The 60,948-nt window shown below is 43.6% G+C and overlaps 1 protein-coding gene across 1 annotated transcript; it reads left to right on the forward strand.

The window, feature by feature from the left end:
- Positions 1-19,343: 19,343 nt before the first annotated feature.
- LMNB1 (lamin B1) lies at positions 19,344-60,519 on the forward strand. Its single transcript, XM_084629271.1, has 11 exons — positions 19,344-20,135; positions 35,262-35,418; positions 36,651-36,776; positions 37,696-37,866; positions 45,379-45,504; positions 54,055-54,275; positions 54,878-55,103; positions 57,716-57,820; positions 58,203-58,322; positions 58,934-59,050; positions 59,771-60,519. The coding sequence occupies exons 1-11, from the start codon at positions 19,783-19,785 to the stop codon at positions 59,810-59,812; spliced, it is 1,764 nt and encodes a 587-aa protein (XP_084485397.1). The 5' UTR covers positions 19,344-19,782; the 3' UTR covers positions 59,813-60,519.
- Positions 60,520-60,948: the final 429 nt, after the last annotated feature.

Raw genomic sequence — 60,948 nt, forward strand, 5'->3', positions numbered from 1 at the left:
TCCATCTTTACAGTGGCATATACTAAGAGTAGCATCTGACCCACAGATTCTAACCAGTCTAAACAGGTTTTTCTTGGTATAATAACAAGCATGATGCTCCTCCCTCAAGAGGAGGTGGAAGAAACCTCTAACAAGGTGGTCTGCCTCTTTAAGGGTCAGAGAAGCTGGGTAGTAGCCAGCTCTTCTGGAGAAGAGCCTGGCTGGCAGGTAATGGGAATCATTGGGCCATCTGAGTAACATCAGGTGATTAGGTCTGATGGTTACCAGCTATGGTATATAGATGGAGGATCCAGGGACCAGGAGAGGACTGGGAGAACATGCTTGTAATTGTAGCAGAGGACTGTGAGAGGCCCTAAAAGATTCCACTAAGATGGATGGAAACCCTGACCACAATCTGTGTTGGGAACAGGATTATTACCTTATGTTCTTCTTCGAGAGGTGTCCCTGTGGGTGCTCCACTCCAGGTGTTGGTGCATCCCTGCACCTTCGCTTGCAGATTTTTACAGCAGTACTCATACCGGTCGTGCACGCGCAGAGCCTGCCCTACTCCGCTCTGAGTGTACCTTAATAATACGCATGTGTGACCGGTCTCCTCAGTTCCTTCTCTACCATCCCTAGCCTGAGAAGGAGCTCAGCAGACTCGTTAGAGACTTTTCTCTTCCTTCATTCATATACCTTCCCTGTTAGTTAGTTTGTTACCAGTAGTAATTAGATAGCAATTTTCCTGTCTTTTTTCCTAATTTTTTTTCTTTGTTCCTGTCAGAGGCAGGCGCCTCTGACACGCCTGGGTCCCCAAGCTTTAAGCGCTGCGCAGTGATGCCATCCCTCTTTCGGATGACCATTCAAAATGTATAAAATGTTTGGGGGAGTCCAACATCCCCCCAAAATGTGCCCACTGCAGCAAACTTAAATCCAGGGCACGTAAGGACAGGGAGCTGAGATTAAAACTGCTCCTCCTTCAGAAATCTCTAGGCTCAGCTTCAGACCTGGGCGCTGACTCAGCTACACGCTGTAGCGTGCCCCCCCCCATCTCAAAAAAAGACAAGAAGACTGCAAAAAGACAGCACCCTCTCTCACCCACGAAGGGTTCTTCGCGGGACAAGACTTCTCCAGGCAGGACTACAGCCTCCCTCCCGGCGCTTCCCCAGCTGAGCACTTTTGACGCGCCGGGCTCCTCCCGCCTGTGGCTGCAGTGGTAGCGCAAAGCTCCAGTGCCGAGGCTTCAGGCTTCCAGTTGCCTGCCTGTCTCGTGGCATGGTTCAGGACCGCTTCCGTCATGGTGCCGATGCATGTTGACATGCCTGACCCCCCCGCAGGCTATTCTTGCTCTCCCAGCACCGACTCCTGCTGAGCTGGCTGGCAATGAAACAATGCTCAGGACACTGGTGCAGAGGAATCTTTCTTCTCAACAGATTCCTCTCGCACAGCCCTCACCTCACAGAGGAGCTCCAGCACCCCAATTTACACAGTCAAGGGACCTACTGGTGTCACCGATCCCGCAGTCACCCCTGCTTAATGCCTGCCTCTCTCCAAATGCTCAGTCAGGGTCTGGACAGCCTTCCTCCAGTGATGAGGAAGCTGGTCTACAGGGGGAGTTTTCTCCATATCAAATCTCCCATCCTCAAACCCCAATCAATAGAAGTCATAGAAAAATCACCTCGTCCTACTCTCAGGATCCTGCCCTGTGGTGTGTGAACCCCTGGATGGCACCATCCATGCCCTTCCCATCACAGTGGCAATACTGGACTCCATGGGCATCTTATCCTCGAGACCACACTCGCTACACCATCACCGCCAGGCGCGAGACCTGCCCACCACCGCCAGCTGACGAACCTGCCACTGACGTAAGGGTCCAGGCAGCACCATCACAACTGCAGGATCAGTCCCAACCTGCCTCCAACCCAGTAGACCTACTTGTTATGCCTGATGAAACCCTGTTGCCTCCTCCCCCATCATCTTCAGATGACTTCTCAAAATTTCAAGATCTTTTGAAAAGAGTTGCAAGTGAGTTAAGAATTAGCTTGGAGGAGGTTCCTGAACAGCAACATGAGTTAATGGTCATCTTGCAACCCTCTTCTTCCTCTAAGATTGCTTTACCGATCAACGCAGCCCTTTTGGAACCTACTAAGGCCATCTGGCAGACTCTGGCTGCAAACCTACCAACTTATAAGCAGGCGGATCGCAAGTACTTCATCCCTTCCAAGGGCTCTGAATTCCTTTTCACTCATCCAGTGCCCAACTTGCTGGTAGTAGACGCAGTCAACCAAAAGACCAAGCACCAGTTTCCCTGCTCCACCCCATCTGACAAGGACAGTAAGGGATTAGATCTGCTCGGATGCAAAGTATATGCATCTTCTACGTTACAATTTCATATTGCTAATTATACTGCCGTTCTGGCAAAATATGACCACAAAAATTATAAATTCATGGACTTTACTGATAACATTCCAGAAAAAAGAAACAACATTTTATGGCTCCAGTTTCTGAGGGACAAATTATCTCAAGTACCACTCTTCAAGTGCCCTCAATGCAGCCAATACTGCAGCAAGATCTACTGCTACAGCAGTTGTCATTGCCGAGGTTCATGGCTCTCCTCCTTCTCCTTTCCTCAAGAGGTCCAGAGTACCACTGAAGATCTTCCCTTTGACGGTGACAAACTCTTTGTCTCCACGACGAATGATGTACTTCACTCAATGGAGGACTTAAGGGCAACTCTCCGGTCCCTGGGAATTCAAACCCCTATGACCAGAAGGCAACAATATAGATATCAATATAGCACCCACACTACTCCGCATATGCCCAGCAATTCCATAGGTCACATGAGCAGCAATAGCAACGCCAAAGACCCAGATACCAGCATCGCTACCCCAATTCTTCAGCAGCGTCTCAACCCCCTCCGACTAATAAGCAGATTTGAAGCCTTGGTGAAGAAAACAGTGTTCCCACTTCAGCGTTTACACCCCATGTCCCTATTCTGGGACACCACCTACGGCCATTTTCCCACCAATGGCAAAACATTACCACCAACAAGTGGGTTATAGAGGTTGTCACAATTGGCTATTCTATCCCTGTCATATCCTTGCCTCCTACCCACTCACTCTCCCCGTCCCTCTTCAGGAACCCCTCTCACGAGCAACTGCTCCTCCAAGAAGTACAACACCTCCTTCTATTAGGAGCAGTGGAACTTGTGCCCGAACAACACAGAGGAAAAGGGTTTTATTCCCATTATTCCCTGAAAAGAAAACCAGGGGATGGCGACCGATCCTCAACCTCAGGAGGCTCCACAAATTGATCAAAAAACAAAAGTTCAAAATGGTGACCCTCACCACCCTAATCCCAGCGCTGGAGCAGGGCGATTGGTTTTCAGCCCTCGACCTACAGGATGCCTATTTTCATGTGACTATACATCCAGCCCACAGATGTTTCCTTTGTTTTACCTTCAGCTCGACACATTTTCAATACAGGGTGCTACCCTTTGGCCTATCCACCGCCCCCCGAGTTTTTTCCAAGCTGATAGCCGTAGTCACTGCCTTCCTCAGCAGACAAGATGTCATAATATTTCCTTATCTCAACGATTGTCTCCTCAAAGCCGCAATGCTTGACGAAGCACTTTGATTCACACATCTCACTCTTGCTTGCTTCCTCTCCCTCGGCCTACAAATAAACAAAAACAAATCCACGTTATTTCCTACCCAGGACCTGGAGTACATTGGAGCATACCTCGATTCCCAGACGGGATTAGCATCTCTCCCTCCCGACCACTTCAACACCATAAAACTACTGGCCACAAAACTTTGCAACAGTCTTCAGGTCACTGCTTGAGACTGTCTACAACTATTAGGTCACATGGTCTAGAGCACTTTTGTGGTAAAAAATGCACGACTATACATGAGGTGCTTCCAAGAGTGGTTGGCCATGGTTTACAGACTGAATGTACAAGCTCTAAACAAGTCTTTATCCATACCCTTCAGAGTCAAAGACTCTCTCCTATGGTGACCAGTTCCCTCCAACCTCTGCTCTGGAGTCCCCTTTCTACAGGACGCTCCATCCCTCATAATGACGACCGATGCATCCCTCACAGGGTGGGGTGCACACATGTCCCACCACACAGCTCCGGGGCTATGGTCACACAGAAATGTCCCTACACATAAATGTCCTGGAACTTCAAGCCATATGCAACGCCTGTCATCACTTCCTCCCATTGATCCGGAATCATCATGTATGGATAATGACAGACAACATCACCTGCATGTTCTATGTGAACAGGCAGGGAGGAGCTCGCTCTCACTTGCTTTGCACAGAGGCTATAAAGCTCTGGAATTGGTGCCTTGCGAACAACATCCAGATATCAGCTGCCTATCTTCCCAGAGCTATGAATACCACAGTGGACAAATTAAGCAGACGTTTTCCCTGGGATCACAAATGGGAAATAAACAACACAATCATCCGCAACATATTCCACATTTGGGGATACCCAACCATAGACCTTTTCGCAACTGCGAAAAACATGAAATGTCCCGAATTTTGCTCCAGAGTGGGACAGGGCAAACATTCCCTGGGAGACGCATTCATGATCTCCTGAGACCAGGACTTACTATGTGCATTTCCCCTGATACCTGTCCTCCACAGAGTTCTGACAAAGATAAGAACAGATCGTGCCACAGTAATTCTGATTGCCCTGTCGTGGCCCAGACAACCGTGGTTTTCCTTCCTCACCAGAATGTCACCAATTTGTTGCCCCTCACTCTGAACCTCCTATCACAGCAACACGGCCGATTTCTTCATCACAACCTATCCATGCCTCATCTCAAAGCTTGGTTCCTACTAACGAACTAGCATGCTCTGATTAGGTTCAAAGAGTGCTTCTACATAGCAGAACACAATCTACTCAAATCACTTATCTTCGAAAATGGAAGCAATTCACACAATGGTGCTCAACTAAACAACATCCTCCTACTTATGCACCTCTTCCACTCATACTTGACTATCTATTAGACCTCAAGCAATCGGGCCTTTCTTTCAGCTCCATCAAAGTCCACTTAGCTGCTATTACAACTTTTCATGACAAGATCGACGATACCTCTGTTTTTGCTCATCCAATCACCAAGCGTTTTCTTAAAGGGCTACAATCCCTGTGCCCGGACATTAAACCTCCTACCCCTCCATGGGGCCTTCACTTAGTACAATCATGCTTAACTCAACAACTGTTCAAGACCCTAGCCCAGAGGTGGGCAAACTATGGCCTGTGGGCCACATCTGGCCCGCGGGACCATCCTGCCCGGCCCCTGAGCTCCTGGCCTGGGAAGCTAGACCCTGGCCCCTCCCCTGCTGTCCCCCCTGCCCCGCACCCTCAGCTTACTGCTCTGTCGGCGCAATGCTCTGGGTGGCGGGGCTGTGAGCTCCTGGGGCAGCACAGCTGCAGAGCCCGGCCTGACCCGGTGCTCTGTGCTGCATGGTGCAGCTGCCTGTCCTGGTGCAGCCGCGCTGCCAGCCACTGGTGCTCCATGCAGCACAGTAAGGAGGCAGGGAGCAGGGGGGTTGGATAGAGGGCAGGGGAGTTCGGGGGTGGTGGTCGTCAAGGGGTGGGAGTATGGATAGGGATTGGGGCAGTCAGAGGGCCGGGAACAGGGTGGTTGAATGGGGGCAGGGGTCCCGGGGCGGCAGTCAGGAAGGAGGGGAGGTTGGATGGGGCGGCAGGGGGCAGTCAGGGGCAGAGGTTCCAGGGGCAGTCGGGACAGAGAGAAGGGGTGGTTGGATGTGACATGGGTCCCGGGGGGGCTGTCAAGAAGGAGAGGGAGGGTTGGATTCATAGATTCATAGATATTAAGGTCAAAAGGGACCATTATGATCATCTAGTCTGACCTCCTGCACAACGCAGGCCACAGAATCTCACCCACCCACTCCTGCGAAAAACCTCTCACCTATGTCTGAGCTATTGAAGTCCTCAAATCATGGTTTAAAGACTTCAAGGAGGCAGATGTCTGGGGGTGGTCAAGGAGAAGGGGTACTTGGATGGGGCAGGGGTCCCGGGAGGGTATTCAGGAAGGAGAGGGGAGTTGGATGGGGCGGCAGGGGGCAGTTAGGGGTGAGGGGTCCGGAAGTGGTCAGGGGACAGAAAGTGGGGGTTGGATGGGGCAGGAGTCCCAGGGGGGCCGGGCTATGCCTGAGTATTTGGGGAGGCACAACCTCCCCTAACCGGCCCTCCATACAATTTCAGAAACCCGATGCGGCCTTCTGGCCAAAAATTTTGCCCACCCCTGCCCTAGCCACTTGCTCCCTCTTACCCCTCTCTATGAAAACAGCATTTTTAGTGGCAATCACCTCTGCCAGATGGGCAGGAGAAATAGCAGCTCTCATGGCAGACCCACCATACACACTATTTTTCAAGGACAAGGTTACCCTCCGACTACATCCCAAGTTTCTTCCAAAGGTGCATTTGTCATTCCACATCAACGAGCCGATACACCTACCAATCTTCTTTCCTAAACCACATGCAAACTCTTTTGAATCCACAATGCATACCTTAGATGAACGCAGGGCTTTGTCCTTCTATCTGGATAGAACCAAGCCCTTTAGGAACTCTTCCAGACTCTTTGTCTCCATTGCGGAGCGCTCCAGAGAGACACCTATTTCTACCCAGAGATTTTCAAACTGGATTTCTGAGTGCATCCATCTGTGCTACCAGATAAAGAAAGTTACGCCTGCTGCCAGTGTCGGAATTCACTCCACTAGATCTGTGGCTACCTCCGTGGCTTTTCTATGCAAAGTTCCTCTGGCTGACATCTGCAAAGCGGCCACTTGGTCTTCTGAACACACATTCATTAAGCATTATGCCCTTACTCAGGGCCCTCTCTCTGGTACATGATTAGGCAGAGCTATATTATCTATCCCATTCCTACCAAATCCGAATTCCCTATGTTATACCAATAAAATAAAAACCAGCAGGATCTTATTAAAGGGAAAAAGGTAAAATACCACATTTATTGTGCATACAGAAAGAATCATAGTAAGCAGTTAGTTATAGCTATAACATTCCATTCAATCTCATATTTATTCACACATTCATTCCTACACACACACACACAGGTTCTGCGAGGTTGTTATCATAGTTACCAGCCTTAGAGTTGCTCATGCCAAGCCACTGGCCAGGTGGCCTGGACATAAGGAGGGAGCAGGGCCTTGTCAGATGCTCATCTGATGCTCCTGGAAGTTGGTTTGCAGAATCAGACCCCCAAAGTTCTCACTTTCTAGAGTCCATTTTTATAGGAATTTCTTCCTATACCAGTCTATGGGAATTGCTTCATCATGCTGTTGCTGAATCAATCAGCAGATAGCACATTCCTGACGGCTCCGTGCTGCTAGATGTTATCTTGTTCTTTGGTTCTCCCATTCTTGAGGCTGTTGGGTGGATTCCAGTCTGCCCTCCGGGGGTCCTCTGGTTATTTCCACTTGACGCCTTCTTCAGCCGATGGACACTGGATTCTTAGGCTGGCACCTCCCTGATCATTCAGTTATTATCCACACCAAGCATCCATCCACATACATCCTCTATCTCTATTTTAATCGCAATTGTTAATACAACAAAAAGGCAGGGAGTCTCTGGGTGCTGTTTCTGTTGTTACAGAGTATTGCTTTGAGTCTCTCTGCGTGAATTGCTTTGAGAACAGACTCTGTCTTAGAATGTACTAATGCAATTAGCAGCTTGCAAGTTTCACACATAGAGGGAGAGAAACAGTACCAAAAACCAAGAGACCTCTTAATTAATAATACCCTGGAATTTAAACTCTGGGGAATCAAACTCATTTGTGATTTTAATACAGAACTTCTTTAATATGATCCAACACCTACCACCTTGAGGTATACTGCTTTCAAGTCACCTGGAGTGGAGCACCCACAGGGACATCTCTCGAAGAAGAAGAAGAGGAGGAGGTTACTCACCCTGTGCAGTAACTGACGTTCTTCGAGATGAGTGTCCCTGTGCGCGCTCCACTACCAATCCTCCTTCACTCTACTTCAGAGTTGGGGTAGCCTCCGTTGTAGAGAAGGAACTGAGGAGACCGGTCACGCATGCGTACTATTAAGGTACACTCAGAGCCTGGGGGCAGGCTCTGCACATGCGTGATCGGTACGAGTACTGCTGTAAAAATCTCTGAGCGAAGGCACAGGGACGCACCAACACCTGGAGTGGAGCACCCACAGGGACACTCATCTCGAAGAACATCAGTTACTGCACAGGGTGAGTAACCTCCTCTTGTCCCTTAATGTTTCCATTTGTGTTTGTACCGGTACCCGTGTTGTGCCAATGTACTTCCGAACATATACATTGTGCATTACACTACTCAAATCAGGGTTGTGTGTGCAAGTTTTTGCAAATTATATGAGCAACTCAGGCCCAAACAAAAATGTAAGCATACTTAAAAATTAGGATGAAAGCGACTGGCTCGTTTCTCTCACTCCCTGATCTCTAACTATTGGAGATCCTGGCATTCTAAGCTTCTTTCTTCTTCTCATATTTGACTCAGGAAGAATGCTGTCTTAGCAAATAAATTGTTTTTCATGCTATTTTTAAAAATATAAATGTAATCTGTGTGTGCTGCTGTTCTGAATGTGTTCCTAAATTTATTTTGATTAAGTTGTGCCAATATGCAACATTTTTCTACCAAGCTATTACTTACTGAAGATGAAATTCTTGCATTTGCAAATGACCACAATTAGGCCACTGTCCCATTTGAGTCCCACTTAACCTCTATTTTGAGGGGCGGGGGTGTGGATAGGGGTTAACCTCTATTTTGAGGTTGCAATTGGGACTTAAGCAGTGTTGCTAACATTCATGATTTTATCATGACTTGTGATGTTTTGTGTTTTTTCTTAAAGCTCTAGGTCCTGCAGTCAAGTGATTATGCGAGAAATTCAGATTTTTTTTTTTTAAAGTAAGTGTCTAGCCCTCATTATTGCAGAGGAAGTTTTGAAGATGAGACTCCACAAGGCTCAAAAAACAGAAGACAAATTTAAAAACACTCACAATGGATTCTTTTTTTAAATCTCATGTGTTTGGGGGACCTGACCCATGATTTTTGAATGCTTGAGCTGGCGATGCTGCTTAAGTGGGGCATAGACCTTGTACTGATCCTCTACACAAGGATGAATTTCCCTCTGACAGGAAGAAAGGAGAATTAATATCACACAATGTATCTCTACCTCTCTATGTTGCTAGCAATTAGTAATTACAGATGGATTGGCGGTGCTTTGGCACAGCAAGAGCAGTCAGAAACCTTACCATGTTTGAACAGGAAAGCTAAGCTAAATGAAGAGAAAGGAAGAATGGATGAGAGTGAGCAACAGATCTTGTTCTGGATTTTTTGGGATGTAGATGTATGGAATAGACATCTTTCAGGTCAACTACTGCACTATTATATTGTGTATTTTCAAAATGTTGATTCATTACTGTAAAATGTTAAGAAAACTTTGGCCCAGAGGCAAAAGGATTTATTACACATGTTTTTGAATTCATCTCGTGAATCAGTTGTGCAACTATTTGACAGACTTAAAGGAAGCTGGAATTAGATCCTTCAAAAGCATCTAAATGTATTTTTATACTGTAACAAGAGATTCCTCTTGCAACATCCTACCATCACCTTAACAGTTATCTCATTTACTACACAGCTTCTTTATACCATCCTCTGCAGCAGAAGAGAGTTATTTAAATAAATAATTTGAGAGTGGAAACTGTTTCCATTTTTCCATATGTGAACTATAAAAAAGCATATCTCATTTTGCTCATAAGATGAAGTTTCTGCTTACTAAATATAAAATGTTTTTGCAAGCAGAGAAATTGTTAACCCAAGTTATTATGCTTTACTTTCTTCATTTTTTGTGGTTCTTGACATTACATACTATTACAATATTCTCCAGAGGAGTACACAGTGTTTGCTTTTGCAAATGCATGTATATGTACCAAGAGCCTTTTATAAGAAACATTAAAGCCAAATTCTGCCCTCTGCTGAACAAGTGAAGATCCTATTGAAGTCAGTAAGGACCAAGCTTCAAGCCTCCCAGGATGGAATTTGACCCTTTGTTAGATACCATTTGAAATTAATACCCAGATCCGTTAAACTATGAGGAGCTAATCTTCAGGATTCCAAAAATTCTTCTTGTGCCAGCCGGTAAATTGGTGAGTGTAAAATTTAATAAGTAGACAGGTAATGCTATTTTCCAGGAGAAAACAGGCATAACTTGGATGCAATTTCAGTAATGCCAAGAAAATGCAATCAGAAACACAGAGCACTTAACCTTTTTTCATTGTAGGGAAATTGCTAAGCATATGGGCAAACATCAGGCTCTGCAGAATGTAGACACTGTGAAAAGAATCCAACTAGTCACACAGAGATCACATTTGGGTTGGTGCTATTGGTATGGCTTATTAATTGCCCATTCATGCTGAAGTAATGTGCTGTCTGTTTTGAGAAAACTTACTCACTCATCATGACTTGCTGGCTTATGATGAAAATGGCTCAGTAGACTGTGACCCTTGTCTCTAGAGAAAGAAGGGTTACGTGGAGGGTCACAGTGAACCTCTGAGGCTAGCGAAATCCACCAGGAAACGCAGGACCTACGGAGGCAAGGACAGAGCTCTGTCACAATACAGATGCACAGCTCTAGGAGTTAACATCCTGCTTTTTATTAGACTACTTTTTACATTGATTTCATTATTAAATTAAACTGTACTCCAAGCACCTGGCACAGCCCACTCCATAGATAAAAAATAAAATCATCTTAATAGTTTTATTTTATAGAAGTCAGACTAAGGAAGTTCAGGTGTTTTTAATGTGAATTGAATTCAGATATCTTGGGGCAGAGGCATATGAGAGTGAGATATAATTTTATTATTATAGCTAAGAGAAAATAAAGGCAATATCGGGACTATGCAGCAACATGCCCAATGTATCTTTTGCATTTTGTTTTCAAAATTGACCATAGTAGCTTGTTTTAGTTACATTGTGGTATTTATATAATCCAAGGATTAAAAGTGTAACTAATAGAGAGAAGTTCTCTTGTAATGTTTAATAGAAAATTGCATTTGAGAATCTTTCTTTGCTCACAAAGTATTTTAAAAATGCTTCCATGAGTGGTGATATTGCTTGCCTGAAACATCCATAATCCTTTCTGTCTCATAATTCACTACCATAGTAACTGAGCTGTGAGAAAAGATTATTACATTTTCTGACATGGTAGACTGCTTTAGACTGAAGAACAGGTGGAAACAGTTGATTCCACAGATGTACCTAAGCAGTGTAAAGTACTGGAACAGATTAATAGTCTGAACTGGATCTGTCTGAAGACTTTTGTCTCAAGCAAACCTCCATTTTCTTTAGTTCCTCTTAATGTTAAACCAAATGGCAGAGAAAAAGCAGCGACCAGCCCATAGCAAATTTCCGCCAAAAGGAATATACTACTTTAGGAAGCCATACACTTGCAAAGTGAGGTTTGTTCTGAATGCTGCCAGCTACAGTGGCACTAAAAGTGCAAGAGGCTATTTGCACCAGGAATATTGTAAACAAGAATGTGTTTAGGAAACATTTGGCAAGTATGCCATGGTCTCTACAATTTATGATAACCATAACTATGGATGCAATTAGAATGCTATTTCAGTATAACAAGTTAATTATAGGAGTTGTAAAGCATGCCAAAGAGCTCAATTACTTATAATAGATTGAAATAAAAAAATAAGTTGTAAACCAACAGGATAAGCATAGTATTCCTTGGCTTTTCTCTCTTAGTTAAGGGGGTCGGGGTGGGGGGGGAGAGTTGGTAGTTCCCTTAACCAGTGGAGTCTGGAAGCTCTGAGGTGTCAGTGTCCTCAGCCCCTTTATGCCTTATGAGGTCTCTCAATAACAACCCCTCTTGTTGATTTAGGAGTGCCACTGACAGGCTCCAAAAGTAGTCTATAGTACATAGTTTATGTGCCCCATATCAGGAACAAGGTGCCCAGATCAAAGAGGTACAGTACAATGTTCATCTTTACAGAAAAATATGTAACATGTCTAATAATGATCTAATAGTAGCCTGAGACATAGCTTAAAAGGCTGTAAAAGAGTTTCCTGTTTCTCCATTCTGACAGAAGAAGATGAACCAGATTTCACTAATTGGACAAGCAAGAAGTCTCAGACCTATGCAAGTAACAGATGTAAAAATATAACCGATGATGTGCTAATTTGAAGAGCTACGCGGTGTTCTAACCCACATACATGGAGCAACTTTCAAAGCAATGCGGTGGTGGTTGCAGGATTTCTTTTAGCAAAAGTCCATTTCTTGGACTACATATGGAGGAAACATCACCTTCCTTTGTGCTATTTGTTTTTTATTAGGCCGAGTCTTCACCCTGGAAATGGGAGCTGACAGACTTTGGTGTGAAAAACCTTTGTTCTTTTACTATGTGGTGGTCTCACAATACATAAACTGATCTGACCAGCCCCACTTACCACAACAATAATTTTTTGAAATCAGCTAACCTGATATTTCACACAATGCCCATATAGTTCTCCACAGGTGGAAAGATTGGGACAATCACATTTTAGCTCCCCATGACAAGTTAAAGATTACAGCTGGAAACAAATTGAGTATTACTGGGACTCCTTAAGGGTTAAGGAGGATACCCTGAGGAAAAATATATCAGATCTCAAATCTGACCTATATAATTAGGAGGTGAAAGGAAATATACCAACACAGAGCTCCCTTGGCTAACTAGGTATTCTCTGCTCCAGAAATACCAGGACAAAAGCAGAACCACAAAGTTTTGTAGGGGAAAATTACCTCCATGATTAAATGAAGACTGAAGAATTTTAAAAAAATTAAGAAACATTGAATCACAGCTAGCGTTAAACACCTTCAGGGGCCTCAGCTTGTCCTCCTATAAATATCCCAATTTTCCTGAAAAATGATCCCTCACTCTCTCAGATCTTGGGAGACAGACCAGTCCTCGCTTACAGACAGCTCCCCAACCTGAAGCAAATATTGTCCAGCAACCACACACCAAAAACAGTAACCCAGGAACCTATCTTTGCAACAAAACCCGATGCTAACTCTGTCCACATATCCAGGGGACATCATCATAGGGCCTAATCACATCAACCACACCATCAGGGGCTCATTCACCTACACATCTACCAATGTGATATATGCCATCATGTGCCAGCAATGCCCCTCTGCCATATACATTGGCCAAACTGGACAGTCTCTAAGCAAAAGAATAAATGGACACAAATCTGACATCAGGAATCATAACATTCAAAAACTGGTAGGAGAACACTTCAACCTCTCTGGCCACTCAGTAAAAGATTTAAGGGTGGCAATTTTGCCACAGAAAAGCTTCAAAAACAGACTCCAACGAGAAACTGCTGAGCTTGAATTAATATGCAAACTAGATATCATTAACCTGGGTTTGAATAGAGACTGGGAGTGGCTGGGTCATTACACATATTGAATCTATTTCCCTAAATTAAGTATCCTCACACCTTCTTGTCTAAGTGGGCCATCTTGATTATCACTACAAAAGGTTTTTTCTCCTGCTGATATGAGCTCATCTTAACTAATTAGTTTCTTACAGTTTGTATGGCAAGTTCTCTGTATGTGTGTGTATATATATATATATCTTCTTACTATATGTTCCATTCTATGCATCCGATGAAGTAGGCTGTAGCCCACGAAAGCTCATGCTCTAATAAATTTGTTAGTCTCTAAGGTGCCACAAGTACTCTGTTCTTTTTGCCAATTTTCATTTGGATCTGATGTTGCCTGTGCACACTGACACTTTCACTATAGTGTCAGCTGCAGTGTAAAACCACCTAATGCTATAATCCCACTTTGCTGTCAATTTGTTGCAGAGCGTGCTGCAGAGATGCAATCACGTTTGGGGGCTTTTTCTTCTGTTTTCACTTTTTCAAGCAGCTCTGCTGATTTCAAAAGACTGGAAAAAATAGAAAAAACAGAATAAAGGTTGAGAGAGAGAGCGAGGGAAAGGAATTAAACAACGAAGGTGTTATCTACTGAAGAACTTGTTTGTGATGGTCCATAGGAACTATATTACCCTTTTAATCCAAGAGGCCCCCTGGGAATGAGAAATCTCTCTTAAAGGAGGGAACAGGCTCCTGGTGCAGATGTATAGGAAGTGGAATGAGGTACCAGTCCTAGGGCTATCACTATAACAAACAGACTCCATATGGGTAGCCCATGTCCTGGCAAAATCACTGGAATTCCTAGGCAGAACCATGGCTAATACTAAAGTAGGGCAAACCCATGAAATGATCAGGGAAACTCTGGAGACTAGAAAGTTTTTCTCTCACCAACCTCCTCCCACAAGTATTTCCATGCAAAGAGGTAATCTGGGTTGGAATCAGGCCCATGGATTTTAAAGGTTTTTCCCTTTTACTTTCTCTTCCTCACACACTTTTTAAGAGGGCTCAAGAGAGTATGTATTTTTTAAAATAGTGTTGTTTAAAACCATTTTGTAATGAAATAATTTTATTATTACAAAAATCCCAAGTTGCTTTGTTAGGAATATTTTTCATTAGGACTGTATAGTATGTTGCTTGAATTTGTGTTCTGTTGGTGGTGGGAGGTGCAAACAGTAAGAATTGGAATCTCTGCTATTCTTTGGCCTGATGGCTAAAGAGATGGAGAGGAGAGCACATTGTGGGCAAAAAACCCACTGTGAGAAGGAGATGAGAATGCTGGCTGCACTGATTTAGCTGCAACACCTGTAATCCCCATCCCTGCACTGAAGTAATTTGATTCAGTCTAGGTAGAGGAGTTAAGACTTGCCTAGAGGAGGTACTGTCATGGTGCTGGCAATGCTTCTGCAATGTTGGGAGGGTTTGTTTTGTTTTGCATGGACAGGGAGTGTGTTACAAGAGCTGCAGGCACCTAATCAGTGACAACAATTTTTTCTAGTATAGACAGGCCTAAATAATATATGTATTTAAACTTCCTTGAGGGAACACTGTCAACTCAATCATGGGCCAAATCCTCAGCTGATTTTAATCAACACAGCTGAATTCAGCTGCCACAGAATTTCTCATCTCATACACTCACAGTGCTGTAGAATCCATGCCCTTTGCCATAGAGTACACATCTTAACCATCATAATCCTTCAGTGACTAGATGCTGTGCTATTTCAGAGGACTGGAAAAGGGAAAATACAGTGCTGATCTATAAAAAAGGGAATAAAGAAAACCTGGGAAATTACAGACTAGTCACTTTAATGGAGCAAATAATTAAGCAATCAGTTTGCAGACACCTGGAAGATAATAAAGTGATAAGTAACATTCAGCATTGATTTGTCAAGAATAAAGCATGTCAAACCAACCTTAAAGCTTTCTTTGGCAGGATAACAAGCCTTGTGGCTAAGGGGGGGAAGTGATAGATCTTGACTTTAGTAAGGCTTTTGATACTGTCTTCCATGACCGTCTCATAAACAAACTAGGAAAAACCAACCTAGATGGAGCTACTATAAGGTGGGTGCAAAACTGGTTGGAAAACCATTCCCAGAAAGTAGTTATCAGTGGTTCACAGTCAAGCTAGAAGGGCATATTGAGTGGGGTCCCACAAGAATCAGTTCTGAGTCCAGTTCTTTTCAATATCTTCATCAATGATTTAGATAATGGCATAGAGAGTACACTTATAAAGTTTGTGGACAATACCAAGATGGGAGGGGTTGTAAGGGTTTTGGAGAATAGGATTAAAATTAGGGTTGCCAACTTTCTGACTGAACAAAACCGAACACCCTTGCCCCGCCCCACTCACTCCATCTTCCCACCTCCCTCTGTTGCTCGCTCTCTCCCACCCTCACTCATTCGCTTATTTTCACTGGGCTAGGAAGGATCCCTTTTCGACTGGGTATTCGGTTGAAAACTGGATACCTGGCAACCCTAATTAAAAGTCAGAATGATCTGGACAAACTAGAGAAATGGTCTGAAGTAAGTAGAATGAAATTAAACAAGAACAAATGCAAAGTACTCCAGTTAGGACGGAACAATCAGTTGCACACACACAAAATGGGAAATGACTGCCTAGGAAGGAGTACTGCAGAAAAGGGATCGGGGGTTATAGTGGATCACAAGCTAAATATGAGTCAACAGTGTAACACTGTTGGGGGAAAGAAAGCAAACATAATTCTGGGATGCATTAGCAGGAATGCTGTAAGCAAGACACAAGAAGTAATTCTTTCATTCTACTCTGTGCTGATTAAGACTCAGCTAGAGTATTGTGTCCCGTTCTGGGACACATTTTGTGACACATTTCAGGAAAGATGTGGCCAAACTGAAGAAAGTCCAGAGAAGAGCAACAAAAATGTTTAAGGGTCTAGAAAACATGACTTATACGGGAAGATTGAAAAAAAATGGCTTTATTTAGTCTGGACAAGAGGAGATTGAGAGGGGACATGATAATTTTCAAGTACATAAAAGGTTGTTACTAGGAGGAGAGTGAAAAATTGTTCTCTTTAACCTCTGAGGATAGGACAAGAAGCAATGGGCTTAAATTGCAGCAAGGGAGGTTTAGGTTGAACATGAGGGGAAAACTTCTTGCCAGGGTGGTTAAGCAGTGGAATAAATTGCCTAGGAAGATTGTGGAATCTCTGTCATTGTCTAACCTGCTCTCTAAAATCTCCAAACACCTGTCAGGGATGGTCTAGATCAGGGATCAGCAACCTTTGGCATGCAGCCCATCAGGGAAAGCCTCTGGTGGGCTGTGGCAGTTTGTTTACCTGCAGGTTTGGCCAATCGCGGCTCCCACTGGCCGCAACTCGCCGTTCCAGGCCAATGGGGGCTGCCGGAAGCGGTGTGGGCTGAGGGATGTGCTGGCCGCCTCTTCCGGCAGCTCCTGTTGGGGTCACAGGGCATGGCCGCTAGTTAAGTTGAGGGGATGGAAGATCATGAGTGTCGAGGAAGTCTCTTTGCTCTAGGCCCAGGTGCCCTTCTCAACCCCCCTTCACAGAATTCAGTCCTGGCTGGCCTGAGAAAGCCCTTGTACTCCCAAAATAATGCTGCAGCTAGAACTGTTTTGTGTAGGTTTTGCTGGCGCCAAGTTAGGATAACGGCAGGAATCAGCTACAAGCCTTATTAATCGCAAGGCTAAGCAGGCTGTGCTGTTGTTTTGAATTGCTAAAATGCTTGTTAAAGATTGCCGGAAAAAGTATTGTTGTAACCCATATAAGGCAAAGCAGTTTTACTTGGCTGATGTGTAATGCAATAGAGATAAGGAGTATAAAGGTATGTGACTCTGCCTGCTCAGTGTGCAGGATTTGAGATTCTTTTCTCCCTATACCTTCTTTGGAGCTCCAAATAAACTTTTCTGCTTCTCCACTCATTGTGTTTATTGGGTGATGCATACCGGGCAACGAACCCCTGCTGTGGCTTGCCTCTGGCACTGGGTGCCGGCAACACTCCCATTGGCCTGGAATGGCGAATCGCAGCCAGTGGGAGCTGCAGTCGACTGAACCTGTGGATACTGCAGGTAAACAAACTGACCTGTCCCACCAGCGGATTTCCCTGACAGGCCGCATGCCAAAGGTTGGCAATCCCTGGTCTAGATAATACTTAGTACTGCCTTGAGTGCAGGGAACTGGGCTAAAGACCTCTGGAGCTCCCTTCCAGTCTTACAATTCTATTATTCTATTTAAAAGAGAGCTTTCAAATGTCACTGCTAAGAGATAGCTTGTGCTAAAACAGATTGAATGAGTTCATTTTTGTTTTAAAAAGCAAGATTTATTTCAGTGAGTATACTCACTTGAGTAAAGATAAGTGTTTGCAGGAGCAGGGCTTCGTGCTTTCCTAAATATATATGCACATCCTACAAACTGGAAAAACAAATATTGAATGGTGTCTCTCTGAGATACATATAGGAAAAACCTTTATTTCACAAGAGACAAATTCTGAATGAAAAAAAGAGCTGGAGTACTTCTGGCACCACAGAGACTAACACACTTATTTGAGCATAAGCTTTTGCCAGCTACAGCACATTTCATCGGATGCATACAATGGAACATATAGTAAGAAGATACATATACACATACAGAGAACTTGAAAAGGTAGAGTAAGAGGCTAATTAATTAAGATGAGCTCTTATCAGCAGGAGAAAAAAACTTTTGTAGTGATAATCAAGATGGCCCATTTAGGCAGTTGACAAGAAGGTGTGAGGATAATGAACATGGGGAGATAGATTCAATATGTATGAATCTTGGCAGGTCTGCTGGGCTAGTCCTAGAAGTGGGGGGTGGGGTGGGGTGGGGTGGGACGATGTGTGCGGGGAAGGGGCAGCCTGTGTGGGTCCTGAAGTGATGGGATGTGGCTGTGTGTGAGGGGGATAGTTTGGTGGGTCGTGGGTGGGGTGATGGGTTGTAGCTGTGTGTGCATAGAAGGTTGTGTGGGTTGCAGGGTGAGTGACAGGATGGGGCCCTGTGGCTGTGTGGGCGCGCAGAGGAAAGCAGGACGGGGTACGGGAACGTGCAGCAGCCAGGGAGCCAGTGTTGTGGTGCGGTGCAGCGGAGGGCGGTGTTTGCATGGCAGGGCGCGTGGGGGGCATGGGCAGGGCCGGCTCCAGGCACCAGCGGTCCTAGCAGGTGCCCGGGGCGGCAATCTGAAAGGGGCGGCACGGGTTTTTTCGCTGCGGCGGCAGCTTCCTATCTCCGCAGTCTCGCAGCGGCAACCCCCCAATTGGGCGCGCTGCTTGGGGCGGCAAAAAGCATAGAGCCGGCCTAGGCACGTCTCACTTTTTTTCAGGTTCAAGCAAACCCTCCCCTCCCCCGCGCGGAACGCAGCTGACTCAGCCCTGGGTTGGAGGTATATAAATAGTGGGGAAACTACCCAGTAACGTCATACGCCTCCCACCCAAACCCCTGGAGGCGTGCGGTGGGGGGTTGTGTTTGGGTTTGTAACTCGAGGGGAGCGGGACGTGCTGGGGTGCAGCTGGATCCCCTCACGCAGGCCTCCCCCACCCCACGTCACTTTGTACAACGGCCTCTCTCGGGGTGGGGACAAGAGAGGGAACAAAGAGACGGCCAGGCTGCAGCAGCCGAGGCGGCCCCTGCTCTGGTCGGGGGGTGGGGGACCCGAGGGAAGGAGGGGCCGCAAGAGCGAGAGTGCCTCCGATAGCGCGCCCAAGGGCGGGGCGGGGCGACGCGCGCGCCAGCCATTCGCACGCCTGCTGACAGTTGCAGGCGCTGGCGGCTTTTGAATTTAGTTTCCCGTCCGCGAGAAACAGCAGAGCCCGGCCGGGATCGCTGCCTCATTGGGCAAGGGCGGGTCACGTGGGGGCCGTAGTTGTGGGCGGGAGCTGGGAGAGCCCGGCAAAGCGCGCGCCGGCCATATTGGAGGAGCGCGGAGCCCGCCTGTTTTGTGTTTCATTCTGAGCCCGACCCGAGGGGAAGGAACCGGCGCGCGCGGGCGGGCGGCTTCGCTCTTTGCACCTCCAGGCGCCGGTCTTTTCCCTCGGCGCGTTGCTGGGGCTGCTTCTGCCCTTTTATTTTCCCTCCTTTTCCCCCCCTTGTGCCAGCCTCGCTGCGTCTCCGGCTCGCTGATTCTTCGCGCCCCCCCTTCCGCCGCTTTTGTACCGTCCGCTGCTAGCGCTGCAGCTGCCTCTCTCACCCCTCTGAACGGCTTCGGGGCGCTTAGATCAGCGCCCGTCTCGCCTCGCCTCTCGCGTCCCCTCGCACCGTCTCCCGCCCCCCGGCAGCCTCCTGTCCTCGCTGCTCCGCACCCACGGCCCCCGCCGCGTCGCCCGCTCGTCGCCATGGCGGCTTCCACGCCCGTGGGGCAGAGGCCCCGGGGCAGCGCGGCCAGCACCCCGCTCAGCCCGACGCGCATCTCCCGGCTGCAGGAGAAGGAGGAGCTGCAGCACCTCAATGACCGGCTCGCCGTCTACATCGACAAGGTGCGGAGCCTGGAGACCGAGAACAGCGCGCTGCAGCTGCAGGTGACCGAGCGAGAGGAGGTGCGCGGCCGAGAGCTCACCGGTCTCAAGGGGCTCTACGAGGCCGAGCTGGCCGATGCCCGCCGGGCGCTGGACGACACGGCTCGGGAGCGGGCAAAGCTGCAGATCGAGCTGGGCAAGATCCGCACGGAGCACGAGCATCTGCTGGGCAGGTGGGTCACCCCGGCCGCGGGGGGAACGGGCCGGGGATTCCGGGGGCGGCAGAGGGGAGGGCGGGCAGGATGGAGGCCCCGGGCTGGCGCCCTAATGGAGGAGGGGAAGCCCCCTAAGCTGTTGTCGTGCAGTAAATCTCGGGCGGGCAATGTAGCGCGGCCTGAGGTGGGAGAGTTTTAACGGAAATGAATGAATCTGGGCTTCCTCTGTACCATCGTGTAGCAGGGAAGCTCCCCCCCCCCATCTCCATAGTGAGAAGGGAGGCGGGGAGGAGGAGCTCTGTGGAGGGAGTTGCACCATCCTGGAGAGCACTGGCCGCCCCAAGTGCTTCAGTCCCGCCTGGGGACTACAGCATGAGCCCCGCAGATATGCCTCCCCGCAGCACTACGGGCTCTTGTCTTACTGAAGGGGCCGACCGGTCTCTTCCTAGGTTATTCCTCCATAGTAGTGCTTTACAAAGGTAGAGTGCTCCTGCTGTTGCTATGCTGCCAGGCCCTCCTTGTCTGCACCCTAAATCTTTCTGCTCCCCTATTGGCTTTATTTCTGGCCTACGTTACTGTGGGGAACAGATGTCGGTCCCGTCATCAGGAAGCTCGCCCCCCCCCTTCCCCTCCCCACTGCAGGGGCTTGATCTTCAGCAGACGAACGTTGCATAAAAATGTTGACCTTCCCCTTTGCAAGAGACAAGGGAGCAGGCCTGCTTTGAGGGGATTGTAGTCTCTCTTCCCATTCATTCTCGCTAGTTGTGAGTACAGTTGCTTGTCTGCTCCAGCTGCTGCCATGTGCTGTAGCTAGTGACTCTCTATGAATGAATGGAGAGGTCCCTGTACTTTCCTGTAGCAGCCCCACATTCCTGACTGGTGATGAGCCTCCAGCTCTCTTGGGGAGGAGGAATGTTGTATGGCATATGAACCTTTCTGGAACAGGGAGGGAAGTGGGTTCAGAGCAGTGCTAAACACAGCCGTTCAGTGCTTGTATAACCTTTCTAGGTACTCGTGGTACTCTGAAACGCACTACAGCCTTTTCTAGGTACCTACAACTGTCTGATTTACTAGTTTGCTTTTACAATGTACATCTGTTACGTAATGTCCTTAATACAAAGTATCATGAAGCGCTTGAGTCAATCCTAATACATGGTATCAGTAAGTACTATAGTCAGTTCTTTTTTGGAGGAGAAAAGGAGGGTTCCTAGGCTAAGAATTCACTCTGAATTCAGGTGGCAAGGATTGTCATTAGCTAGATGTGTAGTCTGGGGAGGGCTCTGTGTTGAATCAGAAATTTTTAAAAAAGCATATTGCCAATTGTATTTTAGTTGGGAGAGGTGTATAGTTCAAATAGTAAACTTAATGTTAAAATGAAAGTTTTAGAAGAGAATTGTCTAGGATTCTTCCTTGCTCTTCTGGTTGTAAAACTTAAATTAGTTAGAGCTTTAATCATGCGTTTTGGTGATGTAGGATGTATGTTTTACTAAAAATAAATGTCAAATGGGACTTAGAAGTCATGTAGCCTCTAGGTTCAAGATCATTTTTTTTTTTCCAGGGTGCTGATCATTTTCTAAGGGTGATGGATAGTTGTTTTTTTTTTTAAATAACTTTTGAACATATGGCTTATTAGAAAACAGAAAAATCCACCTATAGAAAAATTTTTAAAATGAGGCGTCGTGATAAGTGAAGTCCATGATGAAATCTAGTTTAAGGGGATGCTCAAAGACTAAAAATCTTATGCAGCCTTTTCTTTTTCTTATGAATCTCATAGGACAAATCATGCCATGTCCTTCTGTGGATAATTGATTTGTGTAACTTTCTCTTCTGTATAGTTTTGGTCTCTTCAATCCTTCACTTAAGTTTTTGACTCCTACTTATGTATCGTCTGTCTTCTGTTACCTGAAAGAGAGAATCTAATTTAAGTCTAAACATTTTTGCTGTCAGTTGCCTTCCATTTGGTTTGCCTTGAAACTAAGTTAGTTTATGAACTGTTTGAGTGAATATCTCCATTTGTTTCTGCTGTAGCATGATGGACAAATATTCGTAGTGTCAGCTCATTTTCATTGCAAGGAAGTCTTTCCTGCCAAGTGTGGGCCTCAACCATCCATTTCTGCTCAATTTGGGATTTCACTTAAAAACTACGTTTAGTCTTTGTGAAAATATTTTCATATGTAAACTGCTGCACTTATGTCTTCGTTTTGACTGCAGACCACTTCAGAGCCTCTGCTGCTCACAGCTTTGTCAAACAGCAGCAGTGTGTAATTAATAAGACTAGTCAATGTAACTGCTAGTCCTGTGGGCAAGTTGTGAAGTAGTTAAACTGTCAAGATTATTGGCATTCATTGGTTGGCAAACCAAGGAGCCGTACAATGAAGTACTGGTAACTCCTGGGTAGGAGGGCTCAAAAAAAAAATGTATGGTGGAGAGTAGAGCAATGAAGACCTTCACCATTTCTCTGCTGCTGGCAGTCTGAAGGGGCAAAGACAAGCCAAGGAAGCTTTCTTTTCCTGCAGTTCGGTGGGTAAGAGTAAAATATCTCAGAGGCTGAATCAAAAGTTGTAGGGCTCAGGGCCAGAAGCATCTTAGCAGATGCCATAGCTCCTTCCTCATATGCTGGAGATGCCACTGGGACTGAGCTTCTCATCAAAGCATACTTCTGGACCTTGGGGAGATGTGCTCAAGCTGTCCATCCTCTTCCTCATCTTCTTCAGGCCTTAGTCCTCCAGCTAGTTAGGAGCCTACTGAACTTTTCAAGTCCCATGTACTGTATTCACTTAGGAGTTGTGTATACAGCAAGAAAGGTTCTGTTAGTTGTTTATGATCTAAAATCTGTATTTTCTTATGACTGAAGACCTTCTAACAAGTGTATAGTTCCCTAGATCCTTGCTAGATATTTTAAAATCCAGGTATTCTACAGGCATCCGTTCAAGCTCAGATGTATTTCTGTTCCCAAAATCTTAAACTAAAGTAGAGGCTGTGGTTTGGAGAGCACTTTCTGGTGGTCTCTGGAGAGTTGGCTGACCATGTGTTCCTGGCTTCTTTTTAGCTGTTATAGCTGTGGTGCTTTAGTCTAATCCAGGTGGTTGGGCTTCATATGGGGTAATGTGAGGTTCAGTGTCTGTGACGTACAGGAGGTCAGGCTGGGTGTTCTGATGTTCCCTTCTGGTGGTTTAATTCTAATATTAAAAGGGGGCTAAAATAATTTCTTTAAATCGTCTGAATAATAATGAATGGGAGGACTGGTGGTCCCATAATATCTCAAATTTTGGTTCTCATGAAAGTTTGACAACTCCTTTAGAAGAGGTCTCCTAGTTATTGAGTACTATATTTTATACACTGGTCCCGAGTGCTCTTACTGGTTGTACGGTACAGGTTTCCTACCTTCTTTGAGCTCTTTTACATGTTGTTACATCCTCTCACCACAGACATCACTTCCTCCTTTAGTCCATACAAAAAGCTGCCACTACACTTTTTTCCTTGCCTCCTTTTTTATTATACAACTGCTCTTTGAATTCTTCTGTTTGGCTTTCCACCTGAGAATTCCATCAAATTCAAGCTTTTTGTCACTTTGAAAGTGCTTTATAAGTCGGCTCTTGCCTGTTTATCCTCCCTTGTCAAGCTTAGTTTTATGCCTCCTAGCATCCACCAGTGCTCACAACTTCATCCACCTGTTTTAGATTTTCACACAGTTGCCTATGTGTAGTCCTCTGTGTATGGTATGACCTCCTTGAGCTCATCTACAAGGGCCCTATCCTGTCTACATTTAATATATTCATTGCCCAGTTTGAGTATTCTTTCTTTCTAGGAAGGGTGAGCTGGAATAAAATGAACATGGGATTTCATAAGTGGACTAGCATTTGTTTTCATGACAGGCTGAGTTTTCACTGTGGCAGTTGTCCAGTGGCTAGGCACATCTGCTCTCTCTCTCCTCATGGGAATTAAGTGGTGAAAGCAGCTTTTAAGCAAACACTATAGCTGAATGAAGATACTTGTTAACGTTGTAATGATCAAGAGGAACTAACGTCTTGTGTTTTTGATTTTTTTTTGACTAAATCTTATCATGCAGTAACAGTAACTTCTTTTGCTTCATATCTTAAACCAGTTTTCCTTCCAGATTCTTTGTTTTCAAGGAAGGAATTTCTGAGCTGGGATTAGACAATGAATAGACTCAATGTGGGTTTGATAGATGGGGCAATAGCTTGAGTGACTAGGCATGTGTTAAGCACAGTACAGCTGCTGTACAGGGCAACTGTTCAGAAGAACCCTGCTGTCTCAAGGCAAGCAAAGTTGAAACAGTTGTCCCAGCATTTCCTGAGGTGTACATGTGGTATGTTAAATGGATTGGAGTGCCTGGTTAGGGAAGTTGTCTTAATATGCTTTAAAAAGAATATTTAAAAAACTGGAAAAATATATTGCAGGCAAATCACAGATTAATTGTTCTCGATCAGCTGTAACAGTGCAAGGAGTTATTCAACCTAGGGTGGGGGGCTACATAGAAAAAAAAATCTGATTTTTAAAGCATTAAGTTCCTACAGCTCAATTTAAGACATTTGGAGCAATGAGTGCTTTGAACAGGCTCTAATTATCACATTTTTAGTCATTACAGTGCTATTTCTACTGCTGTTACTGTTGCATATATTGGAAATAGGGGAAGGCCTTGATTTGATCTTGGTTTTGGGAACTAGGACTTCCCCCTTCCTCACATGAGTGCCTGCCTCGTGTTCCCAAGAATCATGCCAATTCGCTGCTAAAGTTTCCCTGTGGTTTCATGGGGTTCTGAATAGCCGCTGTGAAGCTGACCTGAATCTTGTTAACTTCACACTGTTGCTGTTTGGTCCAATACCTCTGCTGCTTTTCATAGCTTTACCAATCTGAGATGTCAGGATGATAGCAGTCAGTTAACATTTTGCAAGTGTCTTCTGTAAGCACTTAAAACTTAAGCTTTCATTAAAAAAAATTATTCCGCAAAAATTTATCGCTTGGCATTACTCTCTAGCAGAAGGTTTCTACTTACTTTTGGTGCATAAACTTCTCAAGTTCTGGGTTTGCATAGACACTTGTAAGATACAGGTATATCCAACACTTGTCTAGCTAGCATCTAAAAATACTTTCAGGCTTGATTATATTTTCCTGTATTTACAGGTACACTCTTCTAAATAATGACTTCTGTAACAGCAAAAAAAAGAATATAAATTGAAAATTTGATAATGAAAAATCACTCTTCTGTTTGGTTTCAGAGTAGCAGCTGTGTTAGTCTATATTCGCAAAAAGAAAAGGAGTACTTGTGGCATCTTAGAGACTAACAAATTTCTTTGAGCATAAGCTTTCGTGAGCTGTAGCTCACGAAAGCTTATGCTCAGATAAATTTGTTAGTCTCTAAGGTGCCACAAGTACTCCTTTTCTTTTTACTCTTCTGTTTGTAATGCAAACTTAAAGAGCATAAGTAGATAAGGAAAAAATATAAACCAAACACACTCAGTTACTACACTAGACACTCCTTTGGGCAGAGGTGATCAATCTATTAATAGTGACTTGCAGAGAGGAATGGAGAAATTTGGCTTGTACTTTCGTGTTTAATATTTTGAGAGATCCTGAAAGACTTTTTCACAGGCTGGAAGACTATGATTGGACAACTAATGAAATGGTGATTTCACAAGTGCCGGGAGAATTAAAGTTGGACAACTCGGGAGCTATCGGGGGATTTTTAGTCAGACTGTTAACAAAAAGTTCTTAATACCTGTTTTCAGTATGATTATCAAAGAACTTCTTTATTCAAAATGTTAAGGATTCAGTACCTTAACCTCTTCAGTAGAGTTAGAGCTCACAATAAACATCCTTGTGATATTGTTTGTTGTGAAACAAAATAGGTACGCGCACACAGTTGTTTTGAAGTCCTTTGCATCCCACTTCTAACCCCTTTAGGAAAAATTAACTGTTCCTCTGAGCACCTTTGATATCCGCAAGCATGAGATCGGGGTGACTGGTGGTATATGCTTCCAATAACCAGAGTGTTTTCTTGTTTGAAGGGTTTCATTCTGAAGGAAAAGAAGAGTGGGGGAAAAAGTGAGGTTCTTTCTGTTTGTTTGAATGTCAATTTGAAAAGTGAGACAACATTCTAAAACTACTGTTAACCACCAAGTCTGGATTAAATGTTTATGGGGATATTTTCCTGAGTAAGGAGTGCTGAATAGGCCTCTGAGTAGATAAGGTGGATTCAAGCACTTTTATTTCTGAGTAGTTTAACAGATGAGACACTTCTTAGCCTAGGTCAGCGGGGCCCAACCTTTTTACACAGGAGGGCCACATAAACCTAAGCACAATCTTGTATGGGCCAAACAGATTCTACATATTTTAATAAAATTTAAAGTCACCTGTATTGATTTAGATTTTAAATTCAGCTTATTTTGCATGTATTTAGATAGAAACAACGTATGCACAGTAGCATGTGTAAACTAAAATAATGTAAACATGATGACAAAATGCTAATGAATCCGCTGTTCAATAGTATATTATGTTGAAGCAGGCTGCGGGCCCTGTGAGATGCTCTGGTGGGCTGTTGGTGATTTAGGATCTGAGTGATGGCTCATCACTTAATTCTAATATAAGTGGCTAGCTTTGATTTGGTAGTTTGCTCTAATAAAAATATAGGTTGTGTGATGAGAACCAGAGCCAAATTACCATATGGAAAGCTAAAGGAAAAATTTATGGTGAGGAAGGAATTGGTTTACATGTCAAAACAGAAGTAAAGGTGATCCTACAAACACTAATGCTTTTATAAGAGAACCTCTCATCTGATCATTAAGTTTAAATGTAAATGTTTCCCTACTGAAAGTTGGCTTTACTGTCTTACTACTCTAGAAAACAAAATCTGGAAAACTGATACTACGTATCTCTACGTGAACACAGTGACCAGGTTACTTCATTGCCTCAATCTTATTATATAGTTGCAATGGAAAAAGAGCTCAATAAGTGCATCAAAACCATGTGTTAATCATTGTACCAAAGCAGTGAATGTGATTGGTCAAGAGTGGCAGTTCAGAACACTTACTACTACTGACATTATGCCAATGTAGTGTGAGAATGCTGGTGAAATATGGACTGATCCCATCACTTTGCGATCGTAGACCTGTGTAGCTGTGTCTACACCAGCTTTATCCTTAAAATATGCTTTCAGTGCCGTTCCATGGTATGTAGCAAAGTTGGGAGTATTAGTTTAGATAGGGCTTTGGGTGGCAGCTTTAACAAGCATCTCATCTGAACCTGTTTAGAGCTAGACAAGATGGGTTTTAAAACTCTGGTCACTGGTATTCTTTGCCCCATCTATGCTATTGCTCCTGTTGGTAGAACTACGTTGGTGAGAATTTTTAAGGGATAAAAGACTATTGTAGACAGGCCTTAGTTTTTCCTTAATTTAAATACTTTACTTGTCTTCATAATAGAGGGATCCAGGCTCTTAAAACAGCAGCAGTTAAACTTCACTTTACTATAGGTCTCTCTTTGTTTAGCAGTTAGTAGGTTACGTTCAGGCAAGCCCCATTGAGGATGCTTGTGAGAGAGACTCTGCCATCTGTCATTATACTTTAAAACATATTTCTCCTCTACCTAAATTTCAGTAATAATTAGGACTGTTGATTAATTGCAGTTAACTCATGCGATTAACTCAAAAAATTAATTGCACTATAAAAATGATAAAAGAAATAGTATTTTTCAATTCACCTCATACAAGTACCATAGTGCAATCTCTTTATCGTGAAAGCACAACTTAAAAATGTAGATTTTTGTTGTTATTGTTGCATAACTGCACTCAAAAACAAAGCAATGTGAAACTTCAGAGCTGATGAGTCCACTCAGTCCTACTTTTTGTGCAGCCAATTGCTAACAGAAACAAGTTTGTTTATATTTACGGGAGATAATGCTTCCCGCTTCTTATTTACAAAGTCACCTGAAAGTGATACCAGACATTTGCATAGCACTTTTTTGTAGCTGGTATTGCATGATATTTACGTGCCAGATATGCTACACATTCGTATGCGCCTTCATACTTTGGCCACCATTCCAGAGGACATGCTTCCATGCTGATGACGCTCCTTTAAAAAAATGAGTTAGTTAAATTTGTGACTGAACTCTTTGGGAGAGAATTGTATGTCTCCTGTTCTGTTTTTTACCTGCATTCTGCCATATATTTCATGTTATGGCAGTCTCAGATGACCCAGCATGTTGTTGGTTTTAAGAACGCTTTCACTGCAGATTTGACAAAACGCAAAGAAGATATCAATGTGAGATTTCTAAAGATCTCTACAGCACTCAACCCAAGATTTAAGAATCTGAAGTGCCTTCCAAAATCTGTGAGGGACAAGGTGTGGAGCATGCTTTCGGAAGTCTTAAAAGAGCAACATTCCGATGCGGAAACTACATAGCCTGAACCACCAAAAAAGAAAATCAACTTTCTGCTGGTGGCATCTGACTCAGATGATGAAAATGAATATGTGCTGGTCTGCACTGCTTTGGCTGGTTACCGAGCAGAACCCATCATCGGCATGGACACATGTCCTCTGGAATGGTGGTTGAAGCATCAAGGGATATATGAATGTTTAGCCCATCTGACATTAAATATCTTGCAACGCTGGCTACAACAGTGCCATGCGAATGCCTGTTCTCATTTTCAGGTGACATTGTAAACAAGAAGCTGGTAGCATTATCTCCTGCAAATGTAAACCAACTTGTTTGTCTAAGCAATTGGCTGTAGGACTGAGTGGACTTGTAGGCTCTAAAGTTTTACATTGTTTTATTTCTGAATGCAGTTATTTGTACATAACTCTGCATTTGTAAGTTCAACTTTCATGCTAAAGAGATTGCACTACAGTACTTAAAAGAAATAGTATTTTTCAATTCACTTTTATAGTGTAAATATTTATAATAAAAATATAAAGTAAGCACTGTACGCTTTGTCCTGTTATTGAAATCAATATATTTTTGAAAATGTGGAATTCATGGCAGTTTAGTGCCTTTTTATTTGAGACGGCATTAGACACTTGAAAGTCAAAGTACATGAAGGAGCACAGTTTTGAGCTAATCTATGAGCATATTAGTAAACAGGTATTTACTTAACTATGTACTCTCCCTCTTTATGGAGGAAAAATTAGATAAAGTTGACAAACAAGAAGAGCTTTTGCTGTTAAATAAGAACTATAAACATGCATACTGTGTATTGTCTTGTTATATATAGTAGTTTTTCTTGTGCCTGCAAAACTCAAACAGTTTTACTGATCTTGTTGAAACAAACTCTCAGGTTCATTTAGAGCTGTGGTGAATGACACATTTTTAAGGGTTACAAAGATTTCCAGTGGAATGGCTCTTTCGCTGTATGTTGTGGTACCACTCTAGCAGAGCGACCAGAAAGTCTGTAGCTTTTTCTTTTTAAAATATAGGGATTAGCTATCCAAATACAAATTTGACTATGTAATTAGACTACTTTTTAAAATTAATTCTATACTTTTTTCACTTCTGATTTTAAACTGGTTAAATTTCGCTAAAATTTAGCCAATCTTATTAGAAATGTGAATTCTTAAAATGGCTCTTCTGAATATGAGATACACATATGGATTGATACTATCAGTAGTATCAGTTGAAAAATAAATACGGGTATTTTGCAACTGAAGTTTGGGTTCTGGTCATGTTGTTGTCCTGTGGCTGAATCTATATTACACATTTTTCTTTCCACTGTTACCAGCAGTGGGAGCTCTAATTTAAACCATCTGCCTGTATTTTACCATCATTTGTGTATTCTGAACAAAAGGTGTATCAGCACATGTGGATTTGCATTGAAATAATTAAAGTTGTGAGTTATAGCTGGTGGTAATATGGTTCCAGTTACTGTGTACACAGGCCCTAACTCTGCTCGAAGCATGTTTAAATATATGGTTAAAATGCTGTGGCAGACTACAAAATTTACCCCCCACTGTTGGATCTGTGTAGTAATAGCAAAAATGGACAACTGTTTAAAAAAAATAGAGTGTAGTGAGAGTCTGAAATCTCTGCATATGGGTTATATTAGTATTCGGCTGATAATAAACTGCAATGATTCACTCTGTAAATACCTAAGATAGCTCAGATCAAAGTTCTAGTTGTACAAATAGTGACTTTGATTGCTAAGTTTCTTAAATTAAAGCCTGCCATCTTGTGGTTGTAGTAAAAATTGTCTGAAAATGTGTTTGAGCTTGCTCTGTGATTGGCACAAATCTTTTAGCCATTTGGTGGCAGCAAACTGGGCTACAACTGAATATGTTCTCTCGTTGGTGCCAATCATCTTTCTTTTATTCCTGCAAGAATATTTGTGTGTGCTTACTAGTAAATCTAATTCCTGTATTCTTGCTGCTGACAAATACTGCTAATTGTGATCTTCAAAAGTTTTTAGATTGGATATAGCCTTTTTATACTCTATAAAGAACAGGTCTTCTAGGCTTTTGTACTTTAAAAGAGGAGACTAAGGGGGGATATGGTAGAGGTATATAAAATCATGAGTGGTGTGGAGAAAGTGAATAAGGAAAAGTGATTTACTTGTTCCCATAATATAAGAACTAGGGGCCACCAAATGAAATTAATGGGCGGCAGGTTTAAAGCAAATAAAAGGAAGTTCACACAGCGTACAGTCAACCTGTGGAACTCCTTGCCTGAGGAGGTTGTGAAGGCTAGGACTATAACAGGGTTTAAAAGAGAACTAGATAAATTCATGAAGGTTAAGTCCATTAATGGCTATTAGCCAGGATGGGTAAGGAATGGTGTTCCTAGCCTCTGTTTGTCAGAAGGTGGAGATAGATGGCAGGAGAGAGATCACTTGATCATTGCCTGTTAGGTTCGCTCCCTCTGGGGCACCTGGCATTGGCCACTGTCGGTAGACCGGATACTGGGCTGGATGGACCTTTGGTCTGACCCAGTATGGAGGTTCTTCTGGAAAAGTAATTCAGGAATGTCAAGTGTGTGCTTCTGGTTTTGCTGGGAAACTTTTTTTTTTTTTTTTTTTTGCTTTTGGGAGCTCAAACATCTTAATTAAAAGGAGTAGGAGTTGTTGTGAATCTTCAGCACAGATGTCCTTTGTTCAAGACATGAAAAATAGTCATCCTTTTTGAAAGCGTAACTAAAATTACTTACCTCTCTTAGGCCTGGGCTACACTGTGGGGTTTCAAACTAAGATACACAACTTCAGCTACGCTATTCACGGCATTGAGTCAACCATGGCGGCTCCCCCGTCGACTCTGCTTACTCCTCCTGCCAAGGTGGAGTACAAGCATTGATTCGGGGATCAATTTATCGTGTCTAGACAAGACGTGATAAATCGATCACTACCCGCTAGTGAAGACGTAGCCTTAGAGAGACAAGGTGGATGAAGCAATATCTTTTATTGCAGCAGTTCTCAACCGGGTCTGTGGCCCCGTGGGGCTCTGCGAGCCCTTTCAAGGGGTCAGTGGGGCCCCACAGCTGAAGCCCTGATCCTCAGCCCCCCCCCACTGGGCTGAAGCCCTGAACCCTTGGGCAGAGTTGGGGATATGGAAGACATTGCCCTCCACACACACACACACACCCCCCGCCGAACTGTAGTGCAAGAGCACAGCAGTCCTGGAGGTAGCTCCACACCTCCCGCCACCCCACAACTTCTCTTCCCGCCTACTGGCCAGGTTGGAGGCAGGAAGCCGGAGCCAGGCAGTGCAGGGCAGCTGCTGCTCTGGCTGGTCCTATAGAGCAGGCAGTGTCAGCATTCCCTCCTCTCCTGCTGGTGCCCCAGGTTGAAGCTGCTCCTCTACTGCCAGCCCCCTTTGCTCCCATGGAGGCAGCTGGTAAGAGCCCCCTAGGTGGGGAGACCTGGCCCTGTAGCTGGCAGACCCCTCTGGGGACAGGGACTGTAGGAGAGTCCTGCCAGAACACATCCCTTAATACCCCTCTCCCTACACCCTGAGCTACCCCTGACTGCACACAGCCCCTAGTCCTGTGTCCGCTACCCCCCTCCGTGCATCCTAAGCTGTTTTTCAAACTTTCTGAGCTAAGCTCCCCACGTTTGAGTTATAATTTTTGGTCACATGCCCCCCACCACCACCCACACCCAACCCAGACGGGCTGGGTGGCCTGCTGAGGTGAGTTGGGGGGTGGTGGCACTCCTTCCTTGGACTCTACCATGTGGAGGTGACTCAAGCCCCCCTGGCCCTTGCCCCCCTCCCTCAAAATAGAAGTCAAACTCCACCTATGTCCAAGACTCCTGTCCTGAGGCTCTCCCCCTGGGTCCTAGAGTTTTTATAGAACGTTAAGGGGGACCTCAGAGAGAAAAAGGTTGAGAACCCCTGTTTCATTGGACCACCTTCTGTTGGTGAGAGAGATAAGCTTTCGAGTGTCTCCCCCCATCTTGTGTCTCTAATATCTTGGAACCACATGGCTACAGCAACATTGCATTTCCTCTCTGTCTGTCTTTCAGTCTCTTGTGATGTCATTTTATGAGTTCTGTGTTCACTGTTTAGAAATTCAGGTCTTGTCCACTCTGAAAGACTAATGTAAAACAAAACCAAATCAAAAGCCTCCCCAACATTTTTTTTTTTTTTTTTTTTTTGGAAGTCTGAATATCTTTTCTGACAGTAACACTCAATTTTTATTATAGCAGTTTAAACCTGCCTTCTGTGTGAGGCTATTCTAGCCAGTGGTGTGTTACTTGATTCCCTCTTCTCTTGGGCACCCGTGGGACAAAGGTGATGTGCTACTTAGCTGTTTTTTAAAAAAAGCTTCTACTGAATGCAGCAGACAGTGAAATTTAAAGGGAGTCGATTTAAATCACACTTATCTGAAACACTTAAGTACTTTAAGAGTAATGTGCGGCAATACTTGTAACTGAAAGATTAAACATAAACTGAAAGAATCTTTTTACTTTGTTTATATGACAGAAGATTGTATGATTTTTTTTATGTGGTCATTCCCCTGAAGCAGAGTTGGAATATTGTTTATGTACTAGCATCTACCGGACAAAACTGTCTTCATTACTGTTTCAGAAAGCATGACTGGCTGTGTCTACCCTAAGAAAATGGGGAGATCCATAATTCTTCACCAGTGCAGTTCCGTTTGCTGTCGTAACAGTAAGGTCATACCGTAGATGGGAGCTGGATATCTTTATCCCCATTTTGTCTGCTCAGATGTGTTTAGGCAGCATAGTGGCAAAAACTAGTTCCGTCTAGGCTACCACCTCCCTTGGTGGAGACTTTGGATGTGAATAGTTATTAAAAGAAACCTCATCAGCAATTCAGTCTCTTAATTTGGACAGGTCTAGTTTGTTTGAGCCAGTACAGTGGGGCAGGGAAATTCCCCGAATTCTGCAGTTGCAAAACAGAAAGGCTAGTGTGTGTGGGAAAGAGCCACTGGACCAATTATTTCTCTAAGGCTGTTCCAGGTAAGAAGCTGGCTTGGGCTTCTTTTGGGGCAGGGAAGTGGCTTCTGAGCATGTTTGAGGTAAGGGTCCTGGGCTAGCCTGTCTTGTCACTATTTCCTCCAAGGGTCAAGGGAAACTGGCAGTTAATTCTCTCCCCTTACTCCAGAAAGGTGCGTGCTCTCAAGCGTCTTACAAATGAAAGATTTTTAAATGTGAAATTGAAAACTTATGTTAAAGTCTAAACTTATGAGACTTGTAATTTACATTAAATACAAAAAAATATTAATTAAGCAGTGTGTATTTGCTGCAGCATTTTAAGGAAAACGAAACCAATGACCTGATGTAAATCATGGGCTGAACTTCTGGAACCAGGTTTAGTGAAAGTGCTAAACAAACTTTTGACAGTAGTAGCCTCTTTGGTACGTGCAGAAAATATTTTCTTCATTTCATTTTAATCGACTAGTCCAGTTTAATGGCTAGTTAGTTCAAAGTTAAGCAACTACCATGTATACTCGATCATAAGCTGGTTCGTTTATAAGCTGACACCCTCTTCCCACCATGATGGATAAGTAAAAATGGCAAATTTTTATGACCCATTCATAAGCCAACCCTATAATTCAGGTGTCGGCAAACTTTTTGGCTCCTGGGCTGTCAGTATAAGCCGTTGGTGGGCTGAGATGGTTTGTTTACCTCGAATGTCCGCAGGCAGGGTGGTAAACCTAAGTAAACAAAGTGTCCCAGCCTGCCAGTGGCTTACCCTGAAGGGCTGGGTATAGCAACTGGTGGGGAAATTTTTTGGTGGGAGGAGGCAGAAGCTGGGGGTCAAGGGAGTAACCCTGTGACCACCCCCCACATGACCCCACCCCTATCCCGGGACCACCACACTCTCCCCATCCCATCCCTTCCCACCTTAGCTGGGGCAGGCTAGGGGAGGATGTCTTTGGCCTGGCCACAGCCTGCTCTAGCGGGCTGAGCCAGGCAGCACGGCTGCAGCTGCTTCGGAGGCTGCGGGGAGCGCAGCCAGAAGAGGAGAGACTCTGGCCCCTCCTCTTCCCTTCTGGCTCTGCTGCCTCTCCTTGCCCCCTCTGTTGTGGGGGGAGGGGGCTATGTCCCACCTCTCCCCCCCTGTACCCGTTCATAAGCCGACCCCCTTCTCTGATGCTTCCTTTTTTTAATAAAAAAATTCTGCTTATGAGCAAGTGTATATATGGTAATTGGAAGTTGAAAAAGCAGAAAACCTTGGAAGAGGAAAACAATCTGAATAAAACTAGGTGAGAAGTTGAGAACTACTAGCTGTTTCTAGTCGTCATGTCATTCCAGATTTTACAGTCAGCTCAATTTACTAACTAAAGAAAGTACTTCATTTCTTTACACCAGTGTTATATGCAAAGCATGTTTTGATAATCTTATCAACCTTTTTTCTTGCGTATCAGTATGTTTAAAAAACCCCTAAAATGCTGTTTTTGTGCATTTTTAATTGAATTTGAATTTCCATCCACATAGAGCTCATCACAAATTACAAATAGAAAATCATTCACCATTTTCTAGCATAATAAAAATATAAAAATTAAGAATACGAATAAACTTAAATTACGCTATGTAATTGATGAAAAGCATATTCTCCTGGTTAGCTCAAAAGACTATATTTAGTATAAAAGCTGTATTTAGTTGCAAATCAACATATTTTAATGTGTTGGATGTTTCTAGACGTTTGTCTCACCAACTTCTCTGGTTTGTTTCAGCTATGCAAAAAAAGAATCTGATCATAACGCAGCCCAAGTCAAGCTTCGGGAGTTTGAAGCAGCCCTAAATTCCAAAGAAGCTGCCCTGGCTACAGCACTTGGTGATAAGAAAAGCCTGGAAGGGGAACTTGAGGATTTGAGAGATCAGATTGCTCAGGTGAGATGAAGTGGTTTACCATCCAGTCTGCTGAACAGATTGGTTCTTTAGCCAACAAACCACTCCTTGTAAAAGAGCTAAGCCGACCATGTTCTCCACCGTCTTTACACATATGTGTAAACTTTTCACATATGTGCTCCCTGACAATGGACCAGCTCAGTCAGTGGCGGGATTTGCCACTGCCCCCTAGGCCAGACAAAGACACTGCCCCAGGGATGCATGTTCCTTGTTATGTGTGTGGAATGTGCAAGTATTGGAGTGTTCTGATATCTAGTGTCCAGTACCTTTTAGGTATGTATCTTTTTGCAGCATCAGCCATTTCCTTGCCAGCTTCTGTGAGCAGGGCCTGCCTCTGGCTCAAAGCTTAAGTTTGCTTTATGTTAGCAAAGTCTTGACCATTACTTTAGCTCAGGCCTTAGGCCTCATACTGGGCCTCTGATACAAAGGTTTGTTTCAGGGCCTCATCTTATTACAAGGTGTAAATCAAGACTCCCTACACAATATGTGTATGCGACGTTCTCTACAAATATTTAAGAAACACAGTCAGTCTGTTCACTTGCATCTTTTTTTTTTCTTTTCCCACTCTCCCGTTTACCACAAATTATTCTTATTCTCAGGCCCCAGATCTACTTTCCTATGCTTTACCATGATAAATATTGATTGACAAAATTCTGTAGGTGAATAGAATCTTGCAAGTTTACTTTAGAACACAGTAAGTTAGACCACAAACAGTTTTACTGGGTTGACATCAAAAGGCTCAAGATCTTGAACTCTTGATTGACCTACCTTAGTTGTTTGCCCACTATCTAACAAAGAGGGAAGAAAAGCTGTGCACTGGTTTTGTAGACCTTACAAATTAACTATAGGCTCTGCAATAACAGTTAATAGATGTTTTCCTAGAGCTGTAGTGATATTGGTTGCTGAAGCTACCCAATTAGTCTTTGCCAAATAGAAAATCTTGACTAATCTCAGCTAATTTCTGAGGGGATTAAAGGAAATTAATGACTACCTTTGAAAATGATTGTCCTTATTAAGGTGAAGTACCCTGACTGTATCTGTAATGAACTACAAGAGTTGTACAAGGTGAGGGTAAAACAGACTTTCTTGACGTAAGTGGTAAATTTAATAACTTTTTATTTCAATGGATAGTTCATTCTCAACTGCTGCTTAAAGATGTCAATAAGTGGTGTGTGAGAGATCTACTTAAGCCTAACTATACTAATATTTTTTAGTTGGAAGCCTCCTTAGCTGCTGCCAAGAAACAGCTGGTAGATGAAACTTTAATGAAGGTGGATCTCGAAAATCGTTGTCAGAGTCTGTCTGAAGACTTGGAGTTCCGTAAAAATATGTATGAAGAGGTAATTCTCTTTTAATACTAAGTTTTAGTTCTAGAGGAAGCAAATTTTAAACATTTTGGATCATTTCAGCTTGCTTATTGGGAAACCTGGTATGTTTTTTTTATTTGTATATTATGGAAGCATAAGAACTTAACCTAGAATGTGACATGACTGAAATAGCTTAATATTTTTTTACACTATACCCCTTTAAATAGTATAATTTGAAATTTGTTCGTGTTCTCTTTAAGGTAAGGACTGTCCACTTTCCTGTTATGTATGAGTGTTGAGGAGGAGCATGAGAGCAACAAAAAACATGTTTTAACACAGTATCCCTTACTCTGTGTCGGCATCTTTTTCCTTTCCAGTTTCATTTTCAACTTTGCTGCTATTACTGGTAAACTCCCTTTTGCAGAACCTGGGGAAGAGTGTGCAAGTGTACTGCCTCTCCTCCCCAAGCAGTGATTAGTGAAAATTTCTCAAGTGATGTCATATGCACAGAATAAATGGCGAGACACGTATGTTTTCCCCTCCAAAGTTTTAAATCCTAAAGTTTACTTGTAGCAAAAGTATACAGTCCTCAGAAATGTGATATTTCAAGTTGAAGGTGCTCCTCTAACACTCTTGTGATTAGTTATTCTCATGGGATGTAAAATTCAGTTTATGGAGTCAGATATGGAATCTGCTTTGTGAAATTTTGAGGTGTTCACCAGAGTATAATTTATAAAGGTGGATATGCTACTGGAAATATTCTTGTGAAATACTCCAACATTTATTCAGAACGCTAGCTGAAAATGACATTATTTCACATTCTAATTATAGCAGCTTAAAATTGGACTCGCTCTTGGCTGTTGGTCTAAAGCTCATCTTGACTGAAATCACCAGAATATTGTTAGTGAAATTTTCAGTAAAACATAGGAATAACATTATTTCTTTTTCTTAGGAAATCAACGAGACAAGAAGGAAACATGAAACTCGCCTGGTTGAGGTGGATTCTGGGCGCCAAATTGAGTATGAACACAAACTGGCTCAAGCACTTCATGAAATGAGAGAGCAGCATGATGCACAAGTGAAACTGTATAAAGAAGAGCTGGAACAGACTTATCATGCCAAAGTGAGAGCATCTCTCTTTATACTGCTGCTTGACAGATTTTCTCTTGAGGGATTATAGTAATTCCAAATAACTATAAAACTATTTAAACTTCAAGGTGTTATCAAGAACCTTGGGCTGGATTTAAAGTTTCATGTTTCTGGGTGTGAATGTAAATTTCTAGACACATGTAAAATCTGATTTCCACTGGAAATAATTGTCCGGAAGTACCAGAATGTAGTGTCTTGGACTGCACTTGCAATGTGTAAAAAAAAATGGGGAATATGACTAGTACTGTGGATTCCAGAAAATGTTTTACATGTGGATTTATATTAATATTGGTGGTGGGCAGGGTTTCCCATATTTTTTTACAAAACTAACTCTAATAGGTGTTGCTGAAAAGAGAAACATCCTTTGTGACAACACATAAAACATGGTTAAGAAGCAACTCTACCACACCCACCCTTTCCTCTACAGGAGGAGCAGAGTGGAACTTGTACAGAAATAGATTACTTTATATAGTTCTTCTTTGAGTGCTTACTCCATGTTGATTCCATTGTAGGTATGTGCGCACCTACATGCATAGTCGTCGGAGATTTTTGCCTTAGCGGTATCTGTAGGTCAGCTGTGGTGCTCCCTTGAGTTCCAAGCTCATGCTCTGGTATATTAGGTGCCGCCGACCCTATGCCTTCTCAGTTCCTTCATGACAGTTGGTCAGAGTGTCTCGTCTTGCATTGCAAGAGTATTAGCGGTTCTTTACAAGTTCTGTCTTCTTTTTATATACTTTGTAGGAACTTTGTTAGCCATTAAGTTAAATGTTAGGTTAGTTTAGTAGTTAGTCCTAGCTGGGACTTCATCCTGGAGCGGAGTATGTCCCGTTCCCCCGGCTTCAAACCATGCTAGTCATGCAACAGACTGATGCCTATTAGTGACCCCCATGACAGTTGTTTGAAGTGCTTGGGAGAGTCTCATAGAAAGGATAAGTGCAGGATCTGTAAGAACTTTTGCCTTAGAACCCAAAAGGAGCGGGATATCTGCCTGAGGGCCCTCCTCATGGAGGCTGCGCTTCGTCCTGCATCCGAGCCCTCCTGCTCAGATCCTACACTGAGCACCTCAGCATGGGTGTGGAGCGCACTACTGGCACCGGGCTCTATCTGGCATCATTCCCCCTTGGCGGTGGCTAAGCAACAACAAAAGAAGAGCACCCCACCACTAGAGGGGAAAGGGGCATTGGGCAAAAGACCTATGTCAGGCCAAGTGCCTGCCCGGGACTTCATGGGGATACCACTGAACTCTGACACGCCCAGCCAGGAGTCCGACTTCCAGGAGCGGCAGGGGACCCCAGGTTCTCCTAGGGCCTTCGTTGACGAAGCAGACCCGGCAGCTAAAGCACAAGCAAGACAGTCAGCACCACAGATGCTGCCCCAGGTGCCAGACTCAGCTAAGTTGCTGACACCTAAGGGCATGCCAGTAATGGGATCTGTCCCATAGGGCAGTGGAGAACCCTTGATCCCTGGACCAGAGGCATAGATCCCCATCTTGGTGGCCTAGGACCCCAGCACTGGTTGGGGTCTCTGGTTAGAAGGCCCAGGTCCCTGATGGCCCAGGTCTCCCTCTACAAGGCATGGGATACTGGAGTCGAGGCACCAGTCCCCATACACCTGGTACCGGCAAGCTTCCCGCCAAAGATTGCCATGGCGCAGGTCACCTTTACCAAGACGGTCTCGCAGATGTCAGTCCCCACTGGGGCAGGATCACTCACTATCATGGCACTGGTTTCCACCTCCCTGATACTGCTTGTTGGGCAGGCACCGATCCTTGCCCTCACCTCACCAGTTGCTGACTAGAGTCAGTCGGCAGACTCAGGCCTCAGCGGCTCCATCCTGGTCTCCGGAAGGGCAATGGTCAGAGTCGGACTGGGAGTTCAGCCCCTCACCAAGGAGGGATGATTTGCTGCCAACCAATGAGATTGGTACCGCAGCAGCGGCATGGCAGCAGGGGAAGTGGCCTGCTCAATGGCCACACTGTAACCCATGGGGCATACCCATAATGCTGGTCCCATATTCCCACCAGTCCTCCCTGTCTGCTTTGGAAAAACCGCCTCCGGCACCGGAGTTGGAACAAAGTACTGAATCAGATGCAGGGGCAATGCATCGGGCTTCAACATCTAAGGAGCTGTCCCGGAGCGGGAAGGGGATCCCACCCCTACCCCAGCGGTGCAATCATTGTTGTCTACAGACAAACTGGTGGCAGGTCCCTCCCAAATGGGCAGTACCCCCGACAACTTCCAGGCGCACCAGGCCCCCCTTAAAAGGGTAGCTGCCAATTTGAACGTAAAAATTGAGTCTGCAGAGGAGTCAGATGACCTCTTTAACGTTATATCCTCCTCCAACCAGGTCTGGTTTGTGCTGCCTGTCCACCCAGAGGTCCTTAGGATTGCCAAATAGCTGTGGCAGACCCCCTCTTATATTTCCCCTACTTCTAAGAAGGCGGAAAAGAAGTACTACATTCCTACAAAAGGGTTCGAATATTAGTACACACACCCTCCAGTGGGGTCGCTGGTCATGTCCGCTGTTAGTGAAAGGGACAGACAGGGACAAATCAGTGGCACGCTGAAAAACAAAGACACCAAGAGACTGGATTTGTTTGTCAGAAAAGTTTATTCAATGGCCAGCCTGCAGTTTTGGGTGTCTAACCACCAGACCCTGTTAGGCAGGTACAATTTTAACCTGTGGGACTTCCTTAGCAAATTCAAGGAGGCCATCCCATAGGACTGAGCCCAGGAGTTCCACCGCTGTGCTTTCTTCCACTAAAGGGGCGGTGACGGGCCCTCCAGATGGTCTGGGATGCTACGGATTCGATAGCCAGGGTGGTTGCCTCTGTGGTGGTCGTGAGGCGCAGCTCCTGGTTGCAGTCCTCTGGGTTATCCCTGGAGATGCAGGCCACCATTCAGGATCTCCTGTTCGAGGGGGCAGGGCTCTTCTCCAGCCTCTCTCACACAAAGCTTTACAGCTGTAAAGACTCCCATGCCACCCTCTGCTCCTTGGGCCTTAATACTCCTCAGCAGGCCAGGCAGCTGTTCCATCTTCTGCCTCCTCTGCCTCCGTAGTCTAGGTCTTGCGGGACTCCCTGGCTGAGAACCTACAGTAGAAAGGATAGAGACCAATGGCCTGAGCGGCGACACCTGTCTTCCTGTTCGTCGACTCAGCCTGGCCCTTCCAGGAACCAAGGAGGCCAGGAAAAAGGCATTTTGAGGATGTGCTCGAGGGTGGTGCCCCAGTCACTTCCCAAGATCCACCCTCCCGCTCTTTCTTCAACTGTCTGTGCCCCTTCTGGTCGGCCTGGTCATGGCTGATCTCAGACCATTGGGTGCTCAATACAATATCTTCAGGTTGCACCCTGCAGTTCGTGGCTGACCCTCCCTTCGACCCCCTTCAGGGACCCATCTCACAAGCAACTTCTCTCCCAAGAGGTCGAGAACCTCCTGCATCTGGGGGCAGTGGAGGGGGTCCCTTGGGACATGGAAGGAAAAGGGTGGTTCTCCCATTACTTTCTAATCCCAAAAGCAAACATGGGCCTCAGACTCATTTTGGACCTGTGTTGTCTTAACAAGTCCTCTCAAGAAATTGAAGTTCCGCGTGGTCTCCCATGGTCTCAATCATCGCCTCCCTGGATCCGGGAGACTGGTACGCTGCCCTCGACTTGAAGGACGCGTATTTCCATTTTCCCAGGGCACAGGTGCTTCCTCCATTTTGTGCTGGGCCAGCGCCATTTCCAATTCACAGCTCTGCCCTTTGGTCTCTTGTCAGCCCCAAGAGTATTCACAAAGTGTGTAGCGCTAGTGGTCGCTTACCTGAGGTGCCGGGGCATTCAAATTTACTCGAACCTTGATGACTGGCTAATAAAGGACCAGTCCCAGGATCAGGTGCAGCAGCATCTCAATCTGGTTTGCTCCACCTGTTGTGACCTGAGGCTGTTAATAAACGAGGAAAAGTCTATCTTAATTCCAGTGCAACACATACAGTTCATAGGAGTGGTCCTCGACTCCAGCCAGAGCCTTCCTTCCCCGAGGCTCGTTTCCAAGCCAGGGTGGACCTCATCTCATGCATGCAAGCCCACCCTCTCACCACCGCTCACCTGTGTCTGCAGTTTTGGGGCCAGATGGCGCCCTGCACTTATGTGGTTCGGCACATGTGGCTCCACCTCAGGCCCCTGCTGGCATGGCTGGCGTCTGTCTACGTACCCAACAGACACAGCGTGGACTGTGTGATCAAGGTCCTGGACCACGTACGGTTGTCACTCACCAGGTGGCAGAATCCTGGATAGTTGTTGGAGGAAGTTCCCTTTGCGTTTCCTTCCCCATCAGTGACCCTAATCTCCAATACTTCGGACCAGGGGTGGGGAGTCCACCTGGGCAATCTCAGCACAAGGTCGTTGGTCAAGTCAGGATTGCTCCCTGCACATCAACGTCAGGGAGCCAGAGCGGTTCGCTTGTCCTGCCATCCCTTCCTACCTAACATAAGAAGCAAGGTGGTCCAGGTCCTGACGGATAATGCAGCAGCTATGTTCTATATCAGCAAGCAAGGCGGAGCCAGATTATCTGCCCTTTGCCAAGAAGCCCTCAGGCTCTGGGACTTGTGTACAACATGACATCCATCTCATTGTGGCACACCTCCCTGGGGCCAGGAACGCTTTGGCAGATTGCCTCAGTAGGATCTTCTGGTCTCGCCACGAGTGGTCTCTTCATCTGGAAGTGGTCAGCATCATCTTCCAGAGGTGGGGGACTCCCCAGGTAGACCTGTTCATGTCTAGGCAGAACAGGAAATTACATGTTTCCTGCTCCATTCAGGGGATCGATAGAGGCTCCCTTTTGGACCCTTTTCTGCCCCCGTAGACGGCGGCTTTGTTGTACGGCTTCCCACCCAATGCTGTTGATTCACAGGGTCTTCATGAAGATCAAACAGGACAGGGCGAAGGTGATCCTCATAGTACTGGCTTGGCTGCGCCAGCACTGGTTCAGCACGCTTCTGGGCCTCTCAGTGGCTGCTCCATTACAGCTACTGCTCAGGCCGAACCTGCTGTCCCAAAATCATGGCAGTCTTCTGCATCTAAACCTGGTGGCGCTGCTCCTGATGTCTTGGCTGCCACATGGTTAAATGCGGAGGAGCAGGAATGGTCGGCTGGTGTCCAACAAGTCCTGTTGAGTAGCAGAAAGCTCTTCACCAGAGCGACCTGCCTGGCCAAATGGAAGCAATTCGCTTGTTGGATCTCGGATAAAGGCATTCGACCCCAAGCGGGCCTTGCTGCAGTTAATCCTGGACTACCTTCTGCATCTCAAGCTCCAAGGCATGTCCATTTCATCTACCAAGGTCCACTTGGCTGCTTTCTCAGCCTTTCATCCACCACTCAAGGGTAGGTCGGTTTTCGCCCAGGACATGACTGGTAGGTTCCTGAAGGGCCTTGAATGTCTCTACTCACATGTCAGGGATCCCGTTCCTCTGTGGGACCTGAATCTTGTGCTGTCACGGCTCACGAGACCCCATTTTGAGCCTCTGGCTTTCTGCTCTCCTCATTTCCTGAAAGGTCATGGTTCTTGGTTGCAATAACATCTGTCTGCCGGGTCACTGAGATTAGGGCGCTTCCTTGGAACCGCCCTATATGATCTTTTATAAAGTCCAGTTGCGACCACACCCTGCTTTTCTGCCCAAGGCTGGGTCTCAGTTTCATATGGGCCAGGACATTTACTTACCTGTCTATTTTCCAAAGCTGCATAGGTCGGAGGAGGAGCATAGGTTGCATTCCCTAGATGTCAAGAGAGTGCTAGTCTTCTATGTTGAGAGGACCAGGCGATTCCGCAAGTCGATGCAATTGTTTGTCGCGTTGGCCTAGAGGATGAAAGGTTGTACAGTGTCAGCTCAAAGAATTTCCTCTTGGAGCACTGCCTGCATTCGCTGCTGCTACGATCAGGCAAAGGTGCCCCCTCCGGCGATTCTAACCGCCCACTCAACTGGGGCGCAAGCCTCTTCGGCAGCTTTCCTAGCCCAAATGTCTATCCAGGACATCTGTAGGGTGACCATCTGGTCGTCTGTACAGATGTTCAAGTCCCATTATGCGCTTACCCAGCTGGCCCAGGACAATACTGGTTTTGGTAGAGCAGTTGCAAGCCGTTAGACTATGAACTCCAGGCAAGCACTCAAAGAATAAAAAACGGTTACCTAAGTTTTTATAACTGTTCGAGATGATGTGTTGCTCATGTCCATTCCATTACCTGCTCTCCTATTCCTCTGTTGGAGTTGCCAGCAAGAAGGAGCGGAGAGGGCATAGGGTCTGCGGTATCTAATATATCAGCACATGAGCGTGACACTCAAGGGGGCGCCACAGCCAACCCTACAGATACCACTAAGGCAGAAATCTCTGACTGTGCATGTGGGCACGCACACACCTAGAATGGAATGGACATGAGCAACGCATCTCGAACAACAGTTATGGAAAAGTAGATAAGTTTTTGTTTGTTCCTTCCTGTGCCTGGATGATTCAGCATTTCTGTGAACATACTCCTGTCAGTTTAAACTCCCTTCAGCTTGCTTTTTCATGTTCATGGATTTCATGGTAGGTAAAACTCATGTGCACTGATAAAAGAATAAATTGCATAGTGTAGTTAGAGTAAATTGCTACTGATAGTTATGGTCAGATTAATCTTCCCTGAAAAACTTGAATTGAATTTTGGAATGGTATCCTCCTTTAAAGTCTAGCCCAAAATTTAGGGACTAGATCTATTTTTACTAGCCTAAAACCGCTTAATGAACTTTAGGTTTTTTCCTCAAACTTCTGTGTGTGCTGTTCTATTTTAGTCAGTACTTTTGACCATATTTGAGATTTTTTTGTTTTTTTTTTAAGTTGTATTTATAGTGCTGCCTAAGCTGTCTGTGGCACTGTGTTCTCTTCTTTTGAAAAAATTAATTTCCACGGTTGCCAATATATTTTTTTAAATAGCAAATTACTTAAGGAAGGTGGTGGCGGTTGTAAAGAGAAGGAATGTGATTGCTCAAGGGACTGGTAGTGTGCTATAAAGTCTTTTGATTTGGGACATCCCAATATAGTGATTGAAAAAGTAACACTAGTAACTTTTGTTGGTGATCTTGGTCAAGTGCCTGCACCACAATAGGAGCCCTTGTTTGGCAGTCTTAGGGCCAAAGAATGAAAGGCTCGACATCTAAATTTGCCTCTGGATGAAGACGTTTGCAGTTCTAATTTGGGACATGTTGACGGGGTGAGTGGGGGAAGCTTGTACTGCTGTTGGTTCCTAGCATTCAACCAGATTTTGACTCCCAGGAAAGTGAATCCAGCACTGTAACTGAGCACTACACTTGCTCAATTACGATTACAAAAAAGGCAGCATGATGCTTTTCCTGTATTGCAGACAGGAACTTTGTGGTTTATTGGTAATACAACATGAAATTTCTTTAGGGACCAATGCTTGCTTGCTTATTTAGTAGCAAGTCTTTTGAGACTGATGTGCAATTTGCTTTGTTATAGCTTGAGAACGCCAGACTCTCCTCTGAGATGAGTAGTTCTGCAGCCAATACAGTAAGAGAAGAACTGACAGAAAGTCGCATGCGGATTGAAAGCCTCTCCTCCCAGCTTTCAAGCCTACAAAAAGAGGTAATAAATCACCTGGGATTTAGACCTAGTCCCTGTAATAGAACTGGATTTAAAACCGCGAGTGCGTTTAATGACTTGTAAAGTAGTTTCTGTTTTGCTCAGTCTGCAGTTTTGATCATTACAAGCAAAAAAAAACAAAAAACAGGTTTTAACTAATGCAGGTTCTGTGGTATTTGACTTAGAAATGGGCAGGGCCCTGGTATAGTGTTTTCTTGAGAGATGTTTTTCCGCTTCAAGAATGACAAGGTTTTATTTTCATCTCATGTCTCTACCCCATTGTACTGTTTGTCGTCTGTGCTCTATGGGTTCTTCTGCACTCATCACCGTAATATCTGAGCAGGTGGGCATTAAGCAATGTGGTATTTGTCACATATGTTCTCTCATCATCTTCCAAGCGTATGTAGAGTATGTTCTATGAACTTTATTTTATATTCACACACACACACTGCTGTCTGTATGTTTAAAAAAAAAAAGTCAAATAAATGCATATTGCACTCGGAGTAGAAGTGGTGAGGGTTGTGGTGATCCTTGGTTCCTGTCTGAATTCATTTCACAGTCTTCGGCTGGCCCCTGAGAAAGTTCAGTCTCCTGATAGATGAGCTTTACCTTTATTGTATGCATTTCTATTGTGCCAGAGGAGCAAAGTTGTTTGATCCAGGTTTTCATTCCAGAGCTTTAACGGAACTTTTAGATACTGTGGGCCCAGGCCTTTAAATGTTTTGAAGATAAGGACTGAGACATCAAACTCGATTCAGTAGTCAGTTGGGAGAGGTGCATGTATTATGGTATGTTACTATAAGAAACTACAAAATAACATTTGAAGTGAGGTTCTTAAGAAAGCGACAGTGAAACCAAAAAAGCTCTTATTTGTATTACTGTAGAGCCTAGGAGCCCTAGTCATGAACCAGGACCCCACTGTGCTAGGCACTCTACAAACACAGAAGAAAAACATTTATTAAGTTTCTGTTTTCAAGGTAGGTGAAACAATATTAAGCAAATAGTTATTCTATATAAACAGGATTTGAGGCCTTAAACAATTGAGACCTACTCTTGCTTGGTAACTCTGTACTATTTACACTACATAAATATTATGTCTTCAACAAAGAGAATTTTGTCAACTCCCTAGGAAAGAAACTCACCTTGCTCTCCTACCAGCACATACTTTGAAGCACCATTTAAGGCAAAAGGTTGAGTATCTAACAGGCCTTGCACTATAACCTTCAAATCGTCAACTTCTCTTGAACCAGCAGGGAAAGAGTTCATGATTTGAGTTCCCTCCATCAAGAACATCCTCTCACATCTAGAATTCTAGAAGCTGTTGATCATCTTGTTTGTTGGGATGAAATGTGAGAATATAAGCAGACCCTAAAATAACTAGAATTCATGAGCTTTATGGCACAGAATCTTGAATTAAACATACTGGAAATCAGAGTAGCCTATTGAGCAGAGGGGTTGTATATGCAGAGGGGTTGTATGTGACACACACGACTGAGTAAACCATGCATTATGGACTTGTAGACTTTAAGGTTAGAAGGGACCATTATGATCATCTAGTCTGACCTCCTGCACAACACAGGCCACAGAATCTCACCCACCCATTCCTGTGATAAACCTCTAACGTGTGACTGAGCTATTGAAGTCCTCATATGCTCAACTGCCATGGACAGGATTTTGCTGGTATTCCACACCTAGTTCACAGTGTTTTAAAAACAGCTTGTGTTGGGAGGGGCTGTATCTCACGCACCCCTTGACCAAATGACTCCAGATTTGTACCCCTGACCCTACCCTGTGCCCTCGGCGGGTGTAACAGGTTTCTAACCACTCAGACTGTCAATGTGAATTTAAAGAAAAAGGGATAACTTGATTTGGGAAAGAAATGCTGCTGCAACACCATGGTGCAGTGAGGTGCTAGCCCATAGTACTGCAGTTGATGATATGAGCTGGCTACCTTAGTGCAAATTTCTCTCTGTTCCCTGGCACCTGAAGGTTGCTAACAGATTTCTTTCGGAAGGAGGATAGTGTTGCCGGGGAAGGCATCACTTGATGCTTTCATTTTATTTACTCATTCCTCAAGCTTTGCCTTTAGAGCTTTCGCTTAGAGCTAGCCTGCTGCTTTTCTTCAAGCCCCCTCAAGGCTTTTGCTCGTGGGTCTGTCTAGCCTTTCAGGGCAGAGCCATACAGATCTAGTACCCTTGTGACAAAGTCCAAGACCAGATGATAGAAATAAACTTTATTCTGTGAATTTACTCATCTGAATCTACAGCATCCAAATAACTAAACAGAGCAAAATGGGAGCATTGAGCTGGGGAGTTGGAGGGAGGGGGAAATACCAGTATGGTTTTTATATTCATAAGTAAAGAGCAGAGGACTTTGATGGATGACCCGAAGTGAGTCAGAATTTACTGAACTCCCCAGATAGACAGCAATATGTCGGCGGGACAGCTTCTCACATTGACATAGCCACCGCCTCTTGCAGAGGTGGATTAACTACACTGATGGGAGAAGCTCTCCCGTTGGCCTACCAGCATCTTCACTTAAGTGCTACAGGGCGCAGCTGCCCTGCTGCATCTGTGCCACTGCCGCATTGTAAGTGTAGACCTGCCCTAAGACAGGCAGGCTCTGCTGTGACCCTGGGAGTGGCTCTGGGTTGGCCAGTTCGGGTGTGTCTGGAGGATCACAGAGTTAGAGAGACAAGCATGGAAGAGGGTCGAGAAACTCCATTCACCAGCATAATGCTGAGCAAGCCAGTCTTGTTCTCCCTCACCATTTTATTGTGAGTCTTGCAGCACTCGGTGTTTTTCTTTACGTCTCAGCTGCTGGTGGGGATAGATTCCAAGGGAAGCTCAGGTTAAATTACAGATAAGTTTCTAGCCTTCACATTTGCATAAAAGAGCTTGAAAACGGGAAGCCAAGTACATACAGAAACCAGAAAAAATAGCTCAATATTAAAAAAGATTTTTTTAAATCAATCCCCTGATTTTAGGGGCCTGACACGCTGTTTTTGAATGCTTGGGGCTGGCAAGTCTGTGATTAGAATGGCAAAGTGTGACAGCTATAATTTATATATTTCCCATCTCTTTGCTCTACATTAGATATCTCATATTGAGTGATTCCTCTGTCGCAGGTCTTAATAGTATTCATTCCAGGGATCACAACTGAATAGATTCGGATATTCTACACGCCGGCTCCCAAAGAAGGGGATGATCTTCCCAGTGAAAAAGGATGTGAAAGTAAAGATCGGCTCTCTGCCAGAGGATGTAATGTCATAAAATGCAACATTCTCCCCTTCGTAATCCAGATAAACCCCAGTGTTACTGGGGCTTTGAGGTAGGGCCAGAGCAGTCTTAGGGGAAGTGAGGGCAGGGTACTTATTCCCTGTACTCTGCAAAGCCCAGATCCCCTCCTCGGGTGTACGGCTTATCACTCCCTTTTGTATCACACGCTCTTTGGCAATGTCCGAAACCCAAAAAGGTTTATTCCCCACCTCCGCTTCCCAGTAACTTCTCCCTGAGGTGAAGCCCTTATAGCCCAGCACACAGGCAGCAGGGTGAAACCTGTGCTCCGAAAATTGCATTTATTTGTTGATCACGCTCTCTTCTCTGGACAGGAGGGAACAGGGAATTCCCAGGTCTGGATCCAGAGTGGCCTTCACCTCTTTCTCTGCCTTCTGCATTAGCTGAAGGTTGGTCTTTCCAGGAGAGCCTCATCTACTCGGTTACGTAATCCAGACTGAAACTATCAGGGGCATTGTTAACAAGCAAAGTTTTTACTTCTGAAAGGAAAGTTTAACTTTGCCAAAGATGGAAGAAAGCATATGTGGCTATTCATAAACTTTAAGGCCAGAAGGGATCATCGTGATCATCTAGACTGACCTCTTGTACTTTGCAGACTACAGAACCTACAATTTTTATCCCAGTTACCATTTACCCCTGTGTCCGGAACTGCTTTCTCTTTCAAAATCTGTTCCAAGACCTTGCATACAATTGAGGTCAAACTAACAGGCCTGTAGTTTCCCGGATCACCCTTTTTCCTGCCTTAAAAATAGGAACCAATTAGCAGTTCTACCATCGTGGGGTATGACCCCTGAGTTTACAGGTTCATTAAAAATCCTTATTATTGCGCTTGCAATTTAATGTGCCATTTTCTTTAATATTCTTGGATGGAGATGATCCAGGTTCCCTGATTTAGCCCCATGAAGCTGTTTAAGTTTCACTTCTGCCTCCGTTGTGATGATTTCTCCTGCCATATCCTTGTTCCCATTAATCACTTTGCTTTATTAAAAACAGGAGGCAAAGTATTTGTGTGTTTAGGTGTTGATCCATGACTAGATTATCTTTAATCTCCACCCCATCATCAGTGTTTAGTGGTCGCACTTCTTCTGTCCTTGTTTTCTTATTTATATGGCTATAGAACCTTTTACTATTGATTTTAGTGCCCTTTGCAAGGTCCATCTCTGCTTGGGTTTTGGCAGTTCTCAGTTTATCTCTAGACTTTCTGACCTCCAAAAGTTAGCTTTCCTTGCTTATCCATCCCGTGTTCTATTCCTTGTAGGCATTCTGCTTTCCCTTAATCACCTGTTTGAGATGTTTGCTCATCCAGCTTGATCTGCAACTCTTCCCTACGAATTTTTTCCCCTTACTTGGGATTCAGGTTTAAGATAATTTCTGCAACTTTAATTGAGAATTACTTTGATGCCTCCACATTCAGTTTCTTGAGTTCTTCAGTTTAGTCCACTTCCTTAAGTAATTCCTTAATTTTTTAAAGTTATCCCTTTTGAAATCAAGGACCCTTGTTGCAGATCTATTTTTGTTTATTCTTCCATTTAGTTTAAACTGAATTAGCTCATGATCACTTAAAGCCAGGGTGTCTCCTGCAACCAGTTCTATGAGGTCCTGACTACTTACCAATACCAAATCTAAAATAGCATCATCTCTTCTTGATTCAGTGACTATATTTGGTGAAGAAATCTCACCTATCATATCCAGGAAAATCTGGGCCCTACTATTATTAGTAGCGCTTGTTCTCCAATCTGTATCTAGAGAGTTAATCTTCCATAATATCTCAATTCCCAGTAGTATTTATTTCATTAAAGAGGTCTCTATCCATATCCAATATCACTATTGTTGATTTAATACAGAAGCAATTGAGACTCTGCCACGACCTCCAGATTGTGTGTCTTGTTAAAATGTGGGCAGTAGGCAATGTCCATGTCCTCTATCCCCTATCTTATCAGTGCCTTTTATTTGGAAGAATTGTATGGCATTTCACAAACATCACATGGATTCTTACTATAATTGCTTGTGTAGTCTATGCTCCATTCCATGTGCAAAACTCCTGTAGACTTAAGCTGGAGTTGGTGACAAGGTTTGAGTATAGAACACACGAGTTCCTTGTTACCCAGATGTATCACACTATGGGATAGGACAAGAAGTTAAATACTTTCCCTAATAAACAATGGAAGTGGAGGGGAATGGGAATTTGCAACCAATAAACTGAATTTCCCCAAATTAGAATTTGGCCATAAAGCTGCTGATTATGCTTACTGTTGTATTAAAAATTCCATGGTACTCTTCATATATAAAAGTGGTTAGTATTTGTCCTCTGGAAGGTAGCACCTGGCAGCATGCTTCTTATCGTACCAGACTACTAGCAGTGGTTCTAGCTACACCACTCAATGGAAACCCTGCTTCATTTTAAAGTTTTCTATGGCTGTTGCTGACAAAGATCCCTTCAAAGGTTTTTGATTGAGATCTTTAGTGAATTGTCTGCAATGAACACCCTAACAATAGTTGATTGGGTAGGATAGACTTTTTTGTATTAATGTAGTTTAAAACTGTCGCAGATGCATGAGAGTTCTGCTGAACCATCCAGATTTCCATCAAAAGGAATGCCCATGCAAGGTAGGTGGGCAAAATGTGGCCATCGTTAGGACATAGTGTATGCTTGGCCACACCTGTCACTTCCTTCCAATTCTATCTACGTCCCCTCTTTTTTTAGAGACGTCTGGGTCTGTTGGGGCCATTTGTATCTCAGCATTGTTCGGGGATTCCTTTGTTTGTATTTGCATCTTTTTGGTGTGGCATTGGCCTTATGTCACTCTTGGACAGTCTGGCAGGTGTGGAAGGAGGAGATATTGAGTATCCATCCTCTTGGGGGGAATGAGTGGGGGTGTGTAGTGTGGGACAGGGCAAATGGATTGTTTCCTTGGTGATTCACTGGACTTATTCCTGTAGAGTCAGAAAACGTGTACAGTCTATAATGCTAATTTGCACTTGTCTTTTTGAGGCACTCAACGAGCTTTACAAACACTAATGAATATAGCTTTACAACTTTTCCTGTTCAGTGTCCTCATCTTTAAAATAAAGACAACCCCACCTACTTAAGTACAGAAGTTAATTGACTTGCACAGGAAACGTATTCCGTGCTTTGCCACAAAACTTCTAACTCCTAGTCCTGTGTCTTAAGCACCATGCCACCTTTTCATGTTTATAAAGACATTTGGAAAGATGACAGCCTTAGATTTGGTTGTGTCTTTGTATTGTGTGCAGCTGATGTTGTTGTAATGGGGAAACCTGCAGGCACGCTATTGTGGCTGACTGGAACTAATGAGCCACGAGGACTTCCCTGAAATCAAACTTCAGTACAGTATGAGCCTTTTCTCTCCTCCCTCCTGCCCGCCCCATAGTGACATTGCCTAACTTAGCATTGGTGCAATAATGCAATTAATAAATTCCAAAAAAAAAAAACCCTACAAGTCTTTCAGCCTTCTTTAAAGGGAGAAGCTGCTCTGAAAAGAATCTGTTTAAAAAAGAAAAAAAAAAATCTTAAGAGCAGATCAGTTGAATATGTATAATAATATCTACTCACTGCACTCACTAAAATAAGTCTTTAATGCTTATTCCCCCCTCCCCCCCCCGCCGCCTTTCTTTCCTGCAGAGCCAAATGCAGATTTGGGGTAGTGACTATGCTTGTGTGTTTTTTTTTTTTTTTTTTTTTCTTCCAGTGTCCCAACATTGCATTGGCATCAATGCAGTTCAGTCACTTTAAGAAGTGATGAGCCTACTCATGTGGCCTGCCCAGTGGTGTGTTTCTGCCATATTGTATGAGCTACTCGGAGCAGATCTAGGCCAGATAGTGGCATATTGCCAGCAGCTGGGCTACACTACTGTTCCCTTAACTATTAGTATTAGTGCAGCTGAATCCATGCAATTACAATGGGAAATTGAGCGTTTAATGTCGACGTGATTTGAGAGAGTAATCTGGATTCTTTTCTGACTTGTGCATCAACAGAATTGTCGAGTTCTCATCATTTTTTCCAGCATGAGCTGGAAAAAATCCAGTTTTGTGTTTCAGATTCCAGGCTGATTTGTCAAGGATGGCAGCTAGGTTTTTAATACCTATAAATGGAACAGACTTAATTTGGAAGATGTTAAGGTACATAGAAGAAATTCCATGATACCACTTAGTCACTGTTCAGAGTAGAATTGCTCCTTTTTTGGATTATTTAAATAAACTGAGATGCTGGATAACAATGCTCTTACTATCTGTTATTGCCAGGCTGTTAATGAAAGAATCCTTTTTCTAGGAAACACTTCAGATTTCATCCCAGAAGGATACATTCTAAAGCACGTTAGATGATATCATGTGGCAATAACCAGACTGCTTTTCCAGCTCATAGCTGTTTTCATAGCAATATTGTTGGAATTCTGGCAACATGTTGGAAAGTTTTATATGTGCATGAAGTTCTTAGCATGTAATGTGAAAGAAAATTGTGGTAGGCATTCTTCCCATGCCCTTGTCCTTTGCTCACTCTCAAATGCACCTTCTGTGAAATAAGAAGCAATAGTTGTCCTTTTACAGCCAAAGTTCTAATCTGTGTTGCCAGTTCTTGGGGACCCCTGAACATTCAAACTTGTGCTTGCAAATGATATTCTTTGTGGTTTTGAGGGATGGGGTTGGGGAGGAGCTGGGGGTGGAATGAAACATAAAGGTTAGATTAGCAATTCTTTGAAGAGTAACTCCAGATGTCTACTAATTTGACACTTGTACAGAATATTAGGAATACAATAATGGCTTTAAATCTTATTTAAAATGGCTATTGGAGTCCTAAGCATAACTTTAAAGTCCCAGTCTTTTTCACTGTGACTCTTCATCTTCTTGAACCTTTATTACTCAACTTATAGGAATGAAGTGAGTATTTGATGCTGGGTACATGTGTGGTCCAGATGTTTTCCAACTTGCAAAATTCAACTTTAATCTCTGAATGATTTAAAAAGCCACAATTTAATTTCTCTTCTTGAAAAATCAAGAGCAGATTTCTATCACTTGCATGCCAAAGTACTGTATAGACAATTGCATATGTACAGCAGGTGCAAATGTGTACTCTTCAAAAGTTTTTTGTAGGACAGGAAATTGGAGAGGGGTGGGTTGGGATTCAGTGAAGGTAAAACACTGTCTAACCTAACTTCCAAAATCTAGGTTTCTTGACACCCTCAAGAAGTGAATGTTTTCCCTGGGTAGACGCTAACTTCTTTTTATGTTTTGTTCTAGTCTAGGGCATGGCTGGATAAGATGCAGGAGCTGGAGGACACACTGGCTAAGGAAAGGGACAACTATCGCAGGATGCTTTCTGACAAAGAAAGAGAAATGGCTGAGATAAGAGATCAGATGCAGCAACAGTTGAATGACTATGAACAACTTCTGGATGTGAAATTGGCTCTGGATATGGAAATCAATGCATATAGGAAATTGCTGGAGGGTGAAGAAGAGAGGTAAGAAATGATGTTCCATTGAATATTGTTGGTGTCTTTTGAAAGACAGATCAATAAACCTCAAGAGAAAGCTCTTTTGTTTGGAGACTTTGATTCAACACTTCAGGGTCTTTTACTATACATGTCCATATTTACCTTTCAAAAATAAGAGGCCCTATATAGCCCCCTGTAAGGTGTGGAGCTTTTCATATTAATATTCTCAAAAGCTAATAGGTGTTAATAATAAATAATTTAAAGGCAAGATGTGGTAAGAAGAGATGAGCAAATCTGCAGGGCATTTATGCAAAGCCTTACTTTTTTCAGCAACCTTTAACAGTACACCTGTAAAGGGAGAAAATCCTTAGTATTAGCAGTTTTAAAATATGGAGGTGAGGAAGCCTAAAAAAAAAAGGTAAGGTGCAAGTATTGCTTATTTTGTTAGTCTGACTTAAGTGGAATAGTATGCAAACTCTTGGGGAGCCAGATATGACAAGTGTACTGTGGTGCTTGCAGTGGCAGCTTCTTTTGTCAACCCAGCCATAAGGAAATGAAAATTATGTGCTATGTAAGAGAGCACTGAAATACTTGATGTGCCACATATGTGTTTCCTTCCTCAAATCCAGGTTGAAACTATCTCCCAGCCCATCTTCTCGGGTGACAGTCTCTCGGGCATCATCAAGTCGTAGCATGCGCACAACCAGAGGAAAGAGGAAGAGAATTGATGTGGAAGAATCTGAAGCCAGCAGTAGTGTCAGCATCTCCCATTCAGCTTCTGCTACTGGAAATGTTTGTATTGAGGAGATAGACGTGGATGGGAAATTCATCCGCTTGAAGAACGCTTCTGAGCAGGTTTGAAAACAAAATGATGTGCCATCACTTTGTGATATACTGATTGCAAGAAGACAGCCTCAGGCTGCATTTGTCTTTCAGGCTTTGTATCATGTGCCTGAACCCAGGAGTGCTGTAGAAAGCAAATGGCTCTAGGATTCGGTATTAAATTAATGATCCAGCATGACCTCTTACCCAACATTCTGGCATTGGAGGTATTTTCTTTCTGATAATGCGTACAACTGAGATTCCTAAACACTTAATCACGTAAGATAATAGTCGCATTTCTAGGCACCGAGCATACATGTAGTAAGAGACGGTCCTTGCCGCAAAGACCTTGCTATCTAAAATGACAAGGCAAAAGGCAGCAAAAAGAAAATAGTCTTAATTTACAGATGTGGGAACTGAGATACATAGTTCAAGGTGCTGTCTGTGTAGGCATTTGCCTCAGTTGCACTCATCTAGTATCCAGCTTTCATTGCAAAACCCTAATTTACATGTCCAAAACCACTTATTTGCACCAGTGGAGTTTACTGCTGCTTAGAACTGGGGTAAATGGCACCAGTGTAAGTCACACCATACAGTGCCTTGTCCTGTCAATATGCGAGGCTTGTGCTGATTTAGCTACACTGGCTAGCCACAAATGATTGAAATCATGTCACATCCACACTGTAGATGAGGCATGCTCATGGTTGTGCAGAAAGTCTGTGTCAGCTGGAAACTGAAGGCCATGTCTACAAGACCATGCTTTCTCTCCTTGACCACAGTTGCCAAAATGGTGCTGAGTGTGGTTTGTCTGTGACTGTTTGCAGCTAAACTGCGTTCAGAATGAGTTTACGTGCATCCAGCACTGGCGCCTGATGCCAGCAATGGATAGAAGTTTCAAATATAGACAACACTTGTCCCTTCACTTTTTCATATATTACATGAAGATATCCCTTTTCTCCTTCAAAGGTGTGATCAGATAAAATACATTAATTTTTTTAAAAAAGAGCTCTGAGCTCCTCTAGAAGGAGCTATAGTAAAGCATAGTACTAATCTGCAAAAGAGAGAAACTACAAACTTCAAACCCTAATTGTTGCAGTCTGACCCAGTGTCCCTTTCTCCATTTGCTAAGTCCCATGTGCTTTCAAGTCACCTAGCTCTGGGGAGCATCTGGTCACTTTCTAGGTCTGGGTATGTGTAGGGCATGCTCCCAGGCTCAGACCTCTTGTATGAAGCCCTTTCTTGGGACATAGAGCACCTCTCTGCCCAGCTGTTCTAGAACCCAAAAGCAGAGTTTGAGACTTTTGAAGCCCCCTTCAGAACTCCGCCTAAGCTGTGGGTGTAGCTGGCTTCTAATTTGTTTCAGAACAGTGTGGTAGGACAGCAAAGAAAACTGACTTAAAAACCAATTTATTAACCACAAACTTTACTCAAAGTGAACAGCAAAAGTCCTGATGCTCCTTCCTCCTCCCCCCCACTCCGGTGTTTGTCGTCACCCTTCTGAAAGTCCAAGGTTTGTCAGAGTTTAAAGCTGGGCAGAGTCCCTCTTGTACTCTCTCTCCTGCAAGTCCTTACCCTGTATAGAGTAGAACCTCACCCTCAAGTAGGTTGCCTCTGTCCCCTTTCCATGTGTTCCACTGGGATGCTCCAGCCCCTCCTGCAGGTCAGTGTGTAAGAAATCCATTGTTTCATAGTGGTGGGCCTCTGGTTGTCATTCCGAGTGGATATCCGCAGATAGTCCTTCAAGAAGGTGTCCAGCATCTTTCCAGAGCAGGGCACTCTCTGGAATGCAGTGCAATACAAAGTGTGCAGTTCAATATGAATAGAATACGTAGAATACAATACGATTAGAATACAATACGAAGTAGACTTCATAATTTGGTACAGATATATCCCACTTTGTCACAATGACTACTTGATTATCAACCCTAAACCTCAATAAGATAAATAGGGCTGCCTCATATGTCTTAGTATCTTCAGACTCAAGACTGCATTGCACTCACATTTGGAAGTTTATTTCTGTGTTCAGAAAGAAGTTTTTTTCAGAATTAAACCTTCAGTTCTACATAGAACATTGGAAATGTTCCATCTGCAGAGACATAAATATTTGTGTTTTCTTTATTCTTGCCATCACTTATAAAAAGCCATGTTACACCAACCATGAAAAAAGTGTTTGTCACAATAGTGCAGTCACAGAGTACTGTTAGGGAGATGTGTTCTGAAACAGAAACATGACAGGAGTGTCTTTGGTTTTCCAGAAGATTGGACATACTTCATATGTAAAAGTTTGAGTCCTAAAAGGTACTAAATATTTGTAATGGGGTTCATATTCTATATTTCCCGAACCCAAGCTGTGATGAGAGATGTCACATTTAAAAAAAAATAAACCCTTGAACCAATTTAATATCAGAATTATAAATTAGATGTCACATGGTGTGATGTTTCATTCTGGAACATGAGAGCTAATCTGAGTCTGTTTAGCTCTGTAATTATGTGGACTTCAAATATTACAGAAAACTCTCCAAAGTTTTTTTTCTTGCTGTCTGTCGGGGGGGAGAGGGGGCTTTATGATGATTTCGATTTATCTTGCAGGAAATTATACTTGTTGGTGTAAATTTAATCTTAAATTCCTTTCCCTTTGTACATAGGATCAACCAATGGGAGGCTGGGAGATGATCAGAAAAATAGGAGACACTTCTGTCAGTTACAAATATACCTCAAGATATGTACTAAAGGCAGGCCAGGCTGTTACAGTAAGTGAAATTAGCTTTGATAAACATGTGAAACCATTTGAAAGCAATGTAAACACAAATAGAATGAGTTTACAGTTTTTAGTCATATTTTCAGATCACTTAAGGTATTAGCATCTCTATTGGCATCAAGTGCACCTTGAGCCTTGACCATGCACTTGTACATGAAGATATACATTAAAACTGTCCAGTCTGCATGTACAAAAGTGGGGTTTTTTTTAAACAGGTAAAACAGATGCGCAGAGGCCTCCACTTTTAAGAGGGGTAAATCCACGAAGTTTCCGCACCTAACCACTTCTCTCACATACTAGCCGTAATCACAGATGTATTGTGTGACTGAGACTCATTTCGTTCAGGTCTCTGTATGACTTCCTTTCTCTTCCAGGTCTGGGCTGCGAATGCTGGAGTTACTGCCAGCCCTCCCTCTGACCTCATCTGGAAGAACCAGAATTCTTGGGGCACTGGCAAAGATGTGAAAGTTACATTGAAAAACTCTCAGGGAGAGGTAAATTAGATTAGATATAATTAAACCTTTCTTGAAAGACTGCTTACTGGACTGACAAATTAGGTGCTGGACAGAAGTTGCATCCCAATAAAGATGAAGCATTTCAAAAAAATGTTTGAAGATAGTTTTAGGGCCGGCTTTCCAGTAAGGTTGGTCTTGTAAACTTGCCTCCTGGCATTATGGTGAAATGCTTTTACTTTCTGCTTGAATTAAATCTCCAAAACTCAGTAGCATTTGCTTATAGAGATATTGGAACTGTGGGAACACTAATCTATTGAGGAACAATCAGTTGACTTCCAGGGAGAGAGAGAATTCTTAGAGCAGGAAATGTCTAAAAGAAAACGTATGTTAGACCAAAGTCCCTAAAGGAGTCCGTTTAGCTACTGGAGGAACTTAACAAGGAAAACAATATGAAAAGCGCATTTCTTAGTATGTGTTGCTAATGTGTATAGTATAGGCATATGAATAAAGTCTATTCAGGCCGCAGATGAACAAGCAATGGTTTTTTGTTTCAGGGTAGGCATAATATTGGCACCTGGTTTAGAAGCATCAGGTCTCTAGACTTACGAAGTGTTACTGTTTTATTATCTAAAACCTAACTCTTATTGTAGGAAGTTGCTCAGAGAACCACTGTCTTCAAAACAACTCTACGTGAAGGCGAAGAGGAGGAGGAAGTTGAGGAAGAAGCAGTTGAGGCAATTGAAGAAGAGGATCTTTTTCACCAGCAGGTATTTTGTTACGGGCAGATTAGTCTAATTTTTATTTAAAAAATGAGAAGCCAAGCACATGAGCACTGAATTTTGGGAAAATATCAGTCCAAGCTCATAACCAGAACACCCATATAGAGGTAAAGTTAGTGCACAAGATGCTACAGAATACTACATATTACCATAAAGAGAGTTATGGCTGCTGTGGGAAATATTATTTTCAGTTGCCAGACTCTTTGGTTGAAAGCCAAGTCTCATAACATTGTTTATGGGATTAGTATAGATTCAAATTTTTGTTGAACAGTAGTTGAAGTACTTTTTACTTGCACATCTATGTTTCTGGGACTGTACAGTTTAGTACCTTAAAGAATCCTAGCAATTTAAGAAAATATAGCTATATCTTTAATGTACTCAGTTGAAAAAACTAATCGTACTTCATGCCCATTCCACAAAACTTACCAAATATCTAGCTTCACATTCCAAAATAATAATTACCCTTAAACTTGTGTTTTACTGGTTCCCTTTTTTTCCACTACCTTCCTCCAGGAGAGGATACCTAGCATTCCTCTGGCTACAGAGGGTAATTTATTTTGAGTTAGAGCTCTGTAGTAATGACTGATTTTTGGCTTAGACTATACCAGGTATCACATGTTTTAGTGGTTTGAAGTGGCATTTTTAAGATGCTGAATCTTCAACTGTAGGATTTTTTTTTTCAGAGCTAACTTTCTCTATTCCTAACAGGGAGACCCAAGGGCAGCTAACAGAAGCTGTGCAATCATGTGAATTTCTTCAGTCAACCAGCTTCCTCAGATTATGGTAATCCTTGCCTGTAGAGCAGAGCCTTCGCAGAAGCACAATATTTTTATATTTCTTTTATGTGAGTTTTTAAGCTGCAAGTCTGATGGCCTTAATTTCCTTTGTCACCGAAAAGAAAGTTTTGTAAAAGAAACCATATCTGTAACTCTTGCAAGATGTGAATTGTTGACACTGAACTATGTACTGTCTGAAAATGACCCCTCAATTTTTTATGCCAGTCTTTTTTTATTCTTGTTAAAAGGGAAATATGCCACTGTGTTGTATTTTTTTGTTTTTAGACTACATCATTTAGACTAGCCATCTGCTGTCGATCCCTTTATATTTAGGTGCTGTTGGGGAGTGGAAGGCATTTACAAGATGATGAATTCTTTTGTACTGAAGACTTTGTTTTTGTACTACGCAATCAAAGTTACAAAACTTTTTTATAGAAAAGACAAGCTTTTCTTTTTTAAAAAAAAAAAAACAACAAAGCCTAATCACGTAAGCACTCATCAGAGGATGAAGGAAGCAGAAAAAACTTGTTTTATTGGTACCTTTTTCTTTACTTAGTTTCTTAACCAAGGGTGGGAGGGGGATGTTTCATGTTAAACATGCTAGTTGTGTTTTTAAAGATAGTGTAACTTGCTTAAATTTTCTTATGTGATATTAACAAATAAAAAGCTGTTTTAATATGACATGTCTTGTCTCCACATTTTAGGAAGAAAGCTAAAATTCTCTTCATTGGGGAAAGGGCTAGATATGGTGAAATGTGGAATGTAATCATAGATACCTCTGCATCTGAAATATGTGCTCCTCAGCAATCTGAAAGCTTCCCTATTGCTGCGCCCAGACACCCTTTTAGAAATTTACTGGGCCAGAATCTTTTTCATGCCTTTATCTAGACCAGGGTCGGCAACCTTTCAGAAGTGGTGTTACGAGTCTTCATTTATTCTCTTTAATTTAAGGTTTCGCATACCAGTAATACATTTTATTGTTTTTTAGAAGGTCTCTCTCTAAGTCTATATATTATATAACTAAACTATTGTCATATGTAAAGTAAACAAGGTTTTCGAAATGTTTAAGAAGCTTCATTTAAAATTAAATTAAAATGCTGATATTACGCT

Source organism: Lepidochelys olivacea (genome assembly GCF_965140295.1).
Source record: "Lepidochelys olivacea isolate rLepOli2 genome assembly, chromosome: 5".
Taxonomy (NCBI): domain Eukaryota; kingdom Metazoa; phylum Chordata; order Testudines; family Cheloniidae; genus Lepidochelys; species Lepidochelys olivacea.

Bases quoted from the DNA above. Each gene is read 5' to 3' on its own strand.
- LMNB1 (XM_084629271.1), top strand. From the start codon at position 19,783: ATGGCGGCTTCCACGCCCGTGGGGCAGAGGCCCCGGGGCAGCGCGGCC. The intron at 45,505-54,054 runs GTAATAAATCAC...GTTTTGTTCTAG, and splicing joins TTTCAAGCCTACAAAAAGAG to TCTAGGGCATGGCTGGATAA. The intron at 54,276-54,877 runs GTAAGAAATGAT...CCTCAAATCCAG, and splicing joins CTGGAGGGTGAAGAAGAGAG to GTTGAAACTATCTCCCAGCC.